The sequence below is a fragment of the Phaseolus vulgaris genome, chromosome 10 (genome assembly GCF_051622355.1).
Source record: "Phaseolus vulgaris cultivar YP4 chromosome 10, ASM5162235v1, whole genome shotgun sequence".
Lineage (NCBI taxonomy): Eukaryota > Viridiplantae > Streptophyta > Magnoliopsida > Fabales > Fabaceae > Phaseolus > Phaseolus vulgaris.
In genome coordinates this window covers 23,738,253-23,810,341 of record NC_143507.1, presented here as the reverse complement: position 1 = coordinate 23,810,341, position 72,089 = coordinate 23,738,253, and the positions used below count along the sequence as shown (strand labels likewise).

At 46.5% G+C, this 72,089-nt stretch overlaps 1 pseudogene; it reads right to left on the bottom strand.

The window, feature by feature from the left end:
• Positions 1–38,805: 38,805 nt before the first annotated feature.
• LOC150024694 (uncharacterized) lies at positions 38,806–51,064 on the bottom strand (annotated as a pseudogene).
• Positions 51,065–72,089: the final 21,025 nt, after the last annotated feature.

Sequence of the window (72,089 nt, the reverse complement as noted above, 5' to 3'; positions counted from 1 at the left end):
TCCTCCTTCTCTGACGCACGAGGCGGACCGTGGCGTCCATGCTGAGGTGGTGACACAGGAAATCGGGGTCGATGCCCGGCATATCCGAGGCGGACCATGCGAAGGCATCCAGGTGGCGCGAAATCACTTCTGCCACCCCTTCCTGTTCTTCTGGACTTAGCGAGCTTCCTAACTTGAAAGCTTTACCGCCAATATCCCTTTCTAGGGTGTTAGCTGCAGGTTGCTCCCTATTAACATCTTCGGCGGGCGCCGCTTCTTCTACGGGCGCCGCTTCTTCGGGGGGCACCGCCTCTTCCACGGGTGCCTCCTCCATTGGCACATCTGCTTTGGGCATCGCCTTTTCTGCTATGGCCTCTTCAAGCGTCAGCCCAGCGGGCGTCGCCTCAATCATCGTTGCGTCCGCGCTCGGCGGACGTTCGTACACCATGAAAACGCCTCTCTTCGTCTTCAGGCTGTTTTCGTATCATTTCCTCGCCTCCTCCTGGTCTGATCTGATGACAATCACCCGGCCACTGAGGTCCGGTAGCTTCATCTTCATGTGACGGGTGGAGGATATTGCACTCAGACGGTTTAACGCCGGTCTGCCCAGTAAAATATTGTAGGCAGAATTGGCGTTCACGACGAGGTACCGAATGCTCTCTGTTCGGGAAGCCTCTCCGTCTGTGAACGTAGTCCTCAACTCCAGGTACCCCCGAACCTCTATCTGGTTATCCCCAAACCCATACAAACATCCCGTATAGGGACTCAGCAGATCGGGGGACAACCGTAACTTATTAAAGGTCGACAGAAACATGACGTCTGCCGAGCTTCCTTGATCAACAAGCACTCTGTGGACCTTCCTTCCAGCCGTGACGACCGAGATGACAACGGGATCGTTGTCATAGGGCACCACATCTCGGAGGTCTCTTCTTGTGAACACAATATCTGACTCCCAGGGCTCCCCCGAGAGCCTCTCTTCGATTGAATTCACCCCCCTCGCGTATTTCTTCCGCTGGGAGGCGGTGGGTCCTCCGCCGGAAAAACCTCCAGCAATGGTGTGGACCTCGCCAAGCACAGGCATCTCGTGTGCTGGCTCATCTGCCGGCGGCGGCAGGGTGGCGGTCGTGGTGGACTCTGCGACATAATCTTTCAAAAACCCAGTCCTCACCAGCTCATCTAGCTGGTAGCCCAACGACAGGCAATTATCAATTTGGTGCCCGAAAGCCTCGTGAAATTTGCACCAAGAGTCTTTGCGGGGCCCTAACACCTTGTCGGTCTTTGCCGGTCGCCTCAGCCTCTCGGCTATGTTGGGTACGGCGATCAAATCCTTCAACTCAACTACGAGGTTGTACCTCGCCGGTCTTGCTCTTTCTCTGGCGGGGCGTTCGCCTCCGGCGGGGCCCCGAGGCTGGGGCTTTCTGGCCTCGTAGGGGCGTCTAGCCTCCGGCTTCTTTCTCCCCGTCGTTGTCTCATTGACTCTGACGTGTTGAACTCGCGTTGGTCCCCTCGGGCGTGAGGGCACGGCGCTGGTGCGCTTCACACATACCTCCCCTTCCGAAGCAATATGCTCTACCGCCCTACGCCGTAATTCAGCGAAAGTCCTAGGGCGATTGCGGATAATAGATTCTCCGAAGGGGCCGGGGCATACGCCTTTCACAAATGCATACACGATCATAGGCTCCTCTGTTGTACCAACCTTCACGACCTGGGCCCCGAAGCGATTGATATACTCCTTCAGGGTCTCCCCCTGATACTGCTTCACGTCAAACAGGTCGTAAGAGACCGGCGGCGGGGCCTTGTTGGCCAAATACTGTTCTCTGAATAACCACGACAACTGGCGGAAAGATGTGATATGGCCCTCGGGGAGGCTAATGAACCAGTCCATGGCCATCCCTGTCAGGGTGCTCATGAAGAGCTTGCACTTGGCAGCATCAAAACCGCCTATCAGGACCATCTGCGTGTGAAATGCAGCGAGGTGCGTCTCTGGGTCCTCCATCCCAGTGAAGATTACCTTGGGTCCCGCGAACGTGTTCGGGATCGCTGCATCTAGGATCTCCTGCGAGAAAGGAGTGGAAAACTCCCTTGGCGGGGAATGGTTCTCCGTCTCGTCCTGCCCAGGCCGCCTCCGATCGTTTCTCAGGCCCTGGCGCAACTCCTCATTCACACGGTGGAGCTCTTCGTTGCGCTCATGCGAGGCGTCAAGATCTGCCTGCATGCGCTCCTGCTCCATCTTCGAATACGCCATGTCCTGCTGCAACCCCCTCATTATTTCCAGGACTTGCTGCATGGATAGGTCTGCTGGGGCTGCGCGCGCTGCTCTTCGTCTGGTGGGGGCCATTGTCACTCCAACCTCCTTCAACGTTATTGTAGCTTGGTAACTTCTCCTCGAACTTGTGATGGGACTGATGTTTTATATCGAGCCCCACGGTGGGCGCCAAATGTTCCGTCCGGTTGACCGAGACGTCTTCGTGCGCGACCTCAACCGTCAGCTAAGGACTCCTTCCCACTGATTGCCTGTGAATTCCTGCAAAAAAGAGGACAAAGAGGCGCCCTAGCGGTCGTTTGCACTCCGACGCTCAAGTCAGCCAGCAAGAAACACCAAAAAACTGTCCACCCACGTATCTGAGCACCGCGTGTGGCACTCTGAAGGTGGTAAAAGAACTGTGTATCTGTGTGTGTGTTGTCTCCTTTTGGCAAAAATATTCTCCAGTCACTTGTACGTAACCTTAAAGCACGGGCAAGCAACCAAAGCGTTTCTCCTAAGTTTGCCAAAGGTTCCAACCCTTTTTCCGACATTCTCAGCCCTATTTAAACTGCCCAGCATTTAAAGCGCCTTAAAGCGCTTTTAATCCCTAACGTAACGCACTCTTTAAAGCGCTTAATTACGAAACGTAGCGCATTTAAGACGTTTGAAACGCTTGGGAGCTCTAATAGTACCAGAATGCCCGAAAGGGAAACTGTATTGAATATCTTTAATTACCTGGCACCTGACTAGAGGGTGTTTCCATTCTTGCATGGCTGTCGTACACGTGGAGGGCCTCACGACGCCATGACCCCATCTGGGGACGTTTCTACGTGTGGGTCCTCCTGCCTGGGAGTGCTACTGCGCTAGGGGTGGCTTTTTGGGTGCCAACTCATGCCCCCAAGTATCTAGCCACTTACTCTGAGAGCGTATCTGCCTTCCTCTCGCACCCTGCACCCGGTTATCTTGGGCGTGACCTTCCTCTCGGGTCGTATCTGTCCCGAAGGTGTCTCTGGGGCTGCAGGGGTACTTCACAAGTCAGGCTGCCCTTCACCGGTACTATCACTATGGCCTTGAAGCCACCTTTTCCTTTTCTTTATCACTTTCCCGAGATATCGGGTCCTGAGGCTTTCCCACGACGTCGCTCCCTCCATGGTCTTTCCTACCCATGGGTATCGGGGAACCACACCGTGGTTGCCTTGCTTTTACACTGTTTGATCTGGCGACGCCCTGGTTGGGCGACGCCTCTACTCAGGCGACGCCTTGCCTTGGCGACGCCTCCACCCAGGCGACGCCTTGCCTTGGCGACGCCTTGTCCTGCCTTGGCGACGCTTCCTCTTGGCGTCTCTACACCTGGGCGACACCTTGAGTTGACTTTGACTCTCCAGTCGTTGACTTTGACCTTGACTTAGTCAACGCCCTGATACGGGACGGTACATATATGTTCCCTCATTGTGGATAGTGGATCTGGTTGCAATTGTTGTAGTGCTAGAATGGTTGATAAGCTTAATCTACAAGTAGTTCCTCACCCAAAACCTTACAAACTACAACGGATTAATGAAAATGGGGAACTAAGTGTAGATAAGCAAGTGGAAATCAAGTTTTCCATAGGGAACTACAAAGACAAAGTTTTATGTGATGTAGTACCTATCGAGCTTGCCACATCTTATTAGGGAGACCATGGCAATTTGACAAGAAAACCTTGCATGATGGTCTCACTAATGAGATTTCCTTCACCCATAAGCCTAGGAAGTTTGTACTTAGTCCTTTACCACATTCTCAAGTGGTGAAAGACCAAATACAAATGAAACATAAGAGGGATAAGGAAAACAACAAAAAAAGAGTGCTAGAAAAAGAGAAAATCCTTAGTGATAGGAAGGCGTGGGAGAAGAGTGTTCCTTCCCACAAGGTTGCTCAACAAGAAAAGCCTTTTGAAAACATCTTGGAAAATTTGCTTCTTGTTGAACAACCAAGCCTAATCTTTTGTAAAGGAACACTTGCATGCACTGCCACAAGTGATGAACTCATGAGTCTACCTCCTCAAGTGGAAAAACTTTTAAGTGAATTTGAAGATATATTCTCTAATGAGGGACCCATTGGACTCCCTCCCTTTAGAGGTATAGAACATCAAATTGACTTCATTCCGGGGGCAAGCCTACCAAATAGGCCTGCTTATAGAACTAACCCCGAGGAAACAAAGGAGATAGACTCACAAGTTCAAGACTTGTTATAGAACTAAGCCCTTGTGCTGTACCTGTCTTGTTGGTGCCCAAAAAAGATGGAAAATGGCGTATGTGTTGTGATTGTAGAGCAATCAACAACATCACCATAAAGTATAGGCATCCACTCCCGAGGCTTGATGACATGCTTGATGAGTTACATGGGTCAACCATATTTTCTAAAATTGACCTTAAAAGTGGGTATCACCAAATTCGAATCAAAGAGGGTGATGAGTGGAAAACCGCTTTTAAGACCAAGTTTGGATTATATGAGTGGTTGGTGATGCCCTTTGGGCTCACTAATGCCCCTAGTACATTCATGAGGCTCATGAATCATACCTTGAGGGATTGTATAGGTAAATACGTAGTAGTTTACTTTGATGATATCTTAGTGTATAGCAAAACCCTAGAAGACCATCTAAGTCACCTTAGGGAAGTTCTTCTAGTGCTTAGGAAGAATAGTTTATTTGCCAATAGGGATAAGTGCACCTTTTGTGTAGATAGTGTAGTTTTCCTAGGTTTCATAGTTAACAAAAGGGGGGTGCATGTTGACCCCGAGAAGATCAAAGCCATCCGAGAGTGGCCCACTCCACAAAATGTAAGTGATGTAAGGAGTTTTCATGGGTTAGCTAGCTTCTATAGAAGGTTTGTGCCTAATTTTTCAAGCTTAGCTTCTCCTTTAAATGAACTTGTTAAAAAAGATGTTGCATTTTGTTGGAGTGATAAGCATGAGCAAGCCTTCCAAAGGCTAAAGGCTCAACTCACCAATGCACCAATTCTAGCTCTTCCAAATTTTTCCAAAACTTTTGAGATAGAATGTGATGCATCGGGAGTAGGCATAGGTGCGGTATTGTTGCAAGGTGGCCACCCCATTGCATATTTTAGTGAAAAACTCCATGGTGCCACCCTCAACTATCCCACCTATGACAAAGAGCTCTATGCTCTTGTGCGAGCCCTAAAGACTTGGGAACACTACCTTGTGTCCAAAGAATTTGTAATCCATAGTGATCACGAGTCTTTAAAGTATTTAAAGGTCCAACACAAGCTCAATAAGAGACATGCTAAATGGATGTAGTTTCTTGAACAATTTCCTTATGTAATCAAATACAAGAAAGGAAGCACCAATATAGTGGCCGATGCTCTTTCAAGACGGCATACACTCTTTTCCAAATTAGGTGCCCAAATTCTTGGATTTGATCACATAAGAGAGCTTTATCAAGAGGATCAAGAACTTTCATCCATCTATGCCCAATGTCAACATAGGGCGCAAGGAGGTTACTATGTGGCCGAGGGATATCTTTTTAAAGAAGGAAAACTTTGCATTCCCCAAGGCACACATAGGAAGCTCCTTGTCAAGGAATCACATGAAGGGGGACTCATGGGCCATTTTGGAGTTGATAAAACTCTAGACATTTAAAGGATGAGAAAGGATTGGAAAAATTTTGTTGGCCACACATGAGAAAGGATGTCCAAAGACATTGTTCTAGATGCATATCATGTTTAAAAGCAAAGTCTAGAACAATGCGTCATGGACTCTATACCCCCTTGCCGATTGCAAATGCTCCTTGGGAAGACATTAGCATGGACTTCATTTTAGGACTCCCTAGGACTGCAAGAGGCCATGACTCTATCTTTGTGGTAGTGGACCGTTTTAGCAAAATGTCCCATTTTATTCCTTTCCACAAGGTAGATGATGCTCAAAATGTCCATCTAAGGGTCCTTGGCCTGGTATCCTCCAGTCACCTGACCTGTGACTAATAGGGAGTCACTCTTCGCCAACAGGCTTTGCGCACCCATCTCCTTGAATAGTAGCATGCCAACGATGAGGGCTTCGTACTCTGCTTGGTTGTTGCTGGCCTTGAAGGAGAACCGTAGGGCCTGTTCGATCAATAGCCCGTTCGGTCCCTCCAAGATGACACCTGCCCCGCTGCCTTGTTAGTTAGAGGACCCATCTACAAAGAGCACCCATCGGAAGTTGGCTTCCTATTGGTGTGCATCTGCCGAGGAGAGCTCTAACACGAAATCTGCGTAGACTTGGCCTTTAATAGGACCTCGAGGCTTGTACTGGACATCGAACTCTGATATTTCTACTGCCCATCGTACCATCCTTCCCGCCACGTTCGGCTTCTGTAGAACCTTTCGGATAGGCAGGTCTGTCATTACCACCACTGTAAAACTTTGGAAATAATGGTGAAGTCTCCTAGCTAAGAACACCACTGCCAAGGCTGCCTTCTCTAGGACCTGGTATCTTACCTCAGGCCCTTGCAATACTTTGCTCACAAAGTATATAGGCTTTTGCACTTGGTCATGCTCCTGCACAAGGACTAAACTGATCGCTCGCTACGTCACAACGAAGTACAGGCAGAGCGGAGTACCTAGTTGTGGTTTACACAACACTGTGGGACTGGCCATGTACTCCTTCAGCTTGAGGAACGCCTCTTCGCACTCCCTGGTCCAGATGAACCTGTAGTTCCTCCTCAGACACTGGAAGTAAGGGTGACCCTTGTCTCCTCCAACTGATACAAATCTAGACAGAGCGGCCATCCGCCATGTCAACTGCTGCACCTCCTTTACTGAGATTGGGCTTCTCATCGCAAGGATTTCATTGCACTTCTCGGGGTTCGCCTCTATCCCACGCTCGGTGAGTAAGAAACCTAAGAATTTACTTGCTTCCACCCTGAACACGCACTTCTCGGGGTTCAACTTTAGTTTGTACTTAGCTATTGTTGTAAATAACTCTTCTAAATCAACCACATGCTGATCTTTCACCTGTGAGGTCACCACCACGTCGTCTACATAGGCTTTCACGTTTCTCCCTATCATGGGTGCTCGCACCCTGTCCATCAGCCTCTGGTAGGTGGCGCCTGCATTCTTCAGCCCAAAGGGCATCACTGTGTAAGAGTAGCAAGACAACTCTGTCATGAACACTGTCTTGCATTCGTCTCTGGGATGCATCTTAATCTGGTTATACCCAGAAAAAGCATCCAGGAAGCTGAGCATCCTGCAGCCCGAGGAACTGTCCACCAAGGCATCGATGCTTGGTAGGGGGTAAGAGTCCTTCGGGAAAGCTTTGTTGAGGTCCGTGAAGTCAATACACATCCTCCACTTCCCATTGGCCTTCTTCACCAAGACCACGTTTGCCAACCACTCAGGGTACTGGATCTCCCTTATGTGGTCGGCGCTCAGCAGCTTCTTCGTCTCTTTCTTAAGACTTACCGCCTCTCTTCATTGAACTTCCTTCTTCTCTGGCGGATTGGCCTGACCTTGGGGTCCATGGTGAGGCGGTGACACAGGAAGTCTGGGTCTATGCCTGGCATGTCCAAGGCGGACCATAAGAAAGGCATCTAGATGTCGTGCTATGACCTCGACGATCTGGTCCTGTGCTGCTTGGCCTAGTGATTTGCCAATCTTGAACGTCTTGCCTCCAATCTCTCTCTCCAGGACGTCTCTTGCTGGTTCGGGTCGCCTCTCCCGGGCAATCTCTGCATGGGCGACCCCTTCTTCACTTGGTGCCCTAGTGGTGACCATGAACACCCCTACTTGGTCTTGAGGCTATTTTTGTAGCACCTCTTAGCCTCTTTCTACTCTGACTTGATGGTTATCACCTTTCCTCCCAAGCCAGGCAGCTTCATGTTCATGTGCCTTGTCGACGCCACCGCCCTCAGCCTATTCAGCGTAGGTCTACCCAACAGTATGTGTTGAACCAAGTGGTGTTCTTGATTTGAAGAATCCAAACCCTTTCAAAGATGTTGAAATCTTGGTTGTGCTTGCTATTGCTGTGCTGCTTTAGTTAGGATCTGGGGTAGTTTGGGTATTGTAATCCACCTCTTGATTGAATCCAAAGCATAGGCATTCTCAATCTTTTTGAAAGAATTTTTTTTTTTCAAACTAAGTTAGAAACAACCGATTGTTTATACTTAGATGTTTTTAGAAAAAGATTGAAAACTGTTTTTCAAATGGTTGAGCTGTTAAAACCAAAACAACCGATTGATTCGAGGAAACAACCGATTGTTTATTTTGGTACCATAACAAAAAAACTGTTTTATCTTTGACTGCGCTTTAAATGTTTTAAATGCTTACGCTCCAGTCTTTAAATGCTTTGACCAATCATTAAATGCAATGAATAAGTTTGTTAAGATTTGATAACAAACAATATCTTTGAATAAATTCAGAAAAACAGATTTGAGTAACAATCTTTTTGGAATACAAGTTTTTGAGTTTTTCAAAGAATTGAGATTGCTTAGAGTTTGTGATTGATCAAAGTGTGTGGAATAGGATTTTGGCTTGTATTGATTTCAGATTATCTTCTGTAACAAGTGTAATCCTTGTACTCTGTAAAACAAGTTTCGTTTGTGTGTTTGTTGATATTCGCTGTGTGTTCTTGAGGGGATCAAGATCAGAAATCTTAGTGTTGGTGTGTTGGCCAAGAGAAGTGTGTGTCTTGAGGGGATCAAGGTCACTTTCTTGGTTGTGGTGTAAGTGACCAAGGTGTGGTTTCTTAGTGGATTTCCGCAGTGGTTTATGTTCCGTCCGGTTGACTGGGACGTCTTCGTGTGCGACCTCAACCGTCAGCTAGGGACTCCTTCCCACTGGTTACCTGTAGATTCCTGCAAAAAAGAGGACAAAGAGGCGCCCTAGCGGCCGTTTGCACTCTGACGCTCAAGTCAGCCAGCAAGAAACACCAAAACTGTGCACCTCCGTCTCTGAGCACCGCGTATGGCACTCTGAAGGTGGTAAAAAGAACTGTGTATTGTGTGTGTGTTTTCTCCCTCTGGCAAAGATCTTTCCCCAGTCCCTTGTACGTAACCTCAAGGCTCGAGCAAGCAACTAGAGAGTTTCTGGTAAATTTGCCAAAAGTTCCAACCCCGTTCCCAACATTCTCAGCGCTATTTAAACTACCCAAGCATTTAAAGCGCCTTAAAGCGCCTTTAGTCACAAATGTAACGCACTCAATCAGCGTGTATAATTAGAAAACGTAGCGCATTTAAGACGTTGAAACGCTTGGGAGCCATTATAGTACCTGAACGCTCGAAACGGAAACTGTATTGAATGACTTTAATTACCTGGTACCTGACTAAAGGGTGTTTCTATTCTGACTTGGCTGTCGTACACGTGGAGGGCCTCACGACGCCATGACCCCATCTAGGGGCGTTTCTGCCCATCTAGGGACGTTTCTACGTGTGAGTCCTCCTGCCTGGGAGTGCTACTCCGCTAGGGGTGACTTTTTGGGTGCCAACTCATGCCCCCAATCATCTAGTCACTCACTTTGAGAGCGTATCTGCCTTCCTCTTGTACCCTGCACCCGGCTACCCTGGGCGTGACCTTCCTCTTGAGTCGTATCTGTCCCAAAGGCGTCTCTAGGGCGGCAGGGGTACTTCACGAGTCAGGCTGCCCTACACTGGTGTTGTTACTATGGCCTTGAAGCCACCTTTCTCTCCTCTTTATTACTTGTTCCGTGGTCATCCAGGGTTTGGGGCCTTCCCACGGCGTCGCCCCCTCCATGGTCTTTCCTACCCATGGGTATCGGGGAGCAGCGCTGTGGTCACCTTGCCCTTGTGCCACTCCATCTTGGCGACACCCAGTTGGGCGGCGCCCTATCTCGGTGATGCCCTGCTAGGCGACGCCTTGCTAGGGGACGCCTTACCTTGGCGACGCTTTACGTTGACTTTGACCTTTACGTTGACTTTGACCTTGACTTCGTCAACGCCCGGGTACGGGACGGTACATAAGCCCCCCAGTCTTAAGCTGATGACTTGTCTTCAGCGAAAAGACTAAGGCTTCGCCCACGCCATCCACGTGGCACCCGGTGACGTGTCATTCTTGCTGACGTAGCAACCTTGAAACCATTGACGTGACGCTCTCCGAACCCTTGGGGTGCTCTTAATGGTTGATTGGACATCCTCTGAAACGGGGAAAGCAACGCTTTTTGGGGCCACGCTTAATCGCGTGCCACGTGGTTCATCACGCGGTCATCCTTAAGAACCCCTTGCGCTCCCCTTGAGCGCCTAATCTTGCAACACGTGGCATCATCGCACGGTCACCATTTGTTGTCCCTCGCGCTCCTCGTAACGTTTAAGTTACCCAAACCCCGCGCTTGGAACCACTGTTACATCCACTTTCTCTACCTTTCCTCACTGTTCATCTTCTTCGAATCCCTTCTCTCGCGACCCCTGCTCTTTCGTGCTTCCGCTCTCCACGCCCTTCGACCCCCAAAGGTACGGTTTTTCCTCTCCTTGATGATTCCCTTTACTGCATGAACTGCCTGGGACTGTCCATGTTACTGCATTTCTTTGGATATCGTTTGTATGCTTCTTCGTTCCTCTCGTTCCTCTTTTCTCTCGTGTGGGTAGGGTTCTCCTAGGATTCCTCCATTTTTTCCTCTTTTCTTCTCCCAACCCTTTTTCTCTGAACCCTTTCTTTTCTCTTTTGATCTTCAGCTCTTGCATCAATGGCGAAAACTAAGACCGCCGCGCCTCCCCCGCTCCCTAAGTCTTACTATAAAGGTGAGTATGACTGGGCCCCCGACGATCTCCTCGACGAATGCTCCACCCTAAACTCTGTTGAGGACGTGGAGGCCCACAAGGGGGACCCTGCGCTTTACAATTTCAACGCCTTCCATAAAAATCACGACTCCCACGTCCTGGTATGCCGGGTGAGACCTGGGATACCCGTTTGTGTGGACTCAAGAGACACACTGGGGGAAGCCCCTTCTTCTTCCTTTATCAAATGGTACTCAAGAGAGTGGGCCTGCGTCTGCCTCTTACTTCCTTCGAGAAGGAACTGCTTACAGAGATAAACACCGCCCCAGCCCAGCTCCACCCCAACAGCTGGGCTTTCGTAAAGGGGTTTCAGATTCTCTGCGGATATCTGGGTGTCCCCTCTTCCGTGGACGTTTTTCTTCATTTTTTCGAGGTAAAGAAACAGGGGAAGAGCCTATGGATGAGCTTTTCTGGCATCGCCGGGCGCATCATCCTTACGCTCTTCCAAAATTCATTCAAAGGATGGAAAGGGAAGTTCTTCAAAGTACGTGCGACCAAGCGCGATCCTACCGTCCTAGAGGGCTTTCCCCTATACTGGACGGATAAGCCCATAACCATGAAGGCCCTGGCTTTGGATGAGCTCGCCTCCGCCGATCGGGACGTGTGCAAAGCCTTGGCGGGGCTGGGGGTAGTCTTCGATACCGCCAAACTCATCGCAAACGAATTCAATGCCCATGGGCTCTCTATCTACTTTGGTATCTGCCCTTGATTATTTATACTGCATTAGCTGTTGTGGTTATACGGATTCACTTGCTTGCTTGAACCCTTGTGGTTATCTGCGTGTGTCTGGCCATAGAACTCCCCTTCTGCTTTATCTGAATTAATCTTTACTCTACTATTCTTCGCTATTGCAGGTTCAGTGATGACTTCTTCGAGGCGGCTTGCTCTTGCCAAATTTTTGAAGAAGGCAAAATCTGCCAAGGAGGGTGGGGACGCCATCACCTCTGACGTGCCCACCGTCGCTTCCCTGCCGATTCCTCCACCGTCTGCTTCTCCTCCTCCCATTGCCGCAGTTCCATTAGCCATGGCGTCGACCCCTGCCCCAACACGCCCCAACAAAGGAAAAAGGGTGCTGATAGTAGACTATGACAGCGAAGACTCGGGCACTGCCCTGGTTTCCCATAAGAGGAGGGCTACAGGCCTTCCTGCCTCGTCAGCTGCGTCTCCCGGTGGTAGGAGCTCTCTCAGGGACGATCCTCCTAGTGCCACATCACCTCCACCTCCACCAACCCACGAGGAACGAGAAGAAAGGATTGACTCGGTTCCCCCGCTCTCGCCGTTGCCGCATCATGACGCAGCTGAGGCCTCGGGCTCCGCCCCTCCTGTATCAGTCCCTGCCCCGACTTCTCGCAAACCCCGAATTCCTCACCCCATTCATAGGGAGTTGACGCAGGGTTTCACCGAAGGAATGTCGCCGACTGATCCTCAAAAGGGGGGAGGCATGCCTTATTATATGGGGGCATTCCTGGCGGTGGCACTCAAGTGGCGCACCCAGGCTCGAAACGCTATTAAGGGGAGGGAGGCTCTCCGCAAACTGAGACAAGAGGTGGGAGCGTTGAAGGAGGAGAAACAAAACTGGGGGCTCAAGGAGGAAGCTTCCCAATCTTTGCTAAAACTGGCCCACGAGGGTAGGGAGGGGGCTGAGGCGTACGCACGAGAACTGGAACAGGCGCATGCCGATCAACTAGCCCAGCTCACCTCCTACCGAATCCAAAACATTGGCCTCTAAGAGGCGGCTCTTGCCTCCGAAGTGCAGCGAAGAAAGCTTGAAGAACTGGATGCTGCTTGGAGGCAGAAGCTAGGTGAGAGAGAGGACGCCTTAGCTGCGAAGGTCGAAGCCCTGAGCCTTCTCTAAGCCGAGGCTAACAGGCTCCGCGTGGAGAAGGAATTTCTGGAGAAGCAGTTGATATCCAAGGACTCTAGGGTTGCGGAACTAGAGGGGGAGGTCCAAGAATTGACTGGGGAGATGGCGGGCGCGTTTGAAGAGGGCTTCCAAGAGGCTCTGACTCAGGCGTCCTGCGAGAACCCTAGCATCAATATTTCAAACTGCGACCCCAAACACCATGTCGTCGACGGGAAAGTCGTGCCTATGGACTTGGATGACTGAGTTGCTGTCTCTCACCCGCCACCTTTACCTTTGAAGCTTTTAATCCTTTTACACTTTACCTTTGTTTTTGACTCTCTCTGTTAAACTTGTAATTCTTTGAACTGTCTGCACGCTCGTTACAACTCTGGGTTTTTGTATGATTACTTTCGTGCCTTCACGATATAGAATTCTGCCTGCGTGATCTTACTCTCATTCTTTTCCTTTGCGTGCTCCGGCTGTTTTGCTCGTATTATACCCGCTTCTTTCACTTCGTTGGGCGGCTTTGTATGCTCGGGAAGGGTCACGCGCCAGTGCCCGCGCCCATGGAGTGGCTCACCTAGTGGAGCCGTATCGTCCACGGGGTATCTCTAACACCCAAACGGTCCTTTCCTTGGCCCTTAACGCCCGACGCCCACGCCTAAGGAGAGGCCTGCTACAGCAGCGCCGTGTCGTCCTCGGGTGTCTGAAACGCCGAGTGTTTTGGAGGGGGGGGGGGTCGTTCCCTCCATGGTCTTTCCTTCCCATAGGTATCGGGGAACGCCCTGTCAGTGATTCGCTGGCGTTTTGGCGGTCTCATCTCCCTCCACAGTTTTTCCTACCAGTGGGTATCGGGGAGGTGACGCCAGTAACTAACTTTGCCCTCTTCGACTTCGTCTCCCTCCACAGTCTTTCCTACCTGTGGGTATCGGGGAGGTGACGCCAGTAACTAACTTTGCCCTCTTCGACTTCGTCTCTCTCCACAGTCTTTCCTACCTGTGGGTATCGGGGAGGTAACCTCGCTGATATTTTGGTGGGCGACGCCCGCGACGTCTCACGCTGGCGTCGCCCTTTATGTCTTTCCAGGCGACGCCTCGGGCGTCTCATGCTGGCGTCGCCTTGGGCGTCGTCCTTACCTTGACATTGACTTTGACCTTGGCCTTGGTCGACGCCTGGGGACAGCGAAGAGCTCAAGGTTTTCCCCGTGCCATCCACGCGGCGCTTCTTGTATGGCTGATGGGACGTTCAGTCATTCGACTTGATCCACGTGGCGCTTCTTGTATGGCTGATGGGACGTTCAGTCATTCGACTTGATCTTGACTCCTACTGTGCCCCTGATCCACTTTCGATGGCGCATCGTACCACTGGGCATTCTGTCGATACGACGTGTTCTGAGTTTAACCAGGGATGCCAGGGCCATCCTTCCACGTGGCTCGATCGTGTGGTGCATCCATTCGCGTCGTTCAATGCTCTAACTGCCATACTTCTACTTGCGTCGTTTGGCGCTCTAACCGCTTTATTTAACTCTTCAAACTCTGAAACTGTTCTCATCATTTCTGCACTCTTCGTAACCTACTTACACTCTCTCTTCTTGCACCCTTTCTTCTTGCACCCTTTCTCTTCTCACGAAGGGTTCTTCCAGCGTTCGCTCCCATCGCTCGACTCTTGCGTTACCGGCGGGCCATATCTTGTTAAAGAATGTCTTCTCATGCTACTTCCCCCAGGGTCAATCCCAAGGACCTGTACCCTTGGGCTTCGAGTGAGCATCTCGACGAATGCTCATGCTTACTCGCCACCAGGGCCATAAGGGAACACAAAGGGGACTCATGTTCCTATGACCACCGTGCCTTCGCGAGGAGGCATGATGACGACATTGTTGTGCTCCCTTGCACTCTAGGGGAGCCAGTGTGTGGAGATGAACGGGATAACGAAGGGGTCCCCTTCTTCTACTTTTACCAGGTGGTTTTCAAGACCATCGGCGTGCGCCTGCCCTTCTCCCGGTTCGAGAAGGAACTGCTGACGGAGATCAATGCCGCTCCGGCCCAGTTATACCCTAACAGCTGGGCCTTTGTCAAAGCCTTTGACATCCTCTTCGGGTTTTTGGGTTGTGCACCCTCGGTTGACCTCTTTCTTCACTTCTTTGAGGTGAAAAGGCAAAGGCACAACCTCTGGGTAACTCTCAGCAACGTTCCTGGGAGAGTTCTCCTAACCCCCTTCCAAAACTCATTCACCGGGTGGAAAGGCCGGTTCTTCAAGATTTGCTGCACTGACCTCGTTCCCACCGCTCTGGATGGTTTTCCTCTGTACTGGGTGAGAGAGGCGAGGGCCCTCAAAACCAAACCCTTCAAGAAGCTGGCTCCAAGTGATCAAATAGCTTGCCGGATTCTTGTTGAGGCGGGAGGTTTTGACTCTGCCACTTTGATCAGCTTGGAGTTCAACGCTGGAACTCTCGAAAAGTACATATGTAAGAGTCACTGCCCTAGAAACTTCGGCCTTTATTGCTTTCTAACTGTGCATGTCTTGCTTCATGGTGTCTCTGACACATTTATCTCCCTTGGTGCAGGTTCGAAAATAAACCAAGAGAGGAGGACACGACTTACTCGAGCTCTGCGGGCTGGGATCAGGGCTTCGTCTTCCTCCAGTGCTGACTCCGATGGCCACTGAAAAGTGGCTCTTTTGTGATTTGCATGAGTTGTAATATTTTCCCTAACCGCATTACGCCCACTTGTATCGAACATTGCTTGTAACATCAACTTTTCTATACCATACTTGATTTTTTGCAACGCCGCTTTACTTTGCATACGTTTCGCATATTGTGCGCTTTTCCTTCGTCATGTTCCTCAACGGCTCCTGCATTCAGGCGACACCTTCTTTCCGGGCGACGCCTTCACCTAGGCAACGCCTTCTCCCTTGGCGACGCCTTCACCTAGGCGACGCCTTCTTTCTTGGCGACGCCTTCTTTCTTGGCGACGCCTCACATCACTTGAAACGGAGAAAGATAAAGGCTGAAAACCAAGGCACGGCTTTTTCTCAAACTTGTTTTTTCTTTTATTCGGGTGACCTCATTAAAAAACCCCCGAGAGGGAAAAAGAGTGTCCCCTTCAACTAAACTGTTACATGGCTGCTTACATAAGTCAACTAAAATAAAATTTTAAGTTGGTTGCATTCCAGCTGCGTGGGATGGGACCCCCCTCCAAGGTCTCTAGGTTGTATGAACCGTTGCCCTTAGCCTCGGTAACTCTGAAGGGTCCGGTCCACTTGGGAGACAGCTTATTCTCCAACTCGTATGGGTGAGCCTTCCTCATAACCAGGTCGCCAATCTGAAACTGCCGCGGCTTTACCTTAGAGCTGTATTGTCGCTCTACTCTTCTCTTCACTGCTTCAGCTTTTATTCTGGCTTCTTCCCTGGCCTCGTCTAGTAGATCCAGGTTTACCCGCCTTTCTTCATTGGATTCCTCCACCACAAAGTTTTGAAAACGTGGTGAGCTTTCATGTATTTCTACCGGAATCATCGCGTCCGACCCGTACACCAAACTGAAAGGCGTCTCCATAGTAGAGGATTGGGGCGCGGTGTGGTATGCCCATACGATCCTTGGTACCTCTTCCGCCCACGCCCCTTTGGCTTTCTCTAACCTTCTCTTTAACCCCCTTAGCAGAACTCTGTTTGCTGACTCCACTTGTCCGTTGGTCTGGGGGTGTTCAACCGATACGAACACTTGTTTGATTCCTACCTCAACGCACAGATTTCTCAACTGCTGACTGGCAAACTGGGTCCCGTTATCGGATATCAAGCGCCTAGGTACGCCAAAGCGGCACACAATGTTTGATGAGAATCAAATAAAGGAGGCTTTTATTAATGGAGGAAGAGGACATCCACCCTCACATTTGAAGTTCTTCCTTCTAGTCTTCTCAAAATTAAAAGAAGACATAAAATAAAGATGAGGCCCAAGCCCAAAGCCCAAGCCCAAGCCCAAGAAGGCCAAAGCCCAAAGAGCCCAAATCCATCCCATGAGGGGCAAGGCCAAGCTTTGAAATACTCTTGTATAGTTTTAGGAGGTGTGGTTATTAAATAAAGGTGTGTGAAAATGTAAAATAAAGTCACATTGTCCATGTGACTTAGGAGAGTGGTGTAGGTGTAGTTTTTGGGAGGTGTCATAGTAGAAAAAGGTCACACCTCCCATGTGACTTGTTTTTGGTGGGAATTTCAAATGAGTTTATTTGAAATTTCCCACCTATTTTTCAGCACCTTAGGCTATAAATAGAGGTGCTTCCTTTGTAAAATTCAGATTTGAATTTTATCTAAAGAAACTATACTCAAAATTGGAGTGAGCATTTGGAGAGCTTTGAGCTTCTTCTCTAGTCTTATCTTGAAGGACCATGGTTTCCTCAAGTGGCGGCTTCCACACTCATCTAGGAGCATCCATTCTTCTAGTGGCGTGATCATCCAACCATTCCTCCATCTTCATGAGCATTCTCTTCTCCTTCCTTTCTTCTTCTTCAATTTGTTCATGTTATCTTGTGTTTTGAGTTGTCTAGCTTTCGGTTTTTCTATTTTCAGCACCTATATTCTGTTTTGTTTTTAAATTCTGTTCGGCTCTTTTGTTTTAAGTTCAATTCTGTTCGGTTTCTTCTTTTCCTTCTCCTTTGTTGATTCAATTTGACAATATTTGGTTCATCCAAATGAGTTTGAGAATTGGTACTTGTTTTGGTGAGTTCTTGATTTTAGAACCATGATCCAACTTCTAAGAAAGTGCCTCTATATTTTCCAGCTCAAGGTGATTCCTCAAAGTGTCAAGAATCTTGTTCTAAGTGGCTATTGGAATCACATCATGTGGTATCAGAGCTTTGACATATTTCATTTGAGGATTCCAAGGCCTCAAGATCAGATTCGTGCAAGAACATTATTTCTTTGAGAGTGATCTCTTTTTTCAGCCTCATTTCACTTCGGCAGTTTCATTGCCAAGCTCACTGTTTTTGCTAATTTTGTTTCTTAACTTGTTTGCTGTTTTTGTGTGTTTGCTGTTTTTTATTTGCAAAATGGCTGGCTATTCAAGTGGTGCATATTACAAGCAGCATTCTCCTTGCAAAGTTTCAGTCCTTGGTGAAGAAGAACATAGAAGAAGGTGGCATCACCATCATTCTCATGAAGAGAGCTATAACCGTGACCAAAGATATCACCAAGTGTTCAACATTGCTTGTAAAAAAGTCCCTAGTTTTAATGGTGATAGTGATCCTAATGTGTATTTAGAATGGGAGACTAAGGTTGACCATTATTTTCATGTGTATAAGGTCCAAGATGACCAAAAACTTAGATTAGTTTCTTTATCCTTTTTGGGCTATGCCAAAGAATGGTGGCATAAAATTGTAATGGACATTATGTATCGCAAGAAACCTCCCGTGGTTTCTTGGAATGCTTTGAAAGAGTGTATGCGCGCGAGGTTTGTTCCTCCTTCTAGGAAGGAACACTTGTTGAAGTTCCAAAGGCTTCCTCAAGGACATAGGATGGTAGAAGAATACTTTAAAGATTTTGAAACAACTTTGACTAAAATGAATATGCATGCTAATGAAGAGTCAAAGATAAAATGGTTTGTACGTGGTTTGAGAAGAGATATTAGAGAAATTGTAGAATTAAATGAGTACTCTTCTTTAAAGAAAGTGTTTCGCCAAGCCATCAAGGTGGAATCCTATCTTTTGAAAACAACTTTCAAAAATACTCATGATGATGATTTCTACAACTCTTCTAGGAAGGATGCCAACAAAATGTCTACTCAAAATTCTCCTTCCAATTTTTCCAAACAAACCATATTTCCAAAAAAACGTTTCTACTACAAAACCTTCTACTCCTAAGTCGCCTACCAAAACTTCAAATACCAAATGTTTTAAATGTTTAAGTTTTGGGCACATAGCTCTTCATTGTCCACAAAAGCAAATCTTAAAGATCAACAAAGTAAAACAAGACCTAACTCACCCACCTACCACAAGTAAACAAGAAAAAGACAAAGAAGGCCAAGTTGACATGGGTCTTATCCTTTCACCTCCAAGGTGTTTTCCTTCCTTATCTTTTTCATTACCCAAGGTTCCTATTTCACCACCATCTTGGTTAAAAAATGTTAGGGATGATTTGTTCATACCTCCTAATGGTTGTCACCATTTAAGAGGTCTTTTTCCAAAACATCACATCATTCCCAAACAAATTTTTCCAACTTGGTCGATTTATAGAACCTCCTTTTCTGAAATCCCATTATTTACAAATGCTAAGTCATGTTTACATTTTTCTTCCACTTTTAATTGTAAAACTAAACTGACTTTGTTATATGCAGGGATTCAGAATTCGTGGACGAATTCTCTCCAACTCGAGGAGTATGATGAGAATCAAATAAAGGAGGCTTTTATTAATGGAGGAAGAGGACATCCACCCTCACATTTGAAGTTCTTCCTTCTAGTCTTCTCAAAATTAAAAGAAGACATAAAATAAAGATGAGGCCCAAGCCCAAAGCCCAAGCCCAAGCCCAAGAAGGCCAAAGCCCAAAGAGCCCAAATCCATCCCATGAGGGGCAAGGCCAAGCTTTGAAATACTCTTGTATAGTTTTAGGAGGTGTGGTTATTAAATAAAGGTGTGTGAAAATGTAAAATAAAGTCACATTGTCCATGTGACTTAGGAGAGTGGTGTAGGTGTAGTTTTTGGGAGGTGTCATAGTAGAAAAAGGTCACACCTCCCATGTGACTTGTTTTTGGTGGGAATTTCAAATGAGTTTATTTGAAATTTCCCACCTATTTTTCAGCACCTTAGGCTATAAATAGAGGTGCTTCCTTTGTAAAATTCAGATTTGAATTTTATCTAAAGAAACTATACTCAAAATTGGAGTGAGCATTTGGAGAGCTTTGAGCTTCTTCTCTAGTCTTATCTTGAAGGACCATGGTTTCCTCAAGTGGCGGCTTCCACACTCATCTAGGAGCATCCATTCTTCTAGTGGCGTGATCATCCAACCATTCCTCCATCTTCATGAGCATTCTCTTCTCCTTCCTTTCTTCTTCTTCAATTTGTTCATGTTATCTTGTGTTTTGAGTTGTCTAGCTTTCGGTTTTTCTATTTTCAGCACCTATATTCTGTTTTGTTTTTAAATTCTGTTCGGCTCTTTTGTTTTAAGTTCAATTCTGTTCGGTTTCTTCTTTTCCTTCTCCTTTGTTGATTCAATTTGACAATATTTGGTTCATCCAAATGAGTTTGAGAATTGGTACTTGTTTTGGTGAGTTCTTGATTTTAGAACCATGATCCAACTTCTAAGAAAGTGCCTCTATATTTTCCAGCTCAAGGTGATTCCTCAAAGTGTCAAGAATCTTGTTCTAAGTGGCTATTGGAATCACATCAATGTTCTTCCACACAAAATGCTGTACCTTGTGCGCAGTGATCTGTGCTACGGGCTCTGCCTCTATCCACTTGGTGAAGTATTCGATGGCGACGATTAAATACTTCATCTGCCTGATTGCCAGTGGTAACGGGCCCAGGATGTCGATTCCCTATGTATGGAAAGGCCACGGGCTGTATATGGATTGCAATTCTTCTGGCGGCGCCTTGTGCCAGTCGGCGTGCTTTTGGCATTGCTTGCACCGCTGGGCGTGTCGTGCGCAGTCCTCTTTTACTGTTGGCCAGAAGAAACCTGCGCGTATTACCTTGGAGGCTAGGGACCTTCCCCCTACGTGGCTCCCGCAGATGCCTTCGTGTAGCTCCGCCATTATCCTGGTGCACTCTTCGCCACTTACGCACGTTAGGATAGGGTGAGTGAAACCATGCCTGAACAACACCCCATCCACCAGGGTATATCTTGCGGCGTTTCTTTTGACCTTTTTACCCTCTTCAGGCTCTACTAGGAGAGCCCCATCCGCCAGGTATCGCTTGTAGGGCGTCATCCAGGTGTCTCCCTCGGTTAAAACACATACCTGCATTTGCTCTCCCTCGGGCACATCCGCGTACGTGCTGATGCGGGGCACCCTTTGTGTATCTTGGGTCAAAGAGCAATGACTCCTCGACCTTCCCCTTGTTGTATAAATCTGGAGGACATCCACCCTGTTGTCTTCCACGAATCTACGCGGAGCTTTGAGAGTCTCTTGGATCACTGTCCTCTGTCTACCCCCCTTGCCTGAGCTGGCCAGCTTTGCAAGCAGGTCAGCTCTGGTATTCTGCTCCCTTGGGACATGTATCAGCTCAAGAGCGTTGAATGCTCCCTTCAACAACTGGACGTATTTCAGATATGCCGCCATCTGTGGGTCCTTCGCCTGGAACTCACCCGACACCTGCCCCGTAATCAGCTGGGAGTCGCTTTTCAGCAGGAGGTTTTGCGCGCCCATCTCCTTGGCCAGGAGCATTCCTGCTATTAGGGCTTCATACTCCGCCTGATTGTTACTTGCCTTAAAGGCGAAACGCAGAGCTTGCTCAATCAGTATGTCGTTGGGTCCCTCCAAGACTATTCCCGCACCGCTCCCTTGTTGGTTGGAAGAGCCATCAACCAAGAGCAGCCACTGCGAGCCCACTTCCACCTCTTGCTCACCTCCGGGCGAAAGTTCCGCTATAAAATCTGTGTACACCTGCCCTTTGATGGATCCTCTAGGCTCATACTGGATGTCGAATTCTGACAGTTCCACCGCCCAGCGCACCATTCTCCCCGCCACGTCAGGCTTCTGCAGCACCTTCTGTATAGGGAGGTTTGTCATCACCACCACCGTGAAGCTGTGGAAGTAATAATGTAGCCTCCTGGCAGAAAACACCACTGCTAGCGCTGCCTTCTCCAGCGCTTGGTATCTCGTCTCAGCTCCTTGTAATGCCTTGCTTACAAAATAGATGGGCTTTTAACTCTGGTCCTGTTCCTGGACTAACACAGAGCTGATAGCCCGCTCCGTTACAGTAAAATATAACCGGAGGGGCACGCCTGTTACCGATTTGCAGAGGACCGGTGGCGTCGCCAGGTACTCCTTTAGCTTAACGAAAGCCGCTTCGCATTCATCAGTCCATGCAAAGCGACTGTTTCTCTTGAGGCACTGGAAATATGGATGCCCCTTCTCTCCCCCGGCGGAAACAAACCTCGAGAGCGCCGCCATCCGCCCTGTCAGCTGTTGCACCTCCTTTACCGACGTCGGGCTTCACATGGCGATAATCGCCGCGCATTTGTCGGGGTTCGCCTCTATCCCCCTCTCTGTGAGCATAAAACCCAAGAACTTACCGGCCTCTACCCCGAAAACACACTTCTCAGGGTTTAACTTGAGGCGGTACTTGGATATTGTGACGAACAACTCCTCCAGGTCCGCCATGTTCTGCGCCCTATCCTGCGACGCCACCACCATGTCGTCTACATAGGCGTACACATTCCTCCCGAGCAATTGCGCCAGGACCTTGTCCATTAACATTTGGTACGTGGCGCCCGCGTTTTTCAGCCCAAAAGGCATCACCTTATAGCAGTAACTGCAGGTCTCAGTCATGAATGCAGTTTTGTTCTCATCTCTCGGGTGCATCTTGATCTGGTTGTACCCTGAGAAGGCGTCCAGGAAACTCAGCACTTTGCTGCCGGACGCACTGTCCACCAGGGCGTCGATGCTGGGTAGCGGGTACGAGTCCTTTGGGCACGCCTTATTCAAGTCTGTGAAGTCCACGCACATCCTCCACTTTCCATTCGCCTTTTTCACCAAGACGACATTGGCAAGCCACTCAGGATATTGAATCTCCCTGATGTGGCCAGCCCTCAACAGCTTCTGCGTTTCATCCTTCACCACTTGCTGTTGCTCCTCATTGAACTTTCTCCTTCTCTGGCGCACGGGGCGGACCGTGGCGTCCATGCTGAGGTGGTGACACAGGAAATCGGGGTCGATGCCGGGCATATCCGAGGCGGACCATGCGAAGGCATCCAGGTGGCGCGAAATCACTTCTGCCACCTCTTCCTGTTCTTCTGGGCTCAGCAAACTTCCTAACTTGAATGTCTTGCCGCCAATCTCCCTTTCTACGGCGTTAGCCGCTGGCTGTTCCCTGCTATCATCCTCGACGGGCGTCGCCTCTTCCACGGGCGCTGCGTCGTCAGGGCCTTCCTCCATGGGTGCATCTGCTTCGGGCGTCGCCCTCGCCGGTATGGCCTCATTAGGCGTCGACCCAGCGGGCGTCGCCTCAATCATCGTCGTGTCCGCGCTCGGCGGACGTTCATATACCATGAACACGCCTCTCTTCGTTTTCAGGCTGTTCTCATAGCATTTCCTTGCCTCCTCCTGGTCTGACTTGATGACTATCACCTTGCCACCGAGGTCCGGTCCGGCAGCTTCATTTTCATGTGGCGTGTGGAGGACACCGCGTTCAAACGGTTTAACGCCGGCCTGCCCAGCAAAATATTGTAGGCGGAGTTGGCGTTCACGACCAGGTACCGGATGCTTTCGGTACGGGAGGCCTCTCCATCCGTGAACGTAGTCCTCAACTCCAGGTAACCCCGGACTTCCACCTAGTTATCTGCAAACCCATACAGGCACCCCGTGTAGGGCCTCAACAGGTCGGGGGACAACCGTAACTTATTAAAGGTCGACAAGAACATGACGTCTGCCGAACTTCCCTGGTCGACAAGCACTCTGTGCACCTTTCTTCCGGCTGTGACGATTGAGATGACAACGGGGTCGTTGTCGTGGGGTACCACATCTCGGAGATCTCCTCTCGTGAACACGAGATCCGACTCCCATGGCTCACCCGAGATTCTCTCTTCGATTGAATTGACCCCCCTCGCGTATTTCTTCCGCTGGGAGGCGGTGGGTCCCCCGCCGGAAAAACCTCCAGCAATGGTGTGGACCTCGCCAAGCACAGGCATCTCGTGTGCTGGTTCTTCCGCCGCCGGCAGCAAGGTGGCGGTCGTTGTGGGCTCTGCGACATAATCCTTCAAAAACCCAGTTCTCACCAGCTCATCTAGCTGGTAACCCAACGACAGGCAGTTATCAATGTGGTGCCCGAAAGCCTCGTGGAACTCGCACCAAGAGTCTTTGCGAGGCCCTAACACCTTGTCAGTTTTCGCCGGTCGCCTCAGCCTCTCAGCTATATTAGGCACGGCGATCAGGTCCTTCAGCTCCACCACAAAGTTGTATCTCCCGCTGGACCCCGGGGTTGGGGCTTTTCTGCCTCGTAGGGGCGTCTCGCATCTGGCTTCTTTCTTCCCGTCGTGGTCTCATTGACCCTGACGGGTTGAGCTCGCGCCGGTCCCCTTGGGCGTGAGGGTACGACGCTGGTGCGCTTCACGCACACCTCCCCTTCAGAAGCAATATGCTCTACCGCCCTACGCCGTAGCTCAGCGAAAGTCCTAGGGCGGTTGCGAATGATGGATTCTCCAAAAGGACCGGGGCATACGCCTTTCACGAACGCGTACACGATCATAGGCTCCTCTTTCGTACCAACCTTCACGACCTGGGCCCCGAAGCGATTGATGTATTCCTTCAGGGTCTCCCCTTGATACTGCTTCACATCAAACAGATCGTAGGAGACCGGCGGCGGGGCCTTGTTTGCTAAGTATTGTTCCCTGAACAATCGTGACAATTGGCGGAAAGATGTGATATGACCGTCCGGGAGGCTGATGAACCAGTCCATAGCCATCCCAGTCAGGGTGCTCATAAAGAGCTTGCACTTGGCAGCGTCCGAACCGCCTACCAGGACCATCTGTGTGTGAAATGCAGCAAGGTGCGTCTCTGGGTCCTCCATCCCGGTGAAGATCACCTTGGGCCCCGCGAACGTGTTCGGGATCACTGCATCTAGAATCTCCTGCGAGAAGGGAGTGGAAAACTCCCTTGGTGGGGAATGGTTGTCCATCTCGTCATGTCCATGTCGCCCCCGATCATTTCTCAGGCCCCAGCGCAACTCCTCATTTACGCGGTGGAGCTCTTCATTCCTCTCATGCGAGGCTTCGAGATCTGCCTGCACGCGTTCTTGTTCCATCTTCGACTCCGCCATATCCTGCTGCAGTCCCCTCATTATCTCCAGGACCTGTTGCATGGATAGTTCTGCTGGGGCTGCGCGTGCTGTACCTCGTCTGGTGGGGGCCATTGTCACTCCAACCTCCTCCAACGTTACTGTAACTTCGTAAATTTTCTCGAACTTGTGATGGGACTGATGTTTTATATCGGCCCCACAGTGGGCGCCAAATGTTCCGTCCGGTTGACTGGGACGTCTTCGTGCACGACCTCAACCGTCAGCTAGGGACTCCTTCCCACTGGTTACCTGTAGATTCCTGCAAAAAAGAGGACAAAGAGGCGCCCTAGCGGCCGTTTGCACTCCGACGCTCAAGTCAGCCAGCAAGAAACACCAAAACTGTGCACCTCCGTCTCTGAGCACCGTGTATGGCACTCTGAAGGTGGTAAAAAGAACTGTGTATTGTGTGTGTGTTTTCTCCCTCTGGCAAAGATCTTTCCCCAGTCCCTTGTACGTAACCTCAAGGCTCGAGCAAGCAACTAGAGAGTTTCTGGTAAATTTGCCAAAACTTCCAACCCCGTTCCCAACATTCTCAGCGCTATTTAAACTACCCAAGCATTTAAAGCGCCTTAAAGCGCCTTTAATCACAAATGTAACGCACTCAATCAGCGTGTATAATTGGAAAACGTAGCGCATTTAAGACGTTGAAACGCTTGGGAGCCATTATAGTACCTGAACACTCGAAACGGAAACTGTATTGAATGACTTTAATTACCTGGTACCTGACTAAAGGGTGTTTCTATTCTGACCTGGCTGTCGTACACGTAGAGGGCCTCACAACGCCATGACCCCATTTGGGGGCGTTTCTGCCCATCTGGGGACGTTTCTACGTGTGAGTCCTCCTGCCTGGGAGTGCTACTGCGCTAGGGGTGACTTTTTGGGTGCCAACTCATGCCCCCGATCGTCTAGTCACTCACTTTGAGAGCGTATCTGCCTTCCTCTTGTACCCTGCACCCGACTACCCTGGGCGTGACCTTCCTCTTGAGTCGTATCTGTCCCAAAGGCGTCTCTAGGGCGGCAGGGGTACTTCACGAGTCAGGCTGCCCTACACTGGTGTTGTTACTATGGCCTTGAAGCCACCTTTCTCTCCTCTTTATTACTTGTTCCGTGGTCATCCAGGGTTTGGGGCCTTCCCACGGTGTCGCCCCCTCCATGGTCTTTCCTACCCATGGGTATCGGGGAGCAGCGCTGTGGTCACCTTGCCCTTGTGCCACTCCATCTTGGCGACACCCAGTTGGCCGACGCCCTATCTCGGCGATGCCCTGCTAGGCGACGCCTTACCTGGGCGACGCCTTACCTTGGCGACGCTTTACGTTGACTTTGACCTGGACTTCGTCAACGCCCGGGTACGGGACGGTACAGTTTATGAGAAGACTGGATGCAGCTCTGGGTTTAGAGTTAACCAGTATAAACATCTGTGTAGCAATCTATCTATCCTTTATGTCTTTAAATTCAGTTTTGTTTTTGTTTGCTGGTATAAACAACCGATTGTTTCTGCGAAACAACCGATTGTTTTTCTGGTACTGCTGTTTTTGCTTGTTGTTTTGGCAAACTGGATTCCTTATCAATTGTTTCTTGAGATAATTTCATTCTTGACCTAAAAGTTTGCGAAAACCCTCTTTAAACAATTCACCACCCTCTAGTTTAAAGCCATCCATTCTAACAATTGGTATCAAGAGCTTGGTTCTTGAAAGTTATTCAAGTTTATCCTAAAACTGTTTTTAAAATGGCTGATAGACTACCTTTTGGGGAAGGTGCTTCAATCAACAGACCACCTCTGTTTTGTGGTTTGAAGTGCCAATTTTGGAAAGTGAGAATGAAAATATTTATGGAATCACTTGACAAAGGAATTTGGGATGCAATTGAAAATGGTCCTTTTGTGCCAAAGTTTGAAAAAGATGGATCTTTCATTGAAAAGTCTTGGTCTCAATGGACTGATTCAGAAAGCAAGTAGGCCAAATTCGATTGCATTTCCAAAAATATAATAACCTCTGCTTTAAATTCTGATGAGTTTTTCAGGGTCTCTCAATGCAAATCATCAAAAGAAATGTGGGACACCGTGGAAGTCACTCATGAAGGTACAAATGAGGTAAAGAGAGCTAGGAAGCATACTCTAATCCAAGAGTATGAGATGCTCAGAATGCTCAAAGGTGAAACAATTGCTGAGGTGCAGAAAAGATTCACTCACATCATCAATCATCTCATGAGCCTTGACAAGACCTTTGAAAAGGAAGAGCTAAGATCTTGAAATGTCTTGATAGAGCATGACAACCAAAGGTAACTGCTATTTCCGAATCTAAAGATCTAACATCATTAAGTATGACTTCTTTGTTTGGTAAGCTTAGGGAACATGAGATAGAGATGAATAGACTCAATGTTCAACAAAGCGAAGACAAGCACATAAGGAGTATAGCCTTAAAAGCTTCCAAGCACAAAGGAAAACAAGAATCCAATGATGATAGTGATGAGGAAAACCTTAGCTTGCTGTCAAGAAAGTTCAGCAAATTCTTGAAGAGAAACCGCAACAAGGACAACAACAAAGATAGGTATGGAAACAAGAAATCCAATGATTTTAATTCCAATAACTATACTTGTTTTGGTTGTGGTGAGCAAGGTCATATAAAGGTAGATTGTCCAAACAAGAGCAAGGAGAAAAAGCCTAGCTACAAGGAAAAGAAAGGCAATACAAAGAGAGCCTACATAGCTTGGGATGAAAATGAGGTATCATCATCAAGCTCTTCATCAAGTGAAGATGAGAAAGCAAACATCTGCGTGATTGTTGAAGATGATGATGAATCTTGCAGTTCAAGTGAGGTTAGTTCATGTGCTTCTTTAAATGAACAAAATTATAGTGAATTGCTTGAAGCTTTTCAAGAAACTCATGATGAAGCTAATCGGTTGGTTCTTTCAAAGAACCGATTGAAAGAACTTGACAGCTGGCTGGAAAAGAGAGTGAAATCACTTGAAGATGAGATTGAAAAATCAAAAATTGATTTCAAAAATCTGGAAAATCATTTAAAAAATTCTTCTTGCAAGTGTGACACTCTCATTTGCGAAAATTGTGAAAAGCTTGAGAAAAAGGTTCATTGTCTAGTTGACATTGTGGACAAGCTTTCAAAAGGGAAATCTAACTTTGAGAATGTCTTGGCATCTCAAAGCTGTGTTTTTGGAAAGTCTGGTTTAGGTTTCAATCCACAAAATCAACAAGATAAGTTTTCAATTTTTTTTTAAGAAAGCCAGTAAAAGAACCGTTTGTTAAATCGAAACAACCGGTTGTTACATGCTTTTATTGCATGAAAAAGGGCCATTCGGTTAGATTCTGCAAAATAAGAAAATTCTTTGTTCCTAGAGGCTACATGAAATGGATTCCTAAAGGGTGTGAGGTTCCAAATGAGAAAAAGAAATCTATTGGACCCACATTTGTGAAGGGACCAAATCTTGTTGCTTGAACTCAAGCTTGTGCAGGAATTCTAAAGAACTGTGAAGGACTAAGTCATGTGATCAAGTTCTTGGAAGAAAAAGACCATCATTGAAGCTGAATCAATGCTCTGCATCTGTCGAAAGGCCATCAACAGTGAAAAGAAGCTTCTTGATCATAAAGCACATGGCTCATTGAAGAAATAACATAAGGATAAGACTTTCCTTTCTCTGTTATTAATTTATGTTTTAAAGCTCTTTCTCATGGTTAAAAATCTTCTTTAAAATGCTTAATATCATTTGCTTTGAACTTTTTCTGCTCAGGGTTAAAATTCAAAATCAGTTTTAACTGCTGCAGAAAAACAACCGATTGTTTTGAGTTTGACAGCACTGTGAAGAAACCAATTTAATTTCTATTTTGAATTTCTATCCGTTGTAGATCTTTTTAAAGAGGGAATCCTTGGTCAAAGAATTTGTGCTGAAAGCTGATCACGTTCAGAGAGAAGTTACAACAGTAAAAAAGGAATATATTCCAAAATCTTGGAAATTCAAGAGCCTTAATGACTAGTCAAAGATCACATGTGAAGACCATGTGATTTTCAGCTTTTTTTTTACGTTTTCTGTGCAGGGCAGGGTCAAGTCCTCTCTCTCTGAAAATCTGGTACCCACTCATATCATTGAATGCTATTTGATTCTTTTACTGCTATAAATTCTATTGCAGCTGATCTCTTCCTCAAGAACAACCAATTGCAACATCTCTTGCAAAATCTGTGAAGTGAGCTTTTCTCTGTTTTCTTCTCTGCCATCATGGAATCAACTCCTCCCACCTCAAAGAGAGTCAAAAATAGAGGTGTAAGGTCTGGAGGAAGGCTGGAAGGCTGGTTTTCTGGAGACAATTATCTTATTGAGAGGTATAGGTATGAAACAAGTATAAAAAAGATTAACAACCCCAAGGTTGTCTGCTTTGATTGGCTGAAAAGTCAAAAGCTTGATAATGTAAGGAGGCTGCTCAAAGATCAATCTCTCAGAAAGTTCCTGGAGATGAAAGGAAACATCTACCCAGATTTGATAAGGGTGTTCTACACAAATCTCAAATTTGAGGGAAACAATCTAGTTTCTCATGTAAAAGGTGTAGAAATGGAGATAACGCATGAGGTATGGGCTGTTGTTGCTGGTCTCAAGTTCTCTGGCCTTAGAATCAACAAAGGAAACATTGGAGTAGTGGAGGATTTCAACAAAATCCAATACTACAAGAGTTTCTTGAAGAATCAACATGCTCAAGTTAGAACATGCTCGGTTGGAGGTCTAAAGCTTGATGAAAGGTTGCTAACCCTCATTGTGACTTGGATTCTAACTCCAAGGGTGAGCAATCATTCAGTGCTTACTGAGGAAGATCTGGTGTATATCTTCTGCATCATGAAGAAGATCAAAATCAATTGGATCCACATCATCAAAGAGCACATGCAAAAGGCTCTGAGGTTAAGTGACTATCACTATCCATATGCTGTTTTGGTATCTAAATTTCTACTCTATTTTGAAGTGAACCTTGAAGATGAAACATCTGAGTTGGTCAAGTCAACTCAAGAGTTGAACAATGGATCACTCAGCAAAATGGGTTTTACCAAAGTAGGTGGCAAATGGATTAGCAAAGATGGTGACCTTGGTGCCTCATCTAGTGCTGCTGCTGATCTTGAACAAGATGAACCTGCTGATATGGATGTTAAACATGAAGATCCACCTGAAGATTATCAAGATGCTGGACCTAGTACTGGTGCTGGAAATCAAGAAGAAAGGATGCAAACCATGTCTCCTTTTGAGAGACTCATGATAGATAGGCTTGATAGCTTTGGGGAGAATCAAAGAAATCTCCATGATCTTTGTGTCAGTAATTTCCAGAGGATTGACAACAGGTTTGACAACATGGATGCACGCTTCATGACTCTAGATAAACAGATCGAAGCTATCCAGAACCAAATCTTTGATCTTCAGTTTGCTGATGATGATGAATGAAGAAAAACAACCGGTTGATGTATCGAAACAACCGATTGTTTTTGGGGGTTATATCAGTTTTTCAATTTTCATTCCTTCTGCTGTTGCTGTTTTAATTCTGATGTAATCAAAACAATTATCTCTTTTTTTATCTCTTCTTTTTGTCTATTTGTGAAGGCAAATAGGGGGAGATTTATATGTTGTGTTTGATTTCAGTTTTTATGTTTTTCTGCAAAACAGTTTGCTATATTTTGAATGTTGTTTATTCTGTTATTATGCTCTGAATTTCTGTATTTTTTTCTGTGCTAACCATATATCAGAAGTTCTATGCTTTGCTAAAAACTGTATCTTGCAGGAACTGCTTCAGATTCAATCAGGTACAACACAAGCATCAGGGATTTGTCTTCATCAAATAGGGGGAGATTGCTGAACCAAGTGGTGTTCAAGCTTTGAAGGATCCAAACCCTTTGAAGGATGTTGAAATCTTGGCTGTGCTTGCTGTTGTTGTGCTGCTTTAGTTAGGATCTGGGGTAGTTTGAGTATTGTAATCCACCTCTTGATTGAATCCAAAGCATAGGCATTCTCAATCTTTTTGAAAGAAAAATGTTTTTCAAACTAAGTTAGAAACAACCGATTGTTTTGTCGAAACAACCGATTGTTTATACTTAGATGTTTTTAGAAAAGATTGAAAATTGTTTCTCAAATGGTTGAGTTGTTAAAACCAAAACAACCGATTGATTCGAGGAAACAACCGATTGTTTGTTTTGGTACCATAACAAAAAAACTGTTTTATCTTTGACTGCGCTTTAAATGTTTTAAATGCTTACGCTCCAGTCTTTAAATGCTTTGACCAATCATTAAATGCAATGAATAAGTTTGTTAAGATTTGATAACAAACAATATCTTTGAATAAATTCAGAAAAACAGATTTGAGTAACAATCTTTTTGGAATACAAGTTTTTGAGTTTTTCAAAGAATTGAGATTGCTTAGAGTTTGTGATTGATCAAAGTGTGTGGAATAGGATTTCAGATCAAAGTGTGATTGATTTCAAATTATCTTCTGTAACAAGTGTAATCCTTGTACTCTGTAAAACAAGTTTCGTTTGTGTGTTTGCTGAGATTTGTTGTATGTTCTTGAGGGGATCAAGATCAGAAATCTTAGTGTTGGTGTGTTGGCCAAGAGAAGTGTGTGTCTTGAGGGGATCAAGGTCACTTTCTTGGTTGTGGTGTAAGTGACCAAGGTGTGGTTGCTTAGGGGATTTCCTCAGTGGTTTCTGAGAAGACTGGATGTAGCTCTGGGTTTAGACTGAACCAGTATAAACATTTGTGTGCAATCTCTCTATCCTTAATCTCTTTAAATTCAGTTTTGTTTTTGTTTGCTGGTATAAACAACCGATTGTTTCTGCGAAACAACCGATTGTTTTTCTGGTACTGCTGTTTTTGCTTGTTGTTTTGGCAAACTGGATTCCTTTTCAATTGTTTCTTGAGATAATTTCATTCTTGACTTAAAAGTTTGCGAAAACCCTCTTTAAACAATTCACCCCCCTCTAGTTTAAAGCCATCCATTTTAACAGTATGTTATAAGCGAAGGGGGCATTGACGACGAGCTACCTGATGTTCTCTGTGCGGGATGCGACACCATATGTGAAGGTGGTCCTCAATTCTACCACGAAGTTGTGCCTTGGTGGCACATTCTCCCTCGTGCTCCCCCTGGTTTGGGGCTTCCTAGGCTCGTAAGGCTGCTGCTTCGCCGGAGCCCTCTTCTTTGTCGTTGCCTCATGCACCCTCAGGGGCTGGGGTCGACCTGGTGCTCGCGGGCATGAGGGAACAACTCATGTGCACTTCTCGTTGACCTCACCTTCTGCGACAATGTGGGCCACTACTTGACGCCTAATTTCGCCGAAAGTCTTGGGGCGGTTCCTGATGAGCGATTCACTGAAGGGTCCTGACACGATGCCCTTCATGAATGCGTGTACCATCATGGTCTCGTCCCTGGTGTTCAACTTAACCACCTGTGCCCCAAAACGATTGAGGAAATCCTTCAGGGACTCTCCCTGATATTGTCTTACGTCGAAAAGATCGTAAGAAATGGGTGGGGGAGCCCGATTTGCGATGTACCACTCTCTGAACAACTTAGAAAGTTGCGCGAACGACGTTACGTGGCCATCAGGGAGGCTAATGAACCAATCCATCGTCGTGCCCACCAGCGTGCTCATGAACAGCTTGCAACACATTGCGTCAGAGCCCCCAACCAACATCATCTGCGTATGGAAGGTCGTGAGATGAGCCTTTGGGTCCTCCACACCTGTGAAGGTGGCTTTGGGCCCCACGAACGTGGCTGGTATCATGGCGTCCATGATCGCTTGCGAGAATGGCATTGGGAAATCCCTAGGTGGTGTCGCAGGTTCTTGATCTTCCACCTCACGTTTCCCTGCCTGATTTTGCAACCCCCTGCGCAATTCTTCATTGGTTCTTTGCAATTCTTCATTTATTGCTAGCGACGCAGCCAGATCAATCTGGATGCGTTCTTCATCCACTATTGATGCAACCACCGTTTCTTGGAGAGCTTGCATCGTTTTCATGATCTGTTGTAGGGTGAGGCTTTCGCCTCCATTCGGTGCAACGGATCCTTGCCTCGTGTTTCTCATCTTGATGGATCTTTCTTGTTCTTGCGAATGGGACAGTGTTTTAAATCGTGTCGCATGGTGGGTGCCAAATGTACCTGTTGGTTGACTCGATTGCCTTTGTACGTCTACGACGATCACACGTGCAATTATCTTTGCCTTCATTCGTGCCTTTCTTTGATCAAATACTTGAAAATGCAAAGAAAAAAGGGCGTCCGAGAGGCCGTTTGCACTCCGACCCTCAAGTCAGTACTGGGCTAAGAAACACCGGAACTTAGTTGTAAAAAGCTTTGTGTGTAATCTATGTAAGTGTTGCGTAAAACTTGCATAAAACTTGCGTACCTTATTAGGTTTGATACTACCCCTTATATACTCTAGGGTTTCCGCTGTTTCCACTAACCGCAATTAGGGTTACTAAGGGTGTGCCTTTGCGCCACTATCACCCACTCTTAGGGCAATCTAGCACATAAGGCTCCCTTACTAGAGTGAAACCTCTAACGGGATGACCACCTGGGTACCAACTTGTGCACCTAATCTCTGGGGCCATCCATCTTAGGAGTGCCCTAACTGTTCACGTGCCAAACATGCAGTTTACCCCTGGAACGTGACTCTCACGGGCCGTATCTCTTCCAGTGGCTCTTTACTCGTGTTACCCCTGAACACGTCATCCACACCACACACATGGACCCCTCGTGATCTAGGCTTCTCCCTAACTGATAACTGGTGTGTGGTATGGGATCCACCTCTCGTGGCTTAGCTCTGTTGTTTAAGTCACCGATGTCTCATCGCCCTCACTATATTGCCGAGGACACATCAATACATCCTGGTGATCGACGCCTGACCACTCCTCGGCACCTTGGCTCATGTGCCTTACGAGATACTAGCCCATGCCGCTCGTGGGACCCAGCTTACGTGGTCCCATCATTACTAGCGGTCAATGACGTCCGAGGACTGGTCGGGTCAATAATAAAAGATTATATTCACTTGTTTTCATGAAAGCTCTATATCATTTTCTTTTTTTTGATCAACAAATAATAAAATAAATTAGTGGGATACTTTAGGTGTATCCCAATCCTTATACAAAAGCCTACAATCCAACCATCATGCTTGCACATCCACAAATACTGAGAACCCAACCTACACTAACAAAACCATGAATTTTAAATATAAATTGCATAAAAACAGAACCCAAAAAAGCTAGCTACAGTAGAGAATCTAAATAACAGAATTATGCATTGAAATCAGCCTAAGAAACATTAGCCATTAATTCTTGGGCTTAGATGGTAGCCTATATCATTTTCTATTATTGAAATGTCAACATTGTTTGTACTGCTGGGCTACTATATTATCACTATGATTTTTGCTTTGTACAAACCCTTCTCATTGTCTATTTGTGAGAACAAATAGGGGGATAAGTTTATGCTTGATTTGGTTATATAGATAGCTTTACAACTGATGCATTATGTTATTGCTTCTCTGCACTTGAAAGTACTTGAACACTTCACTTTTTTTGGTTTTTCTGGTAATGTGGTATATGCAGAAAACTAGTTTGTGTGTGTCTTGTTATCTTGCTTCTATACTTGCTTTTTATATACATCAATTCTGTGTTGCAGGACCTTTCAAGTATATGTGTTATGATGAAGAATAATCAAAGTGATGCTTATGGTTCAAGAGCATACACCGTACTCAAATTCTTGACAAGTCAAAATTCATGACCTATGTAAAGTAAGTTGAATATGTTCATCCTATGCTTTTGGCTTCATAAGACCAAATGAACTTCTAAACATGTTGAGGTAATGCAAAGGTATGAATGTATTTCATTATGCATTTCCCATCACTTTGAAAGACAATTTCCTTTGAAAAATAACATTTTCTTGCTGTCTCAGAAAAACAACCGATTGTTTTCACGAAACAACTGATTTTTTTACCTCTGGCACATTTGAATAAAGTTGTTATGGATTCTTATGCATGATTACAAATGTTTTTTTTTTTCAAAACCCATTGTGAGTCAAAAATGCATTTACTATGCCTCTGAATCAGATAATAAAGAGATGTATTCTTTGTTTTTCTACAAATTGAAAGCTTTTTATGAATGACAATCACACTGGTGGTCATGGGGTTGATGAATATTTTTGAATGTGATTACATTTGAAGTCTTCACCTTGCTTGGAGATGGTGAATGAAAAGGAGAATTGTTGGAAAGAAAAGGGAAATTGGTGGTTTGTGTGTTGTAATTCTACACTTTTATGGTGTGTTGAAAACTACTCTGGACTGTTGCTAACATAGCTTTGGTTCACCATAGTTGTGCTACTACACACATTGGTTTTCTGGTTTATTTTGCTGCTGCCATAACTCTGATACACTACAGATTTCTGTTGCAATTCTGATACGATATCACTGGTTTGCTGCTACAATGGTGTTGCTACACACACTGTAATAAAGGAAAAGAAAGAATAGGGTAAATCCCTTGTGTATATTGAACATATAGGGTTATGTTTATATAGGAAAAGAAACATATGAGCTAAGCCCATTACATAAATATGAGATATCTAACAATATCTATAATATCTCATAATATCTCATAATATCTAATTATATCTAATAATATCTAACACTCCCCCTCAAGCTGGTACATATAGATCATATGTACCTAGCTTGTTACAAATGTAATCAATTCTAGGCCCTCGTAAGGGTTTAGTAAAAATATCTGCTAATTGATTATTTGAATTACCAAACTCAGTCTTGATATCTCCCGATATATTCTTTTCTAAAATGAAATGACAACCAATCTCAATATGTTTTGTCCTTTCATGAAAAACTGGATTTGAGCTAATATGAAGAGCAACCTAATTGTCACATATAAGTGTCATTTGAGTAACCTCTCCAAATTGCAATTCTTTAAGTAACTGTTTAAGCCAAATAAGCTCACAAGTAGCCGAGGCCATAACTCTATATTCTGCTTCTGCACTAGATCTTGCCACAACACTTTGTTTCTTGCTCTTCCAAGTAATCAAGTTATCACCAATGGAGACACAATAACCAGAAGTTGATCTTCTATCAGATGGGGATCCTGCCCAATCAGCATCTGAATAACAAACGACTTTAGTATGGTTATTATGACCATATAACAAACATTTTCCAGGAGAGCCTTTAATGTACTTCACTATACGAATGACTGCATTCCAATGATCTTCACATGGAGAATTAAGAAATTGACTCACCACACTGACTGCAAAGGAAATATCAGGATGAGTAACAGTGAGATAGTTCAATTTTCCAACCAATCTCCTGTACTTCTCAGGATCTGAAAGAGGCTCCCCCTGATTGGGTAGAAGGTTGACATTGGGATCCATGGGAGTATTAACAGAGTTTGAATTCATCAACCCAATTTCCTCCAAAATATCTAATGCATATTTTCTTTGAGAGATAACAATACCAGTATTGGACTGTGCTACCTCAATCCCCAAGAAATATCTGAGTTTGCCAAGATCTTTGGTCTGAAAGTGTTGTTTTACTTGTGAGATGCCATGGTGATCACTGCCTGTAAAAACAATGTCATCAACATATACTACAAGATAGATACACCCAACACTCGAGTGACGATAAAAAACTGAATGATCTCCTTCACTGCGAGTCATACCAAATTCTTGAACAACATTGCTAAATTTTCCAAACCAAGCCCTAGGAGACTGCTTGAGGCCATAAGGATTTGCGAAGACGACACACCAATCCAGAAGACTCCCCCTGAGCAACAAAACCAGGAGGTTGGTCCATATAAATTTCTTCTGCAATCCCCATTAAGAAAAGCATTTTTAACATTCAGTTGATAAAGAGGTCATTGTTGAAGATCAGCCATAACTATGAATAAGCGAACAAAGGCCATCTTTGCTACTAGAGAAAAAGTATCACCATAGTCTAAACCAAAAATTTGGGAATAACCCTTAGCCACAAGACGAGCTTTGAGACTATCAATAGTACCATCAGGACTAACTTTGATAGCAAAAATCCACCTGCAACCAACAACAGATTTCCTAGATGGTAAAGGAACAAGTTCCCAAGTTCCATTATTCTGAAGCACATTCATTTCATCAAGCATGGCCTGACGCCAACCAGGATGAGCTAAGACATCACCTACAGATTTTGGAATGGATACAGAAGAAATAGACGAAAGGCAGGTATAAAAGTGTTGAGATAGTCTATGGTAACTCAAAGCAGTATAATGTGGAGAGGGATTACGAGTAGAACGTATACCTTTACGGATAGCAATAGGAAGATCAGGTTCAACAGTCGGAGGTTCAACTGTAGGAGCCGGAGCGGGATGAGGTGTTGGCACCGGAATAGAGTCTGCTGATGGACGATGAGATGTTTGACGACGACTATACACCTGAAGAGTTGGTGGTGGTGGTGAATCGTCAGGTGCACTAGGCACAACAAGAGGAATATTAACTTGATTAGATGAAGAAATTGAGGGAGAAGGACAAGACTTAAAGTAAAGGGAAGATTCATTGAAGGTGATATCTGCTGAAATAAAATAACGGTTTAAAGAAGGTGAGAAACATATATATCCTTTTTGTGATCTAATGAACCCTAAAAAGACACATTTGTGTGACTTAGGAGATAATTTATCAAGACCAGGACTAAAATTATGAACAAAACATGTGGACCTAAAAACTTTGGGAGGTATAAACTGGAGAGGGTCATGTGGAAATAAAATAGAATGAGGAATTTTGTTATCTAAAACTGAAGATGGCATGCGATTAATGAGATAACATGCACTAAGAACAACATCACCCCTAAAACGCTGAGGAACATCACCATGGATTAAAATAGTACGAGTTGTTTCAACCAGATGTCTATTCTTGCGCTCAGCTACCCCATTTTGTTGAGGTGTATAAGCACATGAAGTTTGATGAAGAATACCATGAGAAGCCATAAAATTTTTAAAAGAATGAGAAAGATACTCACGTCCATTATCACTGTGCAAAATTCGGATGGAAATTCCAAATTGATTTTTAATTTCATTGTAAAATATTTGAAATATAGAAAACAACTCATAACGGTTTTTCATTAAAAATACCCAAGTACATCTTGAATAATCATCAATAAAAGTAACAAAATACAGAAATCCTAAATTAGACTTAATACGACTTGGTCCCCCAATGTCAGAGTGAACTAAGGCAAAAGGAGATGATGCACGTTGTGAGACACTACTAGGAAAAGAACTACGAATGTGCTTCCCTAACTAACACGACTCACACGATAAAGTAGACACATTAGACAAACTTGGAACAAGCTGCTGCATCTTGGCAAGACTAGGATGACCCAACTGAGCATGAATGAGAGATGGAGAATCCATAATTGTGCCAACATGTGCAGAGATCTGTAGTTGATAAAGTCCATGAGACTCACATCCGGTGCCAATCATCTGTCCCGAACTCCGGTCCTGTAAAGTAACAAAATCTTTGGAAAAAGAAATAACACAATAAAGGGAACAGGTGAGACGACTAATGGATAATAAGCTAAATGGAGACCCAGGGACATAAAGAACATTATCAATAGATAAAGAAGAAAAAACATTAATAGTACCAACACCATGTGATGCTACCCTATATCCATTGGCCATGGTAACCGAAGGTAAATAACCCGTAGTAGATAGGAAAGAGAAAAAAGATTTATTACCAGTAATGTGATCAGTGGCACCTGAATCTAGAACCCAAGGGTCATGGGAAGTGGAGTGAGTGAGGCCAACAAAAGATGTACCTGAATGTGCAACAGAAGCCGTGGAACTAGGGTTCTGACGATCCTCATACCATTTAAGAAATTCATTGAAAATAGCAGGCTGGCCTGGGGTATCAATTGAAGTATGGTCCATGGTAGAAGGTTGCACAAGGGCAATTTGAGCAACCGCAACAGATCTATGATTAGGAATAAAAGAAGAGAATATAAATTTATAGAAAAAAGAATCAGTTGGTAAAAGAATTACCTTTTAATAGAATACATCCAACGATAATGTACAGGCCCAACAATTTTAGCCTCATACGCTAGATGTATGGATAGATGGACCATTATGACACAAGAAGATGAATGAAAAATCATCTCCAATTCAGATAGACTTAAGGATATTTTTGCATCTGATCCGGTCGGTCATCGGTCTGGGATGACGTCAGCCACTGATGGCCACGTGGGCTGTTCTTAGTGAGACAGGTGGGCCAAGGAAGCGGGTGTGTCTTGAAGAGGGTGATCAGGCGGAGATTGGTGGTCAGGAGGAGATCAGAGATCGGAGAGGTTATGCGTTCTTTGGTACCATGCATGAGAGTGGTCCAAGGAAGCCAGTCGGTCGGTGATCGAATCCCTCTCAGCCCGTAACGTGCACGAGGCAGGACAGAGGTGATCGCCCATGCGTTAGGTAGTACCTGGTATGCGCGATTGGCCCAGTCGCACCTGGTACCTACACAAAGGTTGCACGAGACATCCAACGAAAGAAACACGCTAAGTTACTTTGTGTATAGACAACGTGGGAGTGCAGGAGGTTATATAAAGGCATTCCACGTCGTTACAGGGGTACGCTTTTCATACGGATAAGTGGCTAGTTTTCGCGCAGAGAGAAGAGAGAGAATTCGCAGAGAACACGGTCCTTACAGAGATCATAGTGTGAATTACTCTTTGGTGGTTTTGTTCGCTGACTTACGGAAGGCTGAGTGAGACGCTGTGGAGCTTTCAAAGGACAAGTCACCGGCAAGATCATTTGGCGCCCACCGTGGGGCCCGTGTGAAATTGTGATCCCATCCACTGCGCTGCCAGATTTCGTGTGTTCTTAAGATTCTTTGCTGCAAGAATGAGGAAGACAAGGCAAACTACACCCGCGCCATCCGTCGAAGAAGGAGCTGTAACGATGGCGCAAGTCTTGGAGATAATGCGCGCGTTGCAAGACGATGTGGCGGCGTCAAGAATGGCGCAAGAAAGGATGCAAGCATTGGCTGCATCGTAGGGCAGGAACGAAGATTTGAACCTGGTTAACGAGGAGTTGCGCCAGTCTTTACAGGCATAGAAAGAGAGGGTGGCGGAGGAAAGAGTGGCGCCACCACCATCCCCCCCCAGGACTTTCCCCATGCCATTCTCATCTGAAATAATGGGTGCAGTCGTACCACCAGGCTTAGTAGGGGTGAAGGCCTCGTTCACGGGGGTAGAGGATCCAGAAGCACACCTAACGGCTTTCCACACCCAAATGATGCTTTCTGGAGGCTCGGATGCCGTATATTGCAAACTATTCATGAGTACCCTGAGTGGGATTGCGCTGGAATGGTTCGTAAGCCTGCCAGACGGCCACATCACATCGTTTCAACAATTCTCAAAGTTGTTCAGGGAGCAGTATATCGTGAACAGGGCACCCACAGTGGTGTCCTACGATCTTTTTGATGTGCGCCAGAACCAAGCCGAGTCCCTTCGGGATTACCTTAGCCGTTTTGGGGCGCAGGTGGTGAGGCTGCCCAGCAAGGATGAAGATATGCTGGTGCACGCATTCAAGAAAGGGGTTCTGGCGGGCCCCTTTAGTGAGTCTTTGATCAGGCACCGCCCCAGCACGTTCGCGGAGATTAGGCGTCGTGTCGTGACGCACATCACTGCAGAAACAGCGGTTTCTGAGAAAAGGGAAAGCGCGGTCCCTAACAAGTCGCGCGCAGGACCAAGCAGGACTCAGCTGCCGATGAGGGTGCACGAGGCCAAGGAGGGAAAGAGGGCTCAGGGAAAACCCCGCCCTTACGAGCCTCGAAGGGATCAGAATGGGGGGCGCACGAGGGAGAGTAACGCACCCCCCAGGTTTGATTTTGTGGTGGACCTGGCGGAACTGATCGCTATTCCAGCTATAGCAGCACGGCTGCGAGCACCTGAGAAGACCGACAGGGTGCTGGGGCAAAAGAAAGACGTGTCGTGTGAGTTCCATCAGGCCTATGGCCACCCACTTCGCGCGTGCTTGGCATTGGGACACCAACTCGCGGAGTTGGTAAAAAACGGCTTCCTGAGTGATTACCTGCGAGTACCACAGGGCGATCAGACATCGGGGGCCCCAGCAGGGGATCCTCAGCACGAGGTACCGGTGCACGGGGAGGTGCACACGATCGCGGGAGGATTCTCTGGGGGAGGATGTACAGCCTCTCAGAGAAAGAAGTACGCGCGATCGGTGTTGGTAGTCGACACGGCGGAGGAGGATCACTCCCCCGACGTCGACATTGTCTTCACCAAGGCTGATCTCCGGGAGGTTGTGCCTCACGACAACGACCCGATAGTTATCTCCCTTGTCACGGCAGGGAGGAAGGTGCACAGGGTCCTTGTGGACCAGGGAAGCTCGGCAGACGTGATGTTCTGGCCGACATTCAGCAAACTGCAGCTGTCCCCTGATCTTTTGAAGCCGTACCCGGGGTGTTTGTATGGTTTCGCAGGGGACCAGGTAGAGGTGCGGGGCTATGTGGAGCTGAGGACCACGTTCACGGATGGTGCCACAGCCCGCACTGAGAAGATTAAGTTCTTGGTGGTCAATGCCCCGTCCGCTTACAATATACTGTTGGGAAGACCGACGCTCAACAAGTTAGGAGTCGTACCATCGACAAGGCACATGAAGGTAATGCCTTCGATGGAGGGGGTAGTGGTTACCATTAAATCAGACCAAAAGGAAGCCCGTCGCTGCTATGAAAACAGTCTCAAGCAGCGGAGAAGCGTGTGCCATGTTACCACGACGCCGCCACCAAGGTCGGACGAGGGAATAGCGGAGGTCGCGACGTTGGTAAGGGGCACGCACGAAGACGTGGAAATGGAAGAGGCGATGCTCGGGGGCACGGGAAGTGCCCGGGGTGAAGCTGAGGGGGCGAGAGGGATCGCGCCTCGCGAGTCTGGGATAGCGAGGGCCGTCATCGCCAGAGAAAGAAGACCCCACCCGACTGAGGGGTGGATGGAGGCGGCGATCGGGGGAAGGGGGTTCAAGCTGGGAGGACAGCTCGACGAGGACACGCGACGACAGATCGCCGGGGTAATTGAGAAGAACATGGGTGCATTTGCATGGACGACCTCGGACATGCCGGGCATCGACCCGGACTTCCTCTGCCATCGCCTTGCAATGGGTCCCCAGGTCCGACCGGTGCGCCAAAGGAGGAGGAAGTACAATGAGGAGAAGAGGCAGGTGATCCATGAAGAAACCCACAAACTCTTGGCCGCAGGGCATATCAGGGAAATCCAGTACCCAGAGTGGCTGGCCAATGTGGTGCTGGTGAAGAAGTCAAACAGCAAATGGAGGATGTGCGTGGATTTCACCGACCTCAACAAAGCATGCCCCAAGGACTCCTATCCCCTGCCTGGCATTGACGTCCTGGTCACCTCGCGAGGGAAGGAGGAGCATGTCGCTGATCTGGAGGAACTTTTCACAACGATCGCCAAGTATGGGTTGAAGCTCAACCCAGAGATATGTATCTTTGGTGTGGAAGCGGGGAAGTTTATGGGTTTCCTCCTAACAGAGCGAGGGATTGAGGCAAATCCCGAGAAATGTACGGCGATCATGGCGATGAGGAGCCCGGCGTCGGTGAAGGAAGTGCAGCAACTCACTGGTCGACTAGCAGCTTTGTCGCGATTCATGTCCGCTGGAGGGGAGAAGGGCCATCCTTACTTCCAATGTCTCAAGCGGAACAGCAGGTTCGTTTGGACCGAAGAATGTGAGGAGGCATTTGTTAAGCTTAAAGAATATTTGGCAAGCCCGCCGGTGCTGTGCAAGCCGCAGACGGGCGCCCCTCTTCGTTTATACTTTGCTATAACAGAGAGAGCGGTCAGTTCGGTTCTGGTCCAAGAGCAGGAGCAGGTCCAAAGACCTATCTATTTTGTGAGCAAGGTGCTGCAGGGCCCCGAAGTAAGATATCAGGCTATGGAGAAAGCAGCTTTGGCGGTGGTATTCTCAGCAAGAAGGCTGCGTCACTACTTTCACAGCTTCACAATTGTAGTGATGACTGATCTTCCCATCCAAAAGGTGCTAAAAAAGTCGGATGTAGCCGGAAGAATGGTAAAGTGGGCCGTAGAATTATCTGAGTTCGATATCAGATACGAACCCCGAGGACCGATCAAGGGGCAAATGTTCGCGGATTTCGTCGTTGAGTTGTCATCGGGCGACGCACCGCCAGAGGGCTCGGTCTTTCGGTGGGTCTTATCGGTACACGGATCCTCAAACCAACAGGGGAATGGCGCGGGGTCATCCTAGAAGGCCCGAACGGGGTACTATTCGAGCAGTCCCTGCGTTTCGCCTTCAAAGCCAGCAACAACCAGGCGGAGTACGAGGCCCTAATCGTCGGAATGCTGCTGGCAAAGGAGATGGGAGCAAGAAGTTTAACGGCCAAAACTGATTCCCTGTTGGTCGCTGGGCAGGTAACCGGGGAATTCCATGCCAGAGACCCGCAGATGGCTGCGTACCTTGAGTATGTGCGCACCTTGAAGGTATCCTTTACAGCGTTTGAATTGATCCACGTACCAAGGGAGCAAAATGCCAGAGCCAACTTACTCGCCAAGCTAGCCAGCTCGGGCAAGGGGGGAAGGCAGAGGACCGTCATCCAGGAGACGCTGAAGGTACCTCGTGTGTTCGTTACAGACAACCAAGTGCTGCAAATGTGCGATTCTCGCGAGCGTACTGCGATCGGGCATCAGTCTCTCACACAGGAAACATTGAGAGCACCGACGGTGAGAGCTCGACCGACGGCATCCAACGAGGTGATGGAGGTTGACGCTACGGGAAGGGCCGACACGTGGTTAACGCCATACCAGCAGTATCTGGCAGATGGGGTGCTTCCGCTGGAGCCAGCGGAGGCAAAGAGAATAAAGAAGAGCTCGAGCAAGTTCACCCTCATTGATGGGGACCTCTTCAGATTCGGATTCACCCATCCGGTTTTAGTATGTGTGCACGGAGAGCAGTGCACGAGGCTTATGTAAGAGCTCCACGAGGGAATATGCGGGAGCCACGTCGGCGGTCGCGCCCTGGCGGGTAGAATTCTCCGTGCAGGGTACTACTGCCAACGCTGAGGGAAGATTGTGTGGGTTACGCTCAGCGGTGCAAGCAATGCCAGCAACATGCAGATTGGCACAAGGCGCCCCCCGAAGAACTAAGGTCGATCCACAGCCGCTGGCCTTTCCACATGTGGGGAATCGACATCTTGGGACCTTTCCCCCTAGCGATCAGGCAGATGAAGTTCTTGTTCGTCGCCATCGAATATTTCACAAAGTGGGTGGAGGCAGAGCCGGTTGCACAGATCACCGCTCACAAGGTTCAACAGTTTCTATGGAAAAACGTTGTGTGCCGTTTCGGAGTGCCCAAGCGCCTAGTCTCCGACAATGGCACTCAGTTTACGAGCCATCAGCTAAGGAACCTATGCGAGGAGGTGGGGATACAACAGGTGTTCGCCTTGGTAGAGCACCCTCAAACGAACGGGCAGGTAGAATCGGCCAACCGAGTGCTGCTCAGAGGGCTAAAGAGAACAATAGAAAAGGCCAAAGGAACGTGGGCAGAAGAAGTTCCCAGGATCGTATAGGCCTATCACACCACTCCGCAATCTAGCACCCATGAGACGCTATGATCCCTGTGGAGATACAGGAAAATTCACCAAGATTTCTGAATTTCGTGGCAGAGAGGTCCAACGAGGAGAGAAAGGTGAATCTAGACCTTTTGGACGAGATACGAGAAGAAGCCAGGATCAGCGCTGAAGCTATAAAGAGAAGGGTGGAACGAAGGCACAACTCCAAGGTGAGGCAGAGGCGATTCCAGGAGGGAGATCTGGTGATGAGGAAAGCGCATCAGCACGAGTTAGAGAATAAGCTGTCTCCCAAGTGGACCGGCCCGTTCAGAATAGTGGAGGCATTGGAGAACGGCGTTTGTCGGCTGGAAACCTTGGATGGAGGAGCGATCCCCAGGACGTGGAACGCCACGCATTTAAAACTCTATTTTAGTTAAAATGTGTAGTGAGGCCGCGTTTTCGCGCCAGGGTGAACAATGTGAACAAGTTAAGGGTAAGCCCTTTTTTCCCAGAAATAAAAAGAGGTTATCAGTATAAAGTTTGCAAAGTTTTGAGTTTAAAATCCTCCTCGCCCCAGGCGCGAGTGCATGTGGTCGGTTAGGCCTCCCTCGCCCCAGGCACGAGTGAAGGCAACTGGTCTTAATCCTCCTTACCCCAGGCGTGAGTCCAGGCAGTTAAGTTCGAAACGCCAGGGGCGCTAGTAAGCCCAAAGAAGGGAAATGAAGGATTCGAGAAACGCCTTTACCCAAGTGGCGTAGCGTCAATATTGGCTCGGTAGGACTCTTAGTCAAATACCTTCTCACCCAAGGAGTGAGAAGATGGTAGAACCACCTGAAGCTCTGAGGAAGGTGGCCTTGGGGCAGGTAAGAGGGGTTGTCGAGAAACACTCTTCCTCCCAAAACAAGGCGCCATCCTAGACCGATCAGTGTGGATGTCCTCTATGCACTTAGCGCTGGAGTGACAAAGCAATGAGGAAAGATGTAAGGTAGAACCGCGGTGACCGATGAGAAGGTGGTAGCCGTGGTGATCGGTCATCAGCTATCAAGGGTTGCTCGTTGTGATCAAAGTAAGAGATAAAAGAAGTTCAAATACGGTTAAGGTTTGGCATCAAGCTCGTGTAGGTTAACAGTTAATCACACGTGGCAAGAGAATAAAGGCAAGAAGATACACAAACAAACAAGCAATAGCAAAAGAAGAATTTAATAATCTATAGTTTGGGTTTTCACAAGGCAAATGTTTATGGGCAAAATAAAGAAAGCCACGTCAAGGGCAGTCAGGGACGGACGACCTTGCCATCCACCACCTCGAATTCAATGGATAGCTGGGAGCGGTCGACCTCGGGGAAAGCGCACTTGAGTTGCTCAAGAGCGAAGTCGAAGCCCTCAGCGAAGGTGTCGGCCGCCTCTTCCCATAGTTTGGTCTTCTCGGCCTCGAACCCAGCTTTATCGGTCTCGAGCGCAACCTTCTCGGTGGTCAGGGCGGCAATGGTCGACTCGGCTTCTTTGAGCTTCCGGTCGCTTTCGGCGAGGGCCTCCGTCAAGTTAGCATTCTGTTGACGCATGTAGGCGTTTTCGGCCTCGAGTTGGATGGCCTTACCCGTAGTCTCCATCAGCTGGAAGTCGAGGGCGATGACGACATCCCCCATCAGCATCTCAGTCTTGATGGTCTCCTGGACTTGTTGGACGTGAGCCATCTTGGATTCCTCCAGCATGTCCTTCAACATACTGTTGATGTCTTGCAAAGCCTCATAGTCACTTCGCAGCGACTCCTGTTGGCTAAGCAACTCCTTCACCTTGCCCTCTAGCTTTTCGAGGCGGCGGTGTTGTGTGGAGAAATCCAAGGAGAGCACCATCTGACGGGCCAAATGGAGCTCCACTTGACCAGCTCCTGATTTTGTAGCAGTTGCTTGGTCAGGCGGAGAACCTTGGGGAGTCCCTCGCAGCTGGGGCCCGTCGCCTGGAAGGAGCTCTCACCACCACCCTCAGATGCGGTGGCAGAGTCTTGGGGGCGCGGCGATGGCTGGGGATGAGGGGTTCCCTCCGAGCGCGCAATCCCACTCCTGGCTGCTTGAGTCAAAGGGGGTGACTTTGCTGGGGGTGGGGAGGAAAGGGGGGCTGGTGATGGAGGGCGCTCGGGAGAGGCATGGGCTCGAGGAAGCGGGTTGGCATCATCCTCGGGGCCCTCGGTTCCCCTTCTTTTTCTTTGGACCAAAGGGGACCCAGAGCTCTCCTCCTCAATGGCTATGACGGTGGTGGGGGCCTTCGCCAACTGTTTCCTTTTCTTGTCACCCCTGGTCTCACGCCCTTCAGCTGGCGCGACCGAGATGGGAGAGGCATGAATGGGTTCGGCGATCGCCTCCACCACAGGGGGCTCCTCAGCAGCCCGACGGCTCCTGGCCAGAGCGAGCAGCCTTTGCCGCCTTTCCTTGTCAGAAGTCATATCTGCATCAATTCAACATGACAAAAGGTTAGCATACCAAGGCTCAAAAAAGCAAGCAGTTCAAACATAAAGGTAGTTGGCAAGTATATGCACGAGGGGCGTGTGGGGAAAGAAGCGAATCGGAAGCCCTAGGTAAAGAAGGCCGCACAGCTCGCGCTCGTATGGGGCCATGGTTTCCAAGCCTCGGGGTTTCCTAAATTCCACCATAGGAACCCAGTAGAGGGGAAAGCCCTCGAGAAGGGAAGGGTTGTGTCTATTGGAGGTGATCATGTAGAATCTACCTTTCCAATCCTTGAAAGACTGTTGATACAGGCCTAAGATCACCCTCCCTGTCACACCGTTTAGGCTGACCCACGACCTATCACCCGGGTTCTTGGCCTCGAAGAAGTAGAGGAAGACGTCGGCTGATGGAGGGTGCCCAAAGTGGTTGCATAGGATCTCGAACGCTCGGATGAAGCCCCAAGCGTTCGGATGAAGTTGGCAAGGGGCAACGTTCAGCTCAGTAAGGAGTTCCTTCACAAAGAAGGTGAAGGGTAAGCGGAGGCGCAGCCTCTTGAAGATAGCCGAGTAGATGAATGTAAAGGGCACTCCGTTGGTGGCCCTGTCATCTACGCAAATGGGCATGCTTTGGGGGGGGGGATGCGCACACCCAGGTTTCGATCATCCTCCCTGTCGATGGCGCATGAAGGCTCGTCCTCAGCACCCTTCAGCAGGGTGGCGAGATGATCAGCTGGGAGATGGTTGGACGTTTCAGCGAGTAGGTGGAGGGGAGCCCACTTGTACGCTTGCGCGTAGTCTTGTGGAGCGAGCGTCGCCCTGGGTTGTGTGCCTGCCGAGGGGGTAGCGCTCATTGAGGGCGATGAAGGTGCACTGGCGGAAGGTTGTGCACCAGAAGTCGAGGCAAGGCGCGCGGTAGTTTTGGTGCGAGCCATTGTCTGTAAACTACAATGGAGAAGGGAAAAGGTGAGGAATCAGTAAAAACTAGGAAAGATGAAGGGAGCAAATGCTATGGTTCGAAGGGGTAGAGAAATGACAGCGACGGAGAGGAAGAAGGAGCGGAGCGTAGAAAAGTCAGAAGAGGTCTCGATACAGTGCAGAAGAGGGAAAGTGACTCATGATGCATGAAAAAATACAGTTACTGAGCAATGCAATCGGTAGAAAATGTCCAAATACACCATAGATGGAGAAAAGAAGTACCTTTTTGTGATCGCGAACGGTTTCTGGGAGCCTGGAAGCGAGGAAGATGAATCGCGGAAGAAGGTTCGAGAGGTTGCAGAGAAACGTGCTGGGGAAGATAATGGAACAGTAGAGGCGCGAAAGTTTTTGAATAAAGGAACTGCAAGAGACGCTTCATTCTAACCATTGATGCGCACACGTGTCGCAAGATAAGGGAAGGAAAGCGTAACGTTACTTAAAGCACAACATGTGACGCGGCACGTGACGTGGCGTCACTTGCCGCGTGGCCACCGAGAGCGAGCACTTAGTCTCTTCGCTGAGGACGAGTACGCAGCTCGAGACTGGGGGGCTTGTGATCCGGTCGGTCATCGGTCTGGGATGACGTCAGCCACTGATGGCCATGTGGGCTATTCTTAGTGAGACAGGTGGGCCAAGGAAGCGAGTGTGTTTTGAAGAGGGTGATCAGGCGGAGATCGGTGGTCAGGAGGAGATCAGAGATCGGAGAGGTTATGCGTTCTATGGTACCATGCATGAGAGTGGTCCAAGGAAGCCAGTCGGTCGGTGATCGAATCCCTCTCGGCCCGTAACGTGCACGGGGCAGGACAGAGGTGATCGCCCATGCGTTAGGTAGTACCTGGTATGCGCGATTGGCCCAGTCGCACCTGGTACCTACACAAAGGTTGCACGAGACATCCAACGAAAGAAACACGCTAAGTTACTTTGTGTATAGACAACGTGGGAGCACAGGAGGTTATATAAAGGCATTCCACGTCGTTACAGGGGTACGCTTTTCATACGGATAAGTGGCTAGTTTTCGCGCAGAGAGAAGAGAGAGAATTCGCAGCGAACACGGTCCTTACAGAGATCATAGTGTGAACTACTCTTTGGTGGTTTTGTTCGCTGACTTACGGAAGGCTGAGTGAGACGCTGCGGAGCTTTCAAAGGACAAGTCACCGGCAAGATCAGCATCCAATGATTCAAACTCCTTAATTATGATGACTTTAGAGCATAAAATTTTGAAGAAAGAACTTAACTTCATTAAAACTCTCGCAACTTCTTTTGGTAACACTTTTCGAATTGCTACTTTTAGCAAATCTTGCATCAATATATTGAAATCATGACTTTTTAGTCCACGAAAATTTTGTTGTTCAAGATTAAAACATCTAGAAACATTGGAACCATAACTTTTTGGAACTTTCACTCCTTTTAGAACACTACAGAAGATGTCTTTTTCTTTTACCAAAAGTGAAAATCTTGCATGTGGAAGGAATACCTTGTTTGGTCTTATATTTATAGGATGAAAGTCTTTCCTTATACCCATCTTTACCAAGTCAAGGCGGGTTCTCAAATGCTCCTTTGGTTCCCTCTCTATATTCAATAATGTTCTTATTACATTTTCACATATATTCTTTTCAATATGCATGACATCAAGATTGTGACGAAGTAGATTAGCCTTTAGCAGATTAGTCTCCCAATATGGCAAGTTAAGAATATACTTTTTTATGTCCATGGATCATGTTTCTTTCTTTTCTTTTTCTGAGCATTTCCAAATACATTTTTTCTATCACCTAATATATCCAATATGTTAGACCCTATTAATGGAGTTGGTATTCCTCTCAATTCTTGGGTACCATCAAAACACTTTTTATCTTTTCCCTACTTATGTTTTGAGTCTAACCATCTTCGATGACACATATAACACATCTTTTTACTGTTGTTTAAGTATTTAGAGCTTGTGTGGTAGTTACATACCGAGCATGCCAATTTTTCACTTGTACTCCAACCTAATAACATAGTATAAGCATGCAAGTCACTAATAGTCCAAAGTAATGCAACATGTGCCTGAAAAAACTGTTTGCTAGAAATCATAAGTTTCAAACCCTTTCTCCCACAACTCTTTCAACTCATCAATAAGAGGTTCCAAATAAATATCAATACTACTTTTAGGGGAAGAAGGATTAGGAATTACTAATGACAACATTAAATAAGGTTATTTAATACAAACCCATTGAGCTAAATTATAAGTCATTAAAACTACAGGCCAAATACTATGTCCTTTGCCCATCATCTTAAATGGAGTAAATCCATCACTTGCTAACCCAAACCTCACATTTTGAGAATCTGATGCAAAGTTAGGATGTAGAGAATCAAAGGTTTTCCAAGCAAGTGAATTAGCTGGTTGTTTTAGTTTAAAATCTTTAGTACGACCTTCATCATGCCATTTCATTGACATAGCAGTTTTTGATGACATAAATAACCTCTTGATCCTTTGTTTTAAAGGAAAGTACCTCAAAATCTTGGCTGGAATTGGGCATGAAGCAAACTTACAGGAAACTTTTCTTCTAGAATTTTTATGCTTCTTTTCTTTATATCTAGAAGAACGACATTTAGCAAACCTAACTTCATTCTCATACTCCTTCCGAAATAAAACACAGTCATTAGGACAAGCATCAATCTTTTCATAATTAAAACCCAAGTACTTAATAATGAACTTGCAATATATCTTGGTATGATGATGGAAAACAAGAGTTTTCAGGAAGTAACTCTTTTAAAAGTTTCAGCAACATATCAAATGAAACATTACTCCATCCATGGAGATTCTTAATATGTAGCAATCGAACAATGATTGATAACTTATAGAAATTTTTACAACCTGGATATACTTCTTGATGACCATTGCGCATCAATTTGGCAAATCTAGTTGTTTCAGCATCAAGCTCTTCATTATCTTCATCTATAATATCATTAAATTCATTTTCTCCAAGATCTGTGGGCATCATAAAAGTTTCCTCCAACAAACCATCCAAACCTTTAGACATACTACGTTTCTCTCTATCATCATCATATATCTTCTTTGAAGTTCCACCCTCTCTATGAAAAACCCATCTAGTATACTTTCTATCAAATTCGTCACACAATAAATGCTTATGCACATCCTTTTGGTTACCCCAAGTACAAATATTACACTTTTTGCAAGGACACAAAATCTGATCTCCTTGTGTAGCATTTTCAAATGCAAAATTTAGAAAAAATTTCAAATCATTTAAATACCTAGTAGATTTTCTAGGTGCTACCATCCAATTCGTGTCCATGTTTATGTTGTCTTGGAGCTAAAAAAGAAATACTTGATAAAAAATACAAAATTATCTATTAATAACAAAATTATCTATGAACTTGAGGAATTAAAGCCGAGTAACTATTCAACAATTAAAATTCTGAGAATAAAAAAAATCAAAACTAGAATACAAGATAGAACCAATATGATGTGAAATAACAATGAAGCATTGAAGAATGCTGGAAAGTCAAGGTTTTTCCTCCTCATCAATGAATACTAAATATTCCTTAGATCCTTATTAGATAACTAATTATTTTATTTTTCAACAGTTAACTAATTATTAGGCATCCCAATCTTGGGTTTTTTATATGTATTTACCCTTATTCAACGCATAACAAAACTTTTCTTTTATTTTTAATTAGCAAAGTATATATAGAAATGACATCAATGACACCAGTAGTACCCAACAACTAGTACAAACAAAGGCCTAATTCCATACACTAAGAATAAAAGAGCATTAACCACAAAAACACTAATAGAAAAAAGACACGATAGAAGTGTACGCACTCTGACTGTTCCCTGTTTCGTTTACAACACATTCTTCAAAATATCTTCGTATACGTCAAATCCCAAACAACATGCTGCAGAAAATATTTTGCTACAAAAAACATATATATTGTCCCACTATATTGCAAACCTTCATAACTATTTGCTTCTTATGATTTACTTATGTATGGTTAGTCATAATGATATATTGATCGAATCCTAAACACATTTTTGCTTAACTAGATGACTGACTAGTGAAAGGTAATTTAGCTACAAGTATCATGTAATTTAAATTCATTTTGCAGTTTATTGGCGCCTCTATGGAGCCAAGAATGATGATAATTACAGAACTTTTGGAATGTTGTTCGCTTCCTAAATATCTAGAGAGCATTTATCCAAATGCTCTAAGTTTAGAGCAATCCATAAGTTTTTCTTTGGATATTTCTCAAGCTATGGAGTATTTGCATGCAAATGGCATTATTCACCGCGATTTAAAACCTAGTAATTTTTTTTTTCTTAATCTTAATAACTATGATTTGAATCTATCATCACTATATATATATCCACTTACTAGAATTTTCTTCATGAGTTTTGATGTCAAATCCTTCCATTATATGCACTAGTTATTCAGCAAGGATCCACTTTCGAAAGGAGAAAAGAAATGCTATGACCATAGGGTAGACATTCATAGCTTTGCTATGGTTCTATGGGCCATAATTAAAAATGAAACTCCATTTAGAGGAAGGAGTGACTTGTTAGCTGCATATGCTACTGCAAAAGTAAGTCATACCAGTTACTCTTACTTCTAATGTTATTGATAATAGTATTAATTTTCTTCCTTACTTCTTCCTTTCCATTTTTAATATAGTCTTCTTTAGAATGTTTCATAATTGTTTTCATCTTCAAATAAATTTTTATCCCTTTTAAATGAGGTGCTCATATAAAATTGTACTTTGCTCTAATTAGCTAATTTTTGGTACTTTGTTCTCTTATATTTTTTTCTTTTTTTACTTTTCAATTTAATCTTTGTTACATGCTATGGTGTATAGGAGAAATGTTTATTTTCAGATAGACATACTAATCTCGTATCTACCAAATTGGTCCTTCAACATGGTGTGTTTGTTTTTTAAAAATAAAACTATTATACCTTTTGAGGATTGGCTGTATGAATGTAATGTTTTATAACCACAATAAGAGCTTATTCAACAAGTATATGTTCTTACATTATTTTTTAACCAAAAAAGTATGTTTGGCTACTGTCTAAAAACATAGCAAGGTAAATATACCATCCTTAGTGATTCAAATATAGATTTTAATTTTACACCAACATAGTGTCATATTACATAGTTTGAGACCGATCAATATTATTTAAGCATTGGTATGTGTTAGTGTTGAGGAATAAAACAGAGCAAGATATTTGTGAACAGAGAATATAGATTTTATTTTACTGCTACTTTTCAAATAAGAATAGAATCTCTCTAAATAGTATTATAATAGACTTCTCAAATTCTACCTTCTCTATCATAAAACCTATATTATAAATTACATTTAAATCATAGTACAAATGACATTCAAAACTAGAATTAAAGATAATAATTATTGGCTATTCAAATGTTAAATAAAACTGATGACGGCTGACGACTTTGAGTATAATGCTAACAAATTCCCCCTTAAACTCAAACCTTTCATATTTTTCATTCACATTGTTATCGCTCACACTTCCAATTTTATATTTTTCCTTACCCTAACTGCCTCCAATATTATATTTTTCCAGTAGTCACCATACTGTGCTTGATTAGAAGCAACTTCAATTTTCTTCATTGCACCAATCCGTGCAGAATTTTGAATTGAATTACTTTTAATTTTCCAAACAAAATCTTCTCCACTTTCAGCCTTTGAATTAAAAGGATTTAAGAAAGACTTTGACTTCAATGAGCTTTGAAGATAATGATTATACCATATTTCCCTTTCAGATAATGTCTCAACACCATTCCATTTATGGTCTTCTCCTAAATCAAAACCACTATTTTCAAGTAAAACACATGAACCAAAATGGGCTTTTAATTTGAATTGTAATTCATTCACCTTTTCTTTTTGTGCCAAAAGCAACAAATGGAGTTCTTCAACTTGATTGACTCTACTTTCCTTGTCTTTCTCCATATCAACATATTTTTCTTCCAATTTTGTAACTTTTTTTCCAGGTTATCAAATTTTGCTTCAACACTCTCCAATAATTGTCTCATACTGAGAATATTACTCTTCAAGTCAGGTACATAAATTTTTGTGACATTTTCTTTGGATTTAAAGGTCATGTGCTCCTCCTCCATTCACTAGTACAAAAAGGTAAATTAACGACGGTTAAAATCAACATTTAAAGACGGTTCTAAAACCTTCGTTATTTCAGGGGTCGTTAAAAAGTGGAGGGTTTTCACGACGGTTCTGCAACCTAACCGTCGTTAAAAGTGGCTCTAATTTTTTTTTAAAAAAAGTTTAGGGACTTTTAAAGACGATTCCCAGAGGAACCGTCGTTGTAAGTGAGACTTTTAAAGACGGTTCCAAAGTGGAACCGTCGTTATATGTAGGTATAAAAAAAAATTTAGTAAATCTAAAACCTGCATAAAATTTTCAAATCCAGAAAATCAAAACATTTTAAATGATAATTTAAATATAAAAATTACATACAACAAATGATAACATTATACGAAAAAGTTTTGCTAATATATGAAAAAGTTTGTCATTCTAATGATTTATCTATTGTAAAGTATTATACATGGTTACAAAATACTTTGACCATGTTGTTCTCACATACTCCAATGCTTCCGAATCTAACGGGTGTTGGTCATTGAACAACTGTAACATTTGAAATTTTTTTAGTTAGAATACATGTTAGAATACATAACATTATATAATGTATAAGTAATAATAAATGTTAAATGAAATTGTCGTACCTGTCTATAATGTTTTTAAAATAGGTAGGGGTTTTTTTATGCAATGAGCAAAACCTTGCAGCGGTATGATCTTGAACAGATATGATCAATAGTTGCCAATGACGCCTATATAACAAATCAGTTAATTAGTTTATCTTATTTCAATAATTTATTATAACTTATTTAATAAATAAGGACTTACTCGTGGATGTACGGAACAAAATAAATTTGTTTTCCACCATTCTTTAAGGCAGTGGTGATGTATGTTTGTGTTTCCGACTTTTTGTTTCCAATTAATTGAATGACTTGAGGGTCTAAAAACCCATATATGTTGTGTTTCCCCTCATCCAAGCATAATCCAAAAAGATACCTAAATTTCAATAAGTTAGTACTAATATATTTAATAAATCAAAAGTATAAAGATTTTATAATTTGAACTTACATCATCCATAATTGCAGAACTGTTATGTTAATCTCTTGATCTCCGGATGCAAGGTCCAACAAATCAGACATGTGAACGTACAACAGTAGATTACTTTGCCTTCCAAAAACATTGGCATCCCATGGAATCTCTAAGACAGTTGTATCTAAAGCTGTAGCAACTTCCACCAATGCTGCCAGAGGATCATCAATGGAGACTATTTTCTTCTTTCCCAAAGGCAGATTTGTCTTAGGTTCCGTGCACACTTGGCAAGTCTAACAATTCACCATGCCACGTCCATGTTGTATAACTTTTCAAAAATCCATCACATAAAAGATGTTCTCTAATTTCGGAAACACTCAATATCCTTCCATTTAAACAATTGACACAAGGACACCTTATCCTTATTCCATTCTTACAACTAACAGCATTATGTTCTGCGAATTGTATGAATTCTTCCACCCCTTCTTCGTAAGTATCACTTATTCGTGGTGTATTAATCTAACTTCGATCCATATAACTGCTAAACTAAGAACCAGTGTGGACTCAGAACCAATGCGTTCAATATGTAATCATAAATAAATAAATCAAAATTGCCGAAGGTCGGACACCTCCGGACTCAGAACCAGTGCGTTCAATATGTCAAAACAATATATAACCATTAAAAAATAAATCAAATTGTCGAAGGTCGAATACCTCCGGACATAGAACCAGTGCGCATTAAATATCTCAAAACAATATATAATCATAGAAAGTTAAATCAAAAGTGCCGAAGGTCGGACACCTTCGGACTCAGAATCAGTCTGTTCGATATATAAAATCAATACTTAACTCAAGACAAACACTTTCAAATTATAGTTAATAATAGATAAAAACATACTAACCTCAAAACGGGCGGCGGTCGCGATCGGAGGGCACGGTGGGAACAATGACGCAGCTCAAAGGCACGGAGATGCGGATCGGAAGAGACTGGTCCCTGGACGGCAGGCGCAACTGGTCCCTAGACGGCAGGTGCGGCGGTCGCGGCAGGGCGTGGCGGGCGCAATGAGGTTCGCGGGGTCCGCGGTGGGTGCGACGAGGATCGCAGGTCCCGTTCCGCGGTGGGCGTGACGAGGATCGCAGGTCGCGTTCCGCGGTGGGCTGTGGGGCGGCGGGGTTCGCGCGGGTCGCGGTGGGCGTTGCTGCTAGGTCGCGCGGTCGGCGATTAGGTTAAGAGGTGTCGCGGACGGCGGCGGTGGGCGGCTAGGTTGCGAGGCGCGGAAGCGATCGCGAACGGTCGCGAATGAGGTCAAGAACGGCGGTCACGAGCGGGTCAAGGGCGGTCCGCGGTGTCGACGGCGAAGGCGCTGCGGTGGTCGACGGCGAAGGCGCTGCGGTGGTCGGCGGCAACGGTTGGCAGGGCGTGGTCAAGCGGGGTGCTGGCAATGGAGCTGTGGATGTGAGATAGAAGGCAAAGTTAAGAGTGAAAATGGGAGTATGAGAAAGAATTTGGAAATTAGGTGTAAAACGTTGTTGCAACGTGAAGATGGGCTTTTAACGACAGTTCTCTATGAACCGTCATGGAAATGTGGCTTTTAACGACGGTTCTTGGGTGAACCGTCGTTGTATGTGTTATGTCCCACTTTTAACGACGGTTGTGGCGCGAACCGTCATTAAAAGTGCAAAAAAAAATTAAAAAATTACGGGATTGCCACCGCGTCGTTTTTTACGATGGTTGTTTTCGAACTGTGTTTAAAGGGTGTCGTTATTGAAGAATTTTGTACTAGTGATTGGATTGAGAGCAAAACTTTTTCCCTTCATTTCAACTTTAAACAAATCTCTGTCATCAATATTTTTAATTAAGCAATGTTTATTTTCAAACATCACTTTATAGCCTTTTTCCAACAATTGACCAACACTCAAAAGATTTTGATCAATCTCTGGAACAAAAAGAACATTTGTAATGATTTTTATACCTTTATAGCTTGTGATAGCTATTGTGCCTTTTTCTTTTATTGCAAGGTTTTCACCATTTCCAATCCTCACCCTTTTAATATCAGTAATTCTCAATTCCTTGAAGAGTTCCTTGTCAGGTGTCATATGGTTGGTGCAACCATTGTCAATTAGCCAAGATGCACTTGAAATATTGCTGCAAAAACTATTTGCAACGAAAAGTACATCTTCCTCCTCATTTGCAATTTTAGCATCTACATCTTGTTGCTCACTTTGGTTTCTACAAATGATTGCTTCATGCCCAAGTTGAATGCACTTGTTGCTCTTAGCATTAGGTCTTCTCCAACACTTAAACGGTGGATGACCTAACTTGTTGCAATGCTTACAAGGAGGATAATTTCTACCTTTGTTTCTCCAGCCACCTTCATGTTTGACTAGTAAGGCTCCTTTTACTGCTCCATCTTGTCTCATGGCTCTCCTTTGTTCTTGTGCTTGTAAAACATTTAAGAGCTCTGCAAGAGAAATCTTTGATAGGTCCTTTGTGTTCTCCAGGGTTGTTATGGTGGCTTCAAACCTCTTTGGAACTGTTACAAGCAGTTTTTCCACAATTCTTGAATCTTTTAACACAGATCTGAGCAACCTCACTTTGTTGGCAATGCTTAGAAGTCTGTCCGAGTACTCTTTTACAGATTCCGACTCCTTCATTCTTTGAAATTCAAACTCTCTGATTAGATTCAGGGTTTGCATTCCACGAATCCTCTCATCACCTTCATATTCTGGCTTGAGGTAATCCCATATTTCTTTTGCTGACTTCAAGAACATTATCCTTGTGAATACCATAGGAGATACAGCTGCAAATAGACATGCTTTTGCCTTTGATTTTTTCATCTTTTTTTCCTTCTGTGATTTTATTTGTGCCACCGTAGGGTTTTCTGGAAGGGACTGAATTTCATAGTCCTCTTCTACAGCTTCCCATAAATCCAATGCTTCTAGGTAGGTCTTCATACGAACAACCCACATTTGATAATTGTCTCCATCAAAGACAGGTGGTGTCATTGCTGAAAAATTTGATCATCCTTCCATTGGTGCACTCTACTAACCTCACAGATCCCTCAAGAAAATAGCTCTGATACCAATTGTTGGTGTTGAGGAATAAAACAGAGCAAGATATTTCTGAACCGAGAATATAAATTTCATTTCACTGATCAGTCATCGGGGTAGTGTCATCGGGGTCTCGTGTTACACGCAGTTAAACTGGGAATGAGGTTCCCAGCGAGAGCGTTACGCATGGATCTCGCATGAGCACACCTCAGGGAATCATGCACGAGAGTGGCCTGAGGGAACTAGTAAACCAGTCAGTGGTTGATGGTTCCCTCAACCCATTACGTGCATGGCATCGTGAAGGGTAAGCTGTATACGCAGGGAGCAACGTTTGGTGAGTGTGCCTAGACCAGCCACACCCGACGTTCTCCCAAGAGTATGCGATCTGCCCAGATAAGAGAAACATCCTAAGTTACTCCGCAAGGGCGTAACTTAGGCACACAAAGAGAAGCGCTAGAGCCCTTCCAGTAAGTGACACGTGTGTGGTTAGATGTGAGTTGCAGGCCTCCACGTGTCATCATCTGAGAGGGGTGCGGTATAGACAAAAGAGCACTCCGTACCACTAAAGGTACAGACAGGCGCAGCCAAGCGCAGAGACGCGCAGACATGCACAGACTCTCACGCTCCCCACTGCTGATTCTGAGGGTACGCTTTCTCTGAAAAGCATAACAGGGTTCTGACACATGCCAGAAAAGCATAACAGAATCCTGCTATGCCCAGAAGCAGGGAAAGAGAGATAAAAGAGAGAATCAGGGTGAGAGTGAGGGGAGACAAAAAACAGAGTGCAAGAGTTCTCACACACACGCTACTAGTTTTCTAGTCTTTGGTGCTTCTGTGGACTAACTTCATCGTCGGAGTGCAAACGGCCGCTAGAGGCGCCGTCTGTGTGTCTTGCAGGTCACGTTTGGAGAAGCAAGAGAAGGTTCTGAGGGTGATTCTGCAGAAGACGCAGTCGCGTAGACAGGGCAGAGAGTGCTACGAAGCGATTCCTCCACGTTCGAGTTGCCGGCAGGATCATTTGGCGCCCACCGTGGGGCACGAGTGAATCGTTGTCCCATATATACCACAGTTTTAAAGACTTACCAGAGTTTTTATCAGTTTCCTTGATAGAGAAGGATGCCTAGAAACAGACAACCATCGCCTGCGCCATCCGCTGACGAAGGAGCTGTGACAATGGCGCAGGTCCTGGAAATGGTGCGCACGCTGCAGGATAATGCCGCAGCGTCAAAGGTTGAACAAGAGAGGATGCAGACGGAGTTAGCTGCGTCACAAAGCAGGAACGACGAGCTGAATCGCGTCAATGAGGAGTTGAGAAGGACGCTGCAAGCGTAGAGGGAACACGTGGTTGACGAAAGGGTGTCTAGGATGCCCTCACCTCCAAGAGCGTTCCCCATGCCATTCTCCCCTTAGATCATGGGAACCATGGTGCCACCCAACCTGGTGGGGGTCAAGGCATCGTTCAAGGGGGTAGAAGACCCGGAGGCGCATCTAACGGCGTTCCACACCCAGATGATGTTGTCTGGGGGTTCAGACGCTGTCTACTGCAAAATGTTTATGAGTACGCTTAGCGGAATCGCCATGGAGTGGTTCGTAAGCCTACCAGAAGGACATATCACGTCTTTCTCTCAGTTCTCGAAGCTCTTCACCGAGCAATACATCGTCAACAAGGCACCTGCAGTGGTGTCCTACGATCTGTTTGATGTGCGCCAATACCAGGGGGAGTCGCTGAAGGACTACCTCAACCGTTTTGGGGCATAAGTGGTGAGATTGCCCAGCAAAGATGAAGACATGTTGGTCCACGCGTTTAAGAAGGGAGTGCTGCCTGGCCCCTTCAGCGAATCTCTCATCAGGAGCCATCCCAGCACCTTTGCAGAGATCCGACGACGTGCGGTGGCACACATAGTGGCAGAAACAGAGGTTTCTGAGAAGAGAGGAAGTGCTGCACCACCAAGACCGCGTGGAGGGCAAGGAAAGCCACAGCAAGCAAGGGTGCATGAGGCCAAGGAGGGGAAGAAGGTGCGGGAAAAACCTCGTCCCTATGCACCAGGCAAAGACCAGAACAGGGGGCGTGCAAGGGAGAATAATGCACCCCCGAGGTACAACTTCATGGTAGGATTGGCGGATCTCATCGCCCTTCCTGCTGTAGCAGCAAGACTACGAGTACCAGAGAAGACAGATAAGGTACTTGGAAGAAAGAAGAATGAGTGGTGTGAGTTTCATCAAGCTTTTGGCCATACACTTCATTCTTGTTTGGCCTTGGGACACCAATTGGCAGAGTTGGTGAAGTCTGGTTTCCTAGCAGATTACCTGCGTGAGCCGCAGGGTGACCGCGCGTCAGGATCCCAGACTGGAGAACAGCAGCATGAAGTCCCTGTGCATGGGGAAGTGCAGACGATCGCGGGAGGCTTCTCGGGTGGGGGATGCACAGCTTCACAGAGAAGGAGATACGCTCGATCAGTAATGGCGGTAGATGCGGTAAATGAGAGTCATTACCCCGAAGTGGACATCATCTTCAGGAAAGCTGATCTGCGGGACGTTGTCCCACACGACAACGACCCTGTGGTCATTTCTCTCATCACTGCGGGAAGGCGAGTGCACCGAGTACTCGTAGATCAAGGAAGTTCGGCAGACGTCATGTTCTGGCCAACATTCAACAAGTTACAGTTATCCCCTGACCAGCTAAGACCGTATACTGGTTGTCTCTACGGTTTTGCAGGGGATCAGGTAGAGGTGCGGGGATACATCGAGTTGAGGACAACGTTCACTGACGGAACGACAGCCCGCACTGAAAAGATAAAGTACCTGGTGGTGAATGCCCCTTCTGCGTACAACGTTTTGTTGGGTAGGCCAACACTCAATAGGTTGGGCGCAATACCATCAACGAGGCACATGAAGTTGAAGTTGCCGTCGATGGAGGGAACCGTGATAACCATCAGGTCAGATCAGGCTGAGGCAAGACGCTGTTATGAGAACAGCTTGAAGCAAAAGAGAAGTGTGTGCCACGTCACCACAAAACCACCACCAGGCGTGCGCGAAGAGCGATTGGTGGTCAGGGAGACACAGGGCGCTCAAAGGATGGAGGATGCTGCGGTGGGGGGCTCCCAGGTAGCCCAAGTCGAAGAAGAGGAGGAAGGCGCGATCACTCCTCGTGAGTCAGGGATCGCGAGGGCGGTCATCGCCAGCAAGAGAAGGCCCCACCCAGCTGAGGGATGGGTCGAAGTGGACGTCGGGGGAAGAAAGTTCAAGTTAGGGGGATCCCTTGCTGAAGAAGAGCGAATGCTGATCATGGGTGTGATTGAGAAGCACATGAATGCCTTTGCATGGTCAGCATCCGACATGCCAGGAATCGACCCCGATTTCCTCTGCCATCGTCTGTCGATGGACCCCATGGTTCGACCTGTGCGTCAGAGGCGAAGGAAGTTCAACGAGGAGAAGAGGAAGGTGATCCACGACGAAGCGCAGAAGCTCCTTGCCGCAGGGCATATCAGAGAAATCCAGTACCCCGAGTGGCTAGCGAATGTGGTACTGGTTCAGAAGGCAAGCGGCAAGTGGAGAATGTGCGTGGACTTCACTGACCTCAACAAGGCGTGTCCCAAGGATTCTTACCCCTTACCCAGTATAGACGCTCTAGTCGATAGCGCATCGGGGGGAAAGCTACTCAGCTTCTTGGACGCTTTCTCGGGGTATAACCAGATCAGGATGCACCCAATGGATGAATGCAAGACTGCGTTTATGACGGAACGGTCTTGCTATTGCTACAAGGTCATGCCATTCGGGTTAAAGAATGCGGGGGCTACCTACCAGCGGCTCATGGATAGGGTGCTCTCGTCCATGCTGGGAAGGAACGTGCACGCCTATGTAGATGACATGGTGGTTACGTCCCAAGAGAAGAAGCATCATGCAGCTGATCTGGAAGAGCTATTCACCACCATTGCCAAGTACAGGCTGAAGCTCAACCCTGAGAAATGCATTTTCGGTGTGGAGGCTGGGAAGTTCTTGGGTTTCCTCTTGACAGAGCGGGGAATCGAAGTTAACCCGGAGAAGTGTGCGGCGATCGTGGCAATGAGGAGCCCAACGACGGTGAAGGAGGTGCAGCAGCTCACCGGTCGCTTGGCAGCTCTGTCCCGATTCATGTCCGCTGGAGGGGAGAAAGGTCACCCATACTTCCAGTGTCTCAAACGCAACAGCAGATTTCTCTAGACACAGGAGTGCGAGGAGGCCTTCATCAAGTTAAAGGGGTACCTGGCGAGCCCACCAGTCTTGCGAAAGCCCCAGGTAGGCATCCCTCTTCGTCTATACTTTGCTGTTACGGAGAGAGCAGTCAGCTCAGTCCTGGTGCAAGAGCAGGAGCAGGCCTAGAGGCCTGTTTACTTCGTGAGTAAGGTGCTGCAAGGCCCTGAAACAAGATACCAAGCCCTTGAGAAGGCTGCTCTGGCGGTGGTGTTTTCAGCCAGAAGACTCAGGCATTATTTCCACAGCTTCACAGTGGTGGTGATGACTGATCTACCTATCCAGAACGTATTGAAGAAACCTGATGTAGTAGGCAGGATGGTCAAATGGGCAGTAGAATTGTCAAAATTTGATATTCAGTACGAGCCCCGAGGACCGATCAAGGGGCAGGTGTTCGCGGACTTCGTAGTCGAGCTATCATCAATCGCGACACCTACAGAAGGGCTAAATTTCCGATGGGTGTTATCGGTGGATGGCTCCTCTAATCAGCAGTGAAGCGGCGCGGGAGTCATCCTGGAAGGACCAAATGGGGTACTGATCGAGCAGTCCCTCCGCTTTGCCTTCAAAGCTAGCAACAATCAGGCGAAGTATGAGGCCCTGATCGCAGGAATGTTGCTAGCAAGAGAAATGGGAGCAAGAAATCTGCTGGCCAAGAGCGATTCGTTACTGGTCACCGGGCAGGTTACGGGGGAGTTCCAAGCAAAGGATCCCCAGATGGCAGCCTACCTGGAGTATGTGCAGCTCCTGAAGACGTCCTTCGCCGAGTTTGAGTTAGTGCACGTGCCAAGAGAGCAGAATGCCCGAGCAGACTTGCTTGCCAAGCTGGCCAGCTCAGGCAAGGGGGGGAAGCAGAGGACTGTCATTCAGGAGACCCTGAAGGTGCCGCGCGCGTTCGTATCAGACAACCAGGTGCTTCATGTATACAAGTCAATGGAGCGTCTAACGATCGGTCATCGGTCGTTGACCCAAGAAATGCTGAGAGCACCGAGGGTGAGATCGCGACCCTCAAAGACCGATGAGTTGATGGAGGTCCGTGCGGAGAAGGAACTCGACACCTGGATGACGCCATACCAGCTATACTTAGAAGATGGTGCACTCCCGCTCGATCTGGAAGAGGCAAAAAGAATAAAGAGGGGTTCAAGTAAGTTTACTCTTATAGATGGAAGCCTATTTAGATTTGGATTTTCTCACCCTGTGCAGATCTGTGTACACGGCGAGCAATGCACCAGACTCATGTCTGAGCTGCACGAGGGGGTGTGCGGAAGCCACGTAGGTGGTCGCGCTTTGGCAAGTAGAGTACTCCGCGCGGGGTACTACTGGCCAAAGCTGAAGGAAGATTGCATAAGGTTTGCTCAGCGATGCAAACAGTGTCAACTGCATGCAGACTGGCACAAGGCACCCCCTGAGGAGTTGAGGTCCATCCATAGCCCGTGGCCATTCCATACATGGGGGATTGACATCTTGGGACCCTTTCCCTTGGCGACAAGGCAGATGAAGTTCCTCATCGTGGCCATCGAGTATTTCACCAAGTGGGTGGAAGCAGAGCCAGTCGCACACATCACCGCACAGAAAGTTGAACACTTCGTCTGGAAGAACATTGTCTGCCGCTTCGGAATACCCAAGAGGCTGGTTTCCGACAATGGCACCCAGTTCACAAGTCATCAGCTGAGGAAGATGTGTGAAGAGTTAAAGATACAACAGGTCTTCGCATCAGTGGAGCACCCGCAAACCAATGGGCAGGTGGAGTCAGCAAACCGAGTGCTGCTCAGGGGGCTGAAGCGAAGACTAGACAAGGCCAAAGGAGGCTGGGCAGAGGAGGTCCCCAGAATTGTATTGTCTTATCACACCACCCCACAGTCCAGCACCCATGAGACACCCTTCAGCCTTGTCTATGGGACAGACGCCATGATTCCTGTGGAGATACAGGAGAGCTCCCCCAGATTCCTGAACTTCGTTGTTGAAGAGTCCAACGAAGAGCGTAAGGTAAATCTGGATTTGCTAGACGAAGTGCGAGAAGAGGCCAGAGTCAGTGCTGAAGCTGTGAAGAGAAGAGTAGAGCGGAGGCACAACTCTAAAGTGAGGCCCAGGCGCTTCCAGGAAGGTGATCTGGTGATGAGAAAGGCGCATCAGAATGACATGCAGAACAAGCTATCCCCAAAGTGGACAGGCCCGTACAGAGTGGTGGAGACATTGGAGAACGGAGCCTATCGCCTAGAGACTTTGGAAGGAGGAGCAATCCCCAGAACGTGGAACGCCACCCATTTAAAATTTTATTTCAGTTAAAGTTGTACAGTAATGGCGTTCTCGCGCTAAAAGACACATGCTTTGTATGTGGTGGAAACAGTTGAACAGACAAGGGGGCACTCTTTTCCCTAAAGAGGGTTTTTAACGAGGCCACCCAATTAAAGAAAAATTTCCAGCATATCAAGTGTGCTCAAGTATTAAAGTTAAAATCCTCCTTGCCCCAGGTGCAAGTGCAGGTGATTGGTTAGGCCCTACTTGCCCTAGGCGCAAGTACTGGCACCGATCTAAGTCTTCCTCACCCCAGGTGTGAGCGCAAGCAGTTAAAGGTTTGAAAAGCCAGGGGTGCTAGTAAGACCAAGGGAGGGAAAGGAAAGGTTTTGACAAAACGTCCTTACCCACTTGGCATACACCAATATTGGCCCAGTAAGACTCTTAGTCCGAAACCCTTCTCACCCCAGGAGTGAGGCAGGGAATGAGCGACTCAACCCGCCAAAAGGTGATGACCTTGGGGAAAGTAAGAGGGGTTAGCGAGAAACACTTTTCTTTCCCCAAGACGAGGCATCACCTTGAGCGATCGGTGTCAAAGTCCTCTATGCACTTAGCGCTAGAGCGACAGAGAAAGCTAAGTAAAGACTAAAGAACGATCACTGATGAGTCGTCAGTAATTGGCTAGTGGTGCAAAGCAACGCACGAGGACTGTTAAACACCAAGTTGAGAGAATAGCCAGTCGTGATCAAGTAGAAGCGAAAGAATAAGAGAAGCAGATCGCGCTAAGCCTAAGCTGGTTAACACTTAGTCGTGCGCAAAGTGAAAGACGAAGCTCAAGATCGCGCTGAGCCTAAGCTGGTTAACACTTAGTCGTGTGCGAAAGGAAAGGTAAAGCCCAAGATCGCGCTGAACCTAAGCTAGCTAGTCGCGCACATAAAGATAAGTGAAGTTCAAAGAAAATGCAAAAGAAGAAACTTACGCAAGAAAGAAGCATTGAGATATTACATTCATAGCCAAGTCTTATACAATTCCAAAGTGCAAAGAAAAACTGTGCAGAAGCTAAATTTACAGAGAAAAGAAGGGTTTAAGGGGCAGGGGGAATGAGCTTTCCATCCACCACTTCATGGTAGATGCTGAACTGCGAGAGGTCCAGGTCTGGGAGAACGCATTTGATTTGCTCGAGAGCTAGCTCGAATCCGTCTGTAAGGGCATCAGCACCCACATTCATCAAATCAGCCTTCTCCACCTCCAGTTCTTGCTTTGAAGCCTCCGCAGCATCTCTCTCAGTGGTGACGGCAGCAAGGGAGGAGGCAGCTTCAGACAGTTTGCCCACCACCTCCTCAAATCTTTTCTCCCCAGCAGCAGCTGCCTCTTTGGCGGACTCGAGCTCCCCCAATAGCTGAGTGTTCTGTTGGCGCAGGGAGGAAGTCTCGGCCTTAAGCTCCACCACCTCGCAGTCCAAAGAGCTCACCATCTGCCCCATCAAGATCTCCGTCTTGATGGTCTTTTGGACCTGCGCTAGGTATTCCCTCCTAGCCTTCTCCACCATGCCTCGCATAAGTTCGACGGACCCTTGAGCAGCTTCGAAGTCACTTCGCAGTGACTCCTTGTCGTGCTCAAGCTCCTTCACCCTCTTCTCCAGGGCTATTTGTTTACGATGCTGGGTGGAGAATTCTAGAGAGAGCACCACCTGCCTTGCCAGGTGCATGTCAACCTCATCACCATTCCACTCGACGAGCTCCCGGTTACTTATGAGCTGTCGAACCAGGGTGATGACCCTGCTGAAATTCTCGTGGGTGGCCCCAGAAGTGCTTGGGCGCGAGCTAGACCCACCACATTCAGCAGCGGTGTTAGGGATTGGCAGCAGTGGTGGTGGTGCACCCCCAGCTTGGGCAGAAGCGCCCCCAGCAGGATGAGCAGATGGACCAGGTGATTGGCCTGCTGGGGGGGAAGATGGCAGTTTGGTAGTTGGAGGCAACTGGTGGCCTGGAGAAGGAAGGTTGGTGGGCTCTGGGGCAGTTTGAGCGCAGGGGGGAGGGGAAGACCCTTCCTCTACTTTCACCACCTCAATCTCTCCAGGCTGGAGAGATGAGGCCCCCTCAACCGCTGCTCTCTTCCTTTGGCGGTGAACAAGAGGAGAGCCTGAGCTCTCCTCTTCAGTTGAAGCAGCAGCAGCAGCAGAAGAAGCGGAAGCCTTCACCAGCCTTTTCCTTTTCTTCCCTTGCTCGGGGCCTTCAGCTGGCGCGACCGAGAGTGGAGGGACCGCAATGGGCTCAGTTGTAGAAGAAGAGGAACCAGTGCCCTTGGCTCCCCTACGTTTGGCAAGCTCCAGCAGGGCCAGCTTCCTGTCTTTCCTCGTCATTGAGTCTGCATAGACGAGAAAGGGAGGGGTTAGTTGACCAAGGTATGCAAGTAAGGTAAAAAACACATAAAACATGCATGAAAAGGCGCAGGCATCCTAAGAGAGGAAAAAAGAGCTACCTATATACTTTTTTAAGGCCACCACATCGAACTCGTCTTTGATGAGACGAGCAGAATTGTATTTGGCCCCCAGGAGCAGCCCGCACAGCTCGCGCTCATAGGGGGCCATAGCTTCGAGGTCCCTGGATTTCTTGAACTCAACTCCAGGAACCCAGTAGAAGGGGTACCCCTCGAGCAGACTTGGACTTTGAGGGGTAGCAGATATCATGTAGATTTTGCCCTTCCAATCTTTGAAGGATTGCTGGTACAGGCCCAGGAGCACCCGTCCAGCAACCCCGTTCAGGCTGACCCAGGACCTGTCCCCAGGGTTCTTCGCTTCGAAGAAGTAGAGGAACACGTCCACAGAGGCGTTGAGCCCGAAATAGCTGCAGAGGATTTGAAATGCCCGGATGAAGGCCCAGGCATTTGGATGGAGTTGGCAGGGCGCGACGTTTAACTCCATCATCAGCTCTTTTTCGAAGAAAGTGAAAGGGAGGCGCAGCTTTAGTCTCTTGAAAATGGCGGAGTAGATGAAGACGAAGGGCACCCCATTGGTGGCCCTGTCATCCGCGCAGATAGGCATTCCTCGAGGAGGAATGCGGATTTGAACGTTGAAGTCATTCTCCCTGTCGACGGAGCAGGAAGGCTCATCAGGATTGCGACTTAGCAGGGACTTGAGATGGCCCTCGGGCAGTAGAGTGGAGGTTTCAGCGAGCAATGCCAGGGGAGCCCATTCATAGACCCTGGCATTGTCGTGGTAGGAGGTAGCCACAGGCGGTGGTGGAGCTGGCGCACTCGCGGAAGGCTGTGCACCAGAAGAAGAGGCAATGATGCGCGCAGTTTGTTTCAAGCGAGCCATCGTGAGATAGCTGCAAATGGAGGAAAAACGAAAAGGTCAGAATCAATGGGAGAAGAAGGAATGATGAATGTTTCGGTGAAAACAGAAAAGGGAAAGGAGAAGGAGATGCCCAGATGAAAAGAAGAAGAAGAAGAAGCAGAAGCCAGAGTAAGAGCATGAAAAAACCCTAGCGCGGGTTCGAGAGAGGGAAATAGAGGAGATGAATGCATGATAACTAGAATGATAAATGCAATCGGTAAAGATGACCGAAAGGGGGCCAGGAAGAAGAAAAACCATACCTTTGGATGATCGCAAGAGATTGGGAAGCAGAGAATTTGAAGAAAGATGGGTGCGCAGAGGAGAAGTTCGCAGAGAGTCTGGGAGTCGAATGAAGAAGATGAAGGAACAGTGAAAGGGCGCGCCAATTTGAATAAGAGAAGCGCTAGCGACGCACAACGCTGGCCGTTGATGGGGCCACGTGTCGCGAGATTAAGAGAGGGAGTCCAAACGTTAAAGAAGCAACACGTGAGGTGGCACGTGAGGCGGCCCCACTTGCCACGTGGACTGAGGGCACGACCACTTAGTCTCTTCGCTGAGAACGAGTTCTCGACTCGAGACTGGGGGGCTTGTGATCCGATCGGTCATCGGTAGTCGATGACGTCAGCATCAGAGAACCACGTGGACCACTCGCAGGGTGACACGTGGACCAGGTGGCAAAGAGGTCAGGGGGACGATCGCCAAGAAAGGTGATCGGTGGTCAGTAACCAAGTGACCACCAACAGATCAGGCGACAGAGAGGTCGGGGGACAGATCATCCAGAATGGTGATCGGTGGTCAGTAGCCAAGTGGCCACCAACAGACCAGTTCTCAGACTAACGCCTGAAGGCAGAACGCGAGAAACAGATAAACACTGATCAGTCATCGGGGTAGTGTCATCGGGGTCTCGTGTTACACGCAGTTAAACTGGGAATGAGGTTCCCAGCGAGAGCGTTACGCATGGATCTCGCATGAGCACACCTCAGGGAATCATGCACGAGAGTGGCCTGAGGGAACTAGTAAACCAGTCAGTGGTTGATGGTTCCCTCAACCCATTACGTGCATGGCATCGTGAAGGGTAAGCTGTCTACGCAGGGAGCAACGTTTGGTGAGTGTGCCTAGACCAGCCACACCCGACGTTCTCCCAAGAGTATGCGATCTGCCCAAATAAGAGAAACATCCTAAGTTACTCCGCAAGGGCGTAACTTAGGCACACAAAGAGAAGCGCTAGAGCCCTTCCAGTAAGTGACACGTGTGTGGTTAGATGTGAGTTGCAGGCCTCCACGTGTCATCATCTGAGAGGGGTGCGGTCTAGACAAAAGAGCACTCCGTACCACTAAAGGTACAGACAGGCGCAGCCAAGCGCAGAGACGCGCAGACATGCACAGACTCTCACGCTCCCCACTGCTGATTCTGAGGGTACGCTTTCTCTGAAAAGCATAACAGGGTTCTGACACATGCCAGAAAAGCATAACAGAATCCTGCTATGCCCAGAAGCAGGGAAAGAGAGATAAAAGAGAGAATCAGGGTGAGAGTGAGGGGAGACAAAAAACAGAGTGCAAGAGTTCTCACACACACGCTACTAGTTTTCTAGTCTTTGGTGCTTCTGTGGACTAACTTGATCGTCGGAGTGCAAACGGCCGCTAGAGGCGCCGTCTGTGTGTCTTGCAGGTCACGTTTGGAGAAGCAAGAGAAGGTTCTGAGGGTGATTCTGCAGAAGACGCAGTCGCGTAGACAGGGCAGAGAGTGCTACGAAGCGATTCCTCCACGTTCGAGTTGCCGGCAGGATCAAAGACAAATCAGAACATGTAGATAAGGCTCAGAGTCTGAATACGAGGGTCTGCATAGAGGGACAATCTCAGATCATAACAGAATCCTTTTGCCTAGTCGTAGCCCAAACCAAGCCTAAAAAGACTCATAAGAAATGCAAGGGTTTATTATTTTTTAGTAAATGCTTTCACATTTGTTGAAAAACAGGAAGATGGTCAGGATACTTCTAATGCAAGTAGTTTTGATGACTATATTTCAAGAGTGTCCTATTAGGATCCTACTGGTACCCTAATGCCCATATCAATATACTTGGTCAACTACTGAAGAACATACTGATGTGTCTTGATTGGACAAATATTCAGTTGCTAGAACTTCAAGGACTTGTTTGTGCTTGAGTCGAGACCTTTCCTCTCTTTTTATTTTATTTTAATATCACCATCTCATTGCTTTAGTTTCAAGTTCCTCTTTTCCTCTTTGAGACATGTGATTAGTCATTGATACAAATACAGAAAGGGGATCATTCAGGTATTTAGTCCGGGGAAGTATATTGGCATCACACAAGGCAATGCCAACTCTAGATGGTTTGCATGATGAACAAAAAAGTAGATGAAGTATCCTGTGGATAGGAGTCTTATTGTTGTAGGAGACATTGGTGTCGCTACTTGCAATTGAAATTACCTATTTCTGTACAGCAATGCTATTCCGACAGACTATTGAAAATGGACTAATGATTACAAAGGGCCTTTAAAAGAGCAGGAGGTTCATAGAACTATCTGGATTATGGATAACCAAACAGCTCCAGGATCTAATGGTTTTACTATTTTAAATCTTAAATCATAAACACTAAATCATAAAGTGTGGTATATATGAATTCCTCTTTCCTTACTTGAGTGTCTAATATAGAACTTTCAAGGTAAGGGATGATTATTAGTAAGGTCCTTTCTAAGAGGTTGAGTGCTGTTTTTCAAATATTTAACGGAGTGTGGGAGAATATGAAGGAACTGGGAAGTAGTACCAAGCCATGTAACAGGTTTGAAAATAAAGTTGAATGCTATAACCTCGAGCATTGCTAATTGGCTATATTGCTGGATATACAACATAACATCTGCAGCCTGAAATGAGTATTCTCTATTGAATGAAGAGATTAAATCCTGTAGCTCTACGAGTATATATTAAGTTTTATTGGGATCGATTAGTGTTAGTAGCTTGTTTATTTCAAAGTGGTGTTCTGTATGAAATTCCTTTGAATGTATCATGTTCATGCTTCCAACCAAACTTAAATTTGTTATTTTCCAATCAAAAAAGGGCACTTCAAGGGGATGCTTTTTCACAAAGTAATTAAGCACTATGTAATTCAGGCAGGTCATAACAAAGGGCCTGGAGCTTTAACCAGCATAGAGATTTGATCAGCATCTAGCTTCCTTCGCCAACTCCCACACCAAACCAGCTCCCACACCTCACCTTCTTATCAATTCGTGCTGAAAACAGATCCCGCACTCCATTAAACATCAGGTTCGACGTCAGGCCATGTTTCCCCTGCAGCTTCTACAACTTTAAATCTTCTACGCCCCTCCTCTGTTTTTATAATATACATGTTGCCTAACATCACAACAACAATGTGTTAGAAATGTAGGGCTAAACAAAAGGGGTGAATTGCTTTTTGAAAGAGTTTCCCAAATACGGGATAAGAATGAAAGTAAATGCAGAATTACAGATAAAGCAATCAGATCAGCCAAGAAAATAATGTATTAAACTGATTTCAGAAAAACAATCGATTGTTTCTGCGAATCTATCGATTGTTCTTACCAACACTTCAACAAAAACATATTTAAACATATTTAAAAGCAGAGAGGGAGAGAGAGATTTACACACAATATTTTTATAATGGTTCACTCATAACCTGAGCTACATTCAATCCTAGAATAACCTCTGAATAATCCACTATATAATCAACAACAAATTACAAAAACAAGCACACCAAAGAGCCTATCTTGATACCTTCTTTGATGCACCCAATTATAAACCCACAAAAATAGCCATTTGATTCTGTACCGTCCTGATGGTCGGGTGTGATGACGTGGCATCCTGCTACAGTGTAGGCGTGTTGACAAGGCGCCAGGTTGGCAGTTAGGAAGGAAGTCGGGAGGCACGTGTAGTCGCCGATTGTTAAGTTGGCGTGTTCCGATTTCCAGCTTACCAGAATAGGCGATCGCCAGGTTGAAGATGAAGTCGCCAGATGCAGACCCAGGCGACCAAGCAGTCGGAGATCGCCAGAACAAGCACATCGCCGAAAATGAAGGAGAAGCAGATTATGAAGGCGGCCGGCGAGACCACAGGGAAGGAGTATGAAGGCCCTAACTCGCCAGTTCCAGTATAGATCGCACTCCTAAGTTAGCTATGCACTGGGCAGTACCATGCATAAGTAACTTAGCCAAAATTAGAGCAGAAGCGGCGCCAAGTCAGGGAGCCTCCAGATGATGGCACGTGTACAGTTGGATGCGAGCCACGTGTCCAAGTCTGTAACTGCCAGGAGAGAGAAAACCACCAGGTATATAAGAGTTCTTAACAG